The sequence below is a fragment of the Thalassophryne amazonica genome, chromosome 5 (genome assembly GCF_902500255.1).
Source record: "Thalassophryne amazonica chromosome 5, fThaAma1.1, whole genome shotgun sequence".
In the NCBI taxonomy this organism is placed as follows: domain Eukaryota; kingdom Metazoa; phylum Chordata; class Actinopteri; order Batrachoidiformes; family Batrachoididae; genus Thalassophryne; species Thalassophryne amazonica.
The window spans coordinates 105,468,187-105,540,275 of record NC_047107.1 but is presented as its reverse complement, the minus strand read 5'-3'; the positions used below and the strand labels follow the sequence as shown (position 1 = coordinate 105,540,275).

General features: G+C 40.6%; 1 protein-coding gene across 1 annotated transcript; it reads right to left on the bottom strand.

Moving 5' to 3' along the window:
* Window positions 1-14,440: 14,440 nt before the first annotated feature.
* On the bottom strand, window positions 14,441-69,650 carry sfrp1a (secreted frizzled-related protein 1a). Its single transcript, XM_034171033.1, has 3 exons — window positions 69,125-69,650; window positions 59,719-59,799; window positions 14,441-15,110 (listed from the first exon to the last, which is right to left on the bottom strand). Exons 1-3 carry the CDS (start codon window positions 69,648-69,650, stop codon window positions 14,785-14,787), a joined length of 933 nt encoding a protein of 310 aa, XP_034026924.1. The 3' UTR covers window positions 14,441-14,784.
* Between the last annotated feature and the right edge of the window lie 2,439 nt (window positions 69,651-72,089).

The following is a 72,089-nucleotide window of genomic DNA, read 5'->3' as shown; positions in this document are numbered from 1 at the left end:
TCTCTGATTGCTGTTGCCAGATCAGCTTTGCAGGTTGGAGCCTTGTCGTGGACCATTTTCTTCAACTTCCACCAAAGATTTTCAATTGGATTAAGATCCAGACTATTTGCAGGCCATGACATTGACCCTATGTGTCTTTTTGCAAGGAATGTTTTCACAGTTTTTGCTCTATGGCAAGATGCATTATCATCTTGAAAAATAATTTCATCCCCAAACATCCTTTCAATTGATGGGATAAGAAAAGTGTCCAAAATATCAACGTAAACTTGTGCATTTATTGATGATGTAATGACAGCCATCTCCCCAGTGCCTTTACCTGACATGCAGCCCCATAGCATTTTCGATTTTCGATTCGATTTTTGAGACATATTGCTTTAAGTTTTCTGTCTTGACGCTTTGATGTCTTCCTTGGTCTACCAGTATGTTTGCCTTTAACAACCTTCCCATGTTGTTTGTATTTGGTCCAGAGTTTAGACACAGCTGACTGTGAACAACCAACATCTTTTGCAACATTGTGTGATGATTTACCCTCTTTTAAGAGTTTGATAATCCTCTCCTTTGTTTCAATTGACATCTCTCGTGTTGGAGCCATGATTCATGTCAGTCCACTTGGTGCAACAGCTCTCCAAGGTGTGATCACTCCTTTTTAGATGCAGACTAATGAGCAAATCTGATTTGCTGCAGGTGTTAATTTTGGGGATGAAAATTTACAGGGTGATTCCATAATTTATTCCTCAGAATTGCGTGATTCCATATTTTTTTTCCCTCTGCTTGGTCTAAAAAAGTAACCGTTACTGACTGCCACAATTATTTTTCCTGATTTCTTATAGTGTTTCTTAAAGCCAGAAAGTTGCCATTTGAAATGACTTTAGTTTTGTGTCATGTCTATGATCTGCTTTTTTTTTTTATCTTATCTTATCTTTAATATTTATTTCATTCATTTAAAAGAAAAACAGAAAAGCAAAAAACAAAAGCACCACAATACCAGAATGAAAAGGAGCAGAAAGAAGAACAAGTCTTATGATTTCTGCCCCTTTTAACAATACAATCTTTCAATATACAGCATCATAGTCAACATTATTTAACAGATTGCATTTCTTTAACTTGTCACATACCACTGACCCATTTCATAATTATGACCATTAATTAATAGATTACATCACTGACAGGTTACATTTAAACTTAAGACACTCCAAACATTATTAACAGTTTACTTTTTTTTTTTTTTGACTTTCTTGCAGCCCACTGACTTACTTCATAGTTTCATACTTACTTAATACATCTAATTTAATATGTTTTTTAAATAATTTAAGCGACCTTAATTCTTTAATTTCTTTATTAAGATTGTTCCATAATTTGACACCATTTACTGCAATACTCCTTTCCTTTACTTTGGTTCTAAATCTTGGTTTTTTTAAAGACTTCTATTCCTTTCAATTTATAACTACTTACTCTTTTTTCAAACATATTTTGAATGTTTGTTGGTAAAGTATTTTTATTAACTTGGTACATCGTTTGTAATATTTTCAAATCAACTAAATCATGAAATTTAAGTACCCTATACTTAATAAACAATGGATTAGATGAATCTCTAAAACCACTGTTACTAATCACTTTTAAAGCTCTTTTCTGCAAAATAAATAAAGGTTGTATATAGGTTGTATATGTTGATCCCCAGATTTCTACACAGTAAGTTAAATATGGGACAATCAATGAATTGTACAATGTTAATAAACCATAACTATTTAATGAATATTTTACTTTATGCAAAACAGCAATGGCTTTCGCTATTTTTCCTTTTATGTAATTTATGTGTGACTTCCATGTAAGATCTTCATCAATCATGACTCCTAAAAATTTCATTTCTTTTACCCTTTGTATATCCATTCCATCTATTTGTAATGACACATTATTTCTTTCGCTCTATCATTAAACAATATGAAATTTGTCTTATTAATATTTAGTGACAATCTGTTTATATCAAACCAATGTTTAACTTTTTCCAACTCTGTATTTATCACTTGTGCTACTTCCTGTATATCTGATCCAGAGTAAAACAGCGTTGTATCATCAGCAAATAAAATGCTGCCAAGCACATTGGATACATTCACAAAATCATTGATATACAAAATAAACAGTTTGGGTCCAAGTACCGATCCTTGTGGTACTCCATAAATAATGTTACACAATTCTGATTTGGTATTATTTATCTGAACAAACTGTTTTCTATTTTCTAAGTAGCTTTTTACCCACTGATGTGCAACACCTCTTATTCCATATTGTTGTAACTTGTGGAGCAATCTTGAGTGGTCTATAACATCAAAAGCCTTTTTCAGGTCAATAAAAATACTTACAAAATAATCCTTATTATCTATTGTTGTTGATATTTTCTCTATTAGTTCCATAATTGCCATAGCTGTCGAATGTTTTGTTCTGAATCCATACTGAGCATTATTTAAAATATGATGTTTCTCAATAAATTTATCCAATCTTGTTACAAAAACTTTTTCCATAATTTTAGAAAACTGTGGAAGCAATGATACTGGCCTGTAATTAGAAAAATTATGTTTGTCTCCATTTTTATATAATGGGACTACCTTAGCAATTTTCATTTCATCTGGAAAAACCCCAGTTGACAGAGACAGATTACAAATATAAGTAAATGGTTCAATAACAATTTCTATTATACTTTTTACAGTCATCATGTCTAAATCTTCATGGTCAGTTGATCTTTTGCTTACACAGTTTTTTACAATATTTCTTATTTCATCTTTTTCCACATTGTCCAGGAAAATACTATTGACCGTATTTACCAATGTACATAATTTATCTTCTATTATTGGTTTATTTCCCACCAGACTTGACCCTACATTTGAAAAATAATCATTAAACCCATTTGCAACTTCTTTTATATCACATATCTCTTTATTTTCCTTAACAAAGTAATTTGGAATAGTTTCTTTCGTTCCATCACTATCAATCACACTTTTTATAATTCCCCATGTTACCCTCATATTATCTTTACTCTTATTTAGTTTTTCACTGTAATAATCTTTTTTTTTGTTTCCTAATTATTGTTAATAGTTTATTTTTATATTTTTTGTATTTATGTTCTGATTCCTTTGTTTGCAATTTTAAAAAGCACCTGTATAAATAGTTTTTCTTTGCACAAGCATTTTTTATTCCCTTTGTCAGCCATGGTTTATTTACTCTTTTCTTACTAATTTCAATTAATTTACAATTTTTATTGTATGATTTCATCAATATTTTCATAAATGAATTATATGCTACATTAACATCACTGACATAAACTTCTTCCCAGTTTTGATTTTTAAGGTCATATTTTTATGCCTCTAAGGCTTTTACTGACTTATCTCTTTTAAAGTTTATATCAGTTTTTTTGTTGTACCTATTTTTATATTTAAATATTGAAAAAATTGGTAAATGGTCGCTAATATCTGTCATGAAGATCCCATTCTTGATAATTTCATCTGTTCTGTTTGTAAATATATTATCAATTACCGTTGCACTTTGCGATGTAATTCTGGTTGGTTTTGTTATCAAGGGGAATAACCCCAAACTATACATTGTATTCACAAAATCACTTGATCTTTGGCAGCTGGAGCTTTCTATGTTAATATTAAAGTCCCCACACATAAAAAGCGTTTTGTTTTTAATTTGATGGAATAATTCAATTATTTTATCTGTAAATTTCACAACACAAGAATCTGGTGCTCTGTATACACAACTAACTAAAATATTCTTAGATGTTTCATGTACAAGTTCCACTGTTACAATTTCTATGACATCATTCATAATTGTCATTTCTTCAACAATTGTACACATCAGATCTGTTTTTGTTTACAGAGCAATACCACCGCCTTTTTTATATCTTCTGTTTACAAAATACAGCTCATATCCCTCCATTTGAACTTCATCCATGAGATCATCTTTAAGCCAAGATTCAGTGATTGCAACAATACTAAATCTATTTTTAAACTGATTTAAATAATCTTTTATTTGTGACATTTTACAATACAAGCTTCGACTGTTTATATGTATGAGTGACAGGGTATCTTCTGCAATTTTTTCACTATTCAGCTGTTCTACTGTATAATACTCACAACCAATCGTTTTTAAGTCAAATATACTTTCATCAATATTAGTGTCTATGTCATATATTTTGTCCTCTGTTTCCATGTTTGATCTGATTTTTTGTTGGTCCAATTACCAACAGATGTTATATTTGATTGTCTATTCAGGTCTGTATTTCGTAAGGTCCTCCATGTTTTTGATTTGTATACCGTTTGTTCCTTCTTTCACTCTAATCCACACCCTACAATTCCAGACCCATGTAGCAACAATATGTTTCTGTTTTCTTAGTAGTCTTGCTTCCCTAGCAATATCTGCATTTTTTTTTGTTAGATGCTCATTTATATAGACACTCGTTCCTTTCAAATTCTTTGCCTGTCTTAATAACTCATATTTATATTTTCTGCTTGTAAATCGTATAACAATGTTAGATAGTTTATTTTTTTTAACTATTTTTTAAAATTAAACAACTGAATGAACATCCTCCGAGGCCGGTGATTCCATAATTATTGCCAGGGGTTGTATTATTGTGAACACCCCCTTTTCTACTTTTTTTTACTAATAGCCCAATTTCATAGCCTTAAGAGTGTGCATATCATGAATGCTTGGTCTTGTTGGACTTGTGAGAATCTACTGAATCTACTGGTACCTTGTTTCCCATGTAACAATAAGATATATACTCAAAACCTGGATTAATCTTTTTAGTTACATAGCACTACTATTATTCTGAACACTACTGTATATATCCATCCATCCATCCATTTTCTTCCGTTTTATCCGGAGTCGGGTCGCGGGGGCAGCAGCTCAAGCAAAGCTGCCCAAACCTCCCAATCCACACACACCTCCCCCAGCTCCTCCGGGGGAACCCCAAGGCGTTCCCAAGCCAGCCGAGAGATATAGTCCCTCCAGCATGTCCTGGGTCTTCCCCGGGGCCTCCTCCCAATGGGACGTGCCCGGAACACCTCTCCAGCGAGGCGTCCAGGGGGCATCCGGAAAAGATGCCCAAGCCACCTCAACTGACTCCTTTTGACGTGGAGGAGCAGCGGCTCGACTCCGAGCTCCTCCCAAGTGATGGAGCTCCTCACCCTATCTCTAAGGGAGTGCCCAGCCACCCTGCGGAGGAAACTCATCTCGGCCGCTTGTACTCGCAATCTCATTCTTTCAGTCATGAGCCAAATCTCATGACCATAGGTGAGGATTGGAATGTAGATTGATCAGTAAATCGAGAGCTTTGCCCCCTACTCAGCTCTCTCTTCACCACGACGGTCCGATGCAGCGACTGCATCACTGCAGATGCTGCACCGATCCGTCTACCGATCTCACGCTCCATCCGTCCCTCACTCGAGAACAAGACCCCGAGATACTTAAACTCCTCCACTTGAGGCAAGGACACTCCACCGACCTGAAGAGGGCAAAGCACCTTTTTTCCGGTCGAGAACCATGGCCTCGGATTTAGAGGTGCTGATTTTCATACCGGACGCTTCACATTCGGCTGCAGACCACCCCAGTGCACACTGAAGGTCCTGATTTGACGAAGCCAACAGAACCACATTGTCCGCAAACAGCAGAGACGAGATTCTGTGGTTCCCAAACCAGACCCCCTCTACACCCTGGATGCGCCTAGAAATTCTGTCCATAAAAATAATGAACAGAACCGGTGACAAAGGGCAGCCCTGGCAGAGGCCAACTTGCACTGGAAACAGGTTTGACTTACTACCAGCAATGCAAACCAAGCTCCTGCTGCGGTCGTACAGGGACCGGATAGCCCTTAGCAAAGGACCCTGGACCCCACACTCCCCACAGGGTGCCCCGAGGGACACGGTCGAACGCCTTCTCCAGATCCACAAAACACATGTGGACTGGTTGGGCGAACTCCCATGAACCCTCGAGCACCCGATGGAGCGTGTAGAGCTGGTCCAGTGTGCCGCGGCCAGGATGAAAACCACACTGCTCCTCCTGAATCCGAGGTTCGACCATCGGTCTAATTCTCCTCTCCAGTAATCTGGAATAGACCTTACCGGGGAGGCTGAGGAGTGTGATCCCCCTATAGTTGGAACACACCCTCTGGTCCCCCTACTTAAACAGAGGGACCACCACCCCGGTCTGCCAATTCTGCCACGCGATGTTGCAGAGGCATGTCAGCCAAGACAGTCCCACAACATCCAGAGACTTAAGGTACTCAGGACAGATTTCATCCACCCCAGGAGCCTTGCCACCGAGGAGCTTTCTAACCACCTCGGTGACTTCGGCCTGGGTAATGGATGAGTCCGCCTCTGAATCCCCAGTCTCTGCTTCCTCTTCGGAAGACGTGACGATGGGATTGAGGAGATCCTCGAAGTACTCCTTCCACCGCCTGACAACATCACCAGTCAGGGTCAACAGCTCCCCACCCGCACCGTAAACAGTGCTGGTGGAGAGCTGCTTCCACCTCCTGAGGCGTCGGACGGTTTGCCAGAATCTCTTCGAGGCCGACCAATAGTCCTCCTCCATAGCCTCCCCTAACTCCTCCCAGACCCGAGTTTTGCCTCTGCGTCCACACGGGCTGCAGCACGCTTGGCCTGCCGGTATCTGTCAGGTGCCTCTGGGGTCCCACCTACCAACAAAGATAAGTAGGACTCCTTCTTCAGCTTGACGGCATCCCTTACTTCCGTTGTCCACCACTGGGTTCGGGGGATTGCCGCTGCGAGGCACCAGGCACCAGAGACCTTGCGACCACAGCTACGAGTGGCCGCATCTACAATGGAGGTGGAGAACATGGTCCACTCGGACTCCATGTCTCCAACCTCCCCTGGGATCTGGCAGAAGCTCTCCTGGAGGTGGGAGTTGAAGACCTCGCTGACAGAGGGTTCCGCCAGTCATTCCCAGCAGACCCTCATGATACGTTTGGGCCTGCCAGGTCTGACCGGCTTCCTCCCCTCCCAGCGGATCCAACTCACCACCAGGTGGTGATCGGTTGACAGCTCTGCCCCTCTCTTCACTCGAGTGTCCGAGACACGTGGCCGAAGGTCAGATGATATGACTGCAAAGTCGATCATTGACCTGTGGCTCAGGGTGTCCTGGTGCCACGTGCACTTATGGACACCCTTGTGTTCGAACATGGTGTTTGTGATGGACAAACTGTGACTATCACAGAAGTCTATCAACTGAACACCACTTGGGTTCAGATCGGGGATGCTGTGCTTCCCGATCACCCCCCTCCAGGTCTCACTGTCGCCGCCCACGTGGGTGTTGAAATCCCCCAGGAGAACAATGGAGTCCCCAGTCGGAGCGCTATCTAGTACCCCTCCCAGGGACTCCAGGAAGGTCGGGTACTCTGCACTGCTGCTCGGCCCGTAGGCCGAGACAACGGTAAGAGACCTGTCCCCGACCTGAAGGCGTAGGCACGCGACCCTCTCGTTCACCGGAGTGAACTCTAACACATGGTGACTGAGCTGGGGAGCAATAAGCAATGCGACCCCAGCTCTCCGCCTCTCCCTGTGGGCAATGCCAGAACAATGAAGTGTCCAGCACCTCTCCCGGAGTTGGGTACCAGAGCCCAAGCTGTGCGTGGAGGTGAGCCCGACTATCTCTAGTCGGTATCTCTCAACCTCCCGCACAAGCTCAGGTTCCTTCCCCCCTAGCGAGGTGATATTCCACGTCCCAACAGCCAGGGGCTGTGAGCATGGACTGGGCCGCCAGGCCACCCACCCTCGACCGCCACCCAATCCTCTCTGCACCCGACCCCCATGGGCCCCTCTGCAGGTGGTGAACCCACAGGAGGGCATATATATATATGTGTATATATATATATATATATATATATATATATATATATATATATATATATATATATGTGTATATATATATATGTGTATATATATATATAAACCTGGAAATGTACAGGTCTCTGTCTGTGTACTCTGTGTGTTTCATGACCATTCAAGCTTTGCTTGTCTTTCCATATGGGATCCTTGTGAATATCTTGGTTGTTGCCGATGTCTCGTTTACCCAAACCTGTGGCCGGTGTAAAAGATTGGGAATTGTCAACTTCAACTGCCAGTAAAGACTTATATTTATTGAGTCATAAGCACAGGTGGTGGAGGTTATGTTTCCACCTGTTTGTTTGCTTGTCTGATTGTGAACAGCCTATAACCCACAATTTTCCATATATCGTTATGTATTTTTTAACAGAGGATTCATATCCTGCTTGGCAAGAATTGAGTCAGTTTTCAAGGCCATAGGTAAAAGTCAGGAAAATCGGAAAAATCCCTACCTGTCCTTTAACACTGAATGAATTTTCAAGAAGAATTACTTTCATATTTTAGAGTGGGATGGAGGATTGTATCCTTTATCAACTGTCAAAGTTTGATCCAGCTCTGATTTCGATTACACATTTTGTGGCCATTTAAATTTAACATTGAAAATCTTAGTCAAATATGCTCCACATCACATCATATTTGAAAGTGACGTGCAGACTGGCTTGTGCTATCTCCTGACATCGTTTGATTCATATCTGATCAGGATTGTGGCTTTTGTGGACATTTGAATTCAATATTGAAAAGCCCATTTGGTGTACATTTTGCATTGTATCTCAATCAAAAGTCTCTCAATCACTCTCATTTTTCTTTTATGGATTTACCTACACCACCAAAATTGGATGGAGGTTCCAATTTTATGCCTGTTTGTCTATCAGCATGAGTCGGAAACCAAGTGCCAAAAAGCAATGACAAATTGTGTATAGCAGAGATAACCAATGTTCTGTGAAAATTATATGAAAAATAATCCAGAAACTGAAAAAGATGGAAAAAATATATATATATAACTGACGGCACCACAAAAAAAAAAAAAAAAAAAAAAAAAAAACTTGATTACATCTATTTTAGGTTATGAAAAGTCAATTTTAACATGACTTTGGACCTTGAAAATTTTTCCAAGGTAAAAAAAAATTGTGGAATTGGAAACTAGTGTTATTATTGTCTGGTCCCCTTTTCAAGAGTTTTTTAATCATAGAGTATTGTTGTACATAGTGTAAAATTTTTATACTTTGTTTTTGTTTTAACTATTTACTTAATTTTCTATTTAGTATTTTTTTTTTAATAGCACTGAGTTGGAGAGTTGCTGACTCAGTTTTGTTGTGCTTCTGCACTGACAATAAAGAGATGCTGATTCTTAACAGGATTCACTGCACACCTGAGCATGATTTCACAACGGATCGGTGCAATAGGAGTACATGATCAGCCGAACTGCCAAGATATTAGAAATATACATCCATGGAGGCATTCTTGTTCTCAACCTTAGTTCATGTTCTGAGTATGAATATCTTGTTAGGATCTGAATACCTCTGAACCCTCTAACATGGAGCCAATTAAAATAAGTGTGTTATCAATACTGTCAGTTTCAGGTTTACAGTAACAACATAAATCCAGCAACATGTTTTCCATAAATCATCTCTTAATAGGACAATGATGGATCCTGGCCCAGTTTCTGGGCTCTTTTGAAGGCAGATGAAGTAATGATTCGAAAGCAAAGTCTACATCTGAAATATATTTCCCAATTCCTAAGCCATTACTGGAACCAGATGGGCAAGACACCGGTCCGTTTGATACTTCCTGGTTTTTAACAAGCCTTTTTATTGACACATTTTGTTGCTTACTCATGTTGTACTGATGTGATGGATTGTAGCAAAAAGAAAATACGACATTCAAAATGAGACATTCGTGAGCCATGGAAATATCGGCAAAATAGCAAGCCGCCGCATCACAGCGTTAGCTGATATTTATTTTGGAATTGGCGCACATCTGCCACAGGAGTGTTAATTGAAAGTCACGCCTGCTCGGTTTGGAAATCATGTCCATCTGCAAACTATTTGCTGAAAACACATCTTTCAAATGTGACAGCTGATTAGAGACTGCTGACCTTAAGTTGGGAAAGCACTAAACCTTCTGTTAATGGTGTATGTTTTAGGATTAGCGTTACACACTAATACCGAGGCACCAACAGTGCGTGAAACCGCAATGAATCTTGAAGGAATTACAAATTGTCCAGACAACAATTTAGCATTGTCAGGGAGGACTAAATAAAGACATGCAGCCAGGAGAAAGCCTTCATTGTGGAGATGTCTGACACAATACCTTACTCAAAAACTCTTCAAGTAGAAATAAATCAAGTAGTTTGATGCATCAGAAGCACTATTTTGACAGTGTGTTGCTTTTAACACTACAGAATTATAGTTGTCTTAATTGTGAATGTTAGCTCAGGTCTACAAGGAGGCACCCATCCATGCAGACAACTGATCCACCCCAACTTTCTCAATTTCCTCGAGGCAGGGATCAGTAAAGTTCTATCTAAGATCATCTAATCTAATTTAACTTTTTAAAGTAACCACCTTTTTGCTGTGACCAGGTTAAACATGAGAATTTCCTTGGCCTTCTCCAACCGCTGGGGTCTTCAAAACGGAGGCACCTGTATGCTCACGCATGACCACAAGTTTTATTTGGTCTTCTCCTTTTTTGGCCTACCTTATAAATGTGTCACTTTGTCCTTTATGTCAACTTGTAATTTGTTTAATATGAGCCATTCATTTAACCAAAATGGTACATTTCCAACTGGGATGTTCTGCACAGACATATGAAAATTCAGTAAGGTATATCTTCTATAATACATTCCAATTCTAAGGTAGACCTCCACTAGTGTATACTAAGGTAAATCTAAATATCTAAAAAAAAAAGAAGAAGAGTAGAATAGAGTAGATTAGAGCCACTTAGGTGCCTGGTCTTGAGAACCAGGAATGGTAGGTTGAAAAGCTATGTGTAAATATGTGTAAATCAACTGTACATGCTCGAAACATCGGACGGTCTCTCCGATAACAAATTGCCACCAGTCCCCTCAACGTGGAGGCACCTGCTGAATCTTACCCAGAGAAATGCACCACATGGCTAAAATGTTGCAGCTGATATTCCTTCACAATGCAAGTGATACTCTTCATCTGAGTCTCCACAAGTCAAGACTTGTTCGACACGGTCATTTCAGCGGTACCCATGTCCGGAGACATTCAATAACTCAGTGGTTAGCAGCCAAGCCTCACAACCCCAAAGACATGGATCTTTGTTCTCCTGGAAAGGCATCAGCATCTCCAAAATCCTCTGTCCAGTCATGGAATATAAACTCTAACAAGTTGGCAGAACTCAGATAGCAATTCTGAGGGCAAAGCGGGTCCAAACCAGTGCTAACCAAATGCACATGGTGAAGTGACCAGTGAGTGCACACAAATCTTTTTAACAGCAACGCTTGAGATAAATCAAGACTACAGGGTGGCAAAATGCTTTTCAGCTATCAAAAAGCTGCTGGTAACTACATATTATATACCAGATATACATTCACGTGGCTCTAAAACTAAATAATCCAGATTTGGTTTCAAGACTTTAAGTGGATTTGTTGCTCTGTTGAGGGTTTGGAGTATTTTCAAATAGAGAGTTTCCACATCATTCTTTGCAATTGGATTCCAAACCACCAGAAAATGTTTGGAAGCCAGCAACCAATGGTTCCACTGTTTCATTAAAGTCACCTCATTTATTATGCGTATCCCCCCCACCCAAATAAAAAGACAAACAAGCTATCAGAGAATTCAGGATGTTGCCCAGTTATGTTTCCATACATGTATTGGCAAAACACGCAGACAGATTGCCACATGCTGATGTGTATGTGACAGCATGATGATTCATGTGCACTGGACATCATCCTTCTAGCTTTTTGTTTTTAAAGTTATTGCAGCAATGGGATTTTCCCCATATATAATAAGACCCTTCGGCTGCTCCCTTGTTTGCACTCGGGGCCGCCACAGCAAATCCAAGGTGGATCTGCATGTTGAATTGGCACGTTTTACGCCAATTGCCCTTCCTGACACAACTCCACATTACATGGAGAAATGTGGCAGGGGTGGGGTTTGAACCAGAAACCTTCTGCACTGAAACCAAGCGCACTAACCACTTGGCCACCACCCCTGCTATATATATATATATATATATATATATATATATATATATATATATATATATATATGCTCTCCCCAGTTTCTCCGTGATCAAAGCCATACGCACGCACGCATACATGCACACAGAGGCCACTTGCCTATTTATATTATATATACAGTTGAGTTTGTTTGTGTGTGTGTGTGTGTGTGTGTGTGTGTGTGTGTGTGTGTGTGTGTGTGTGTGTGTGTGTGTGTGTATTCTTGCTTCTGTCCCTTTATCATAGATTCCAAAACCAAACTTGTCAAATTTCATGAATATCAATTAATCAGCAACCCAACAAACAGAGATGGAAGTAGAAACAAAAATCCTCTCTGATGGTTCTTTACAAAACAAAAACAACAAAAATGTTCATACAGAAAAAACAAAATATCACACACAACCGTTATGTCATTTATGTAAAATTTATATGTACATGTAATAGGCAGCAATGCAGCTCTGACATTCAAATCATGACACAATATAGTATTAAAACAAATCAGCAATACTGACAAAATCCAAACCATTATTTGCTATTATTTGATACTTTTTTGTACTTTTAATCAAGTGTGGCTACAAGGTATTTCCATTACATATGATTACTGAGTACTGCAAACCGAAACATCTTTAGACTATTTGGTTTCAGGTGACACATCTGACATGTAACTAAACTCTTCTGCAGTCTGACGCAATACCTCACACTGCTGATATGACTCTCTGATGCTTATTCACGTTAAAAAAGGAAATATTTAAGAAGAGTTGATGAAATAAGACAATCGAAAAGGAAATGATCCAAAGACATGAGCAGTGCAGACGTCAGTCTGACGAAACAATCAGGCATCTCTCTGGTACGACTGCCAATAAGTTACTCAACTCAATCCTGTCTGGAGCTGCTTTAAAAGCTAGAAAGAAACACCAAACAAACAAGTAAACATGTGTCATATCTGACCACCAAGCATTCATTTTCTCATCAATTATTACAGGAGCAGAAATAGAGACTGAAGCAAAATCCACGACCCTGTACACTGTAAGAAAAGTCCATAGTAATACAGTCCAATATCTGTGTTAATGTCAAGCAATTTTTGTTTGTTTGTTTTTCACAGGTTTAATTTTTTTTTATTTTATTTTGGGTTACGCCTTGCACAACACAGTATCACATCTTTTCAAAGAAATTCTCAGTCCCAACTCGTCAGATTTTGATGAAAAACCTTTTTTTTTGACCGAATGTCAACAGGTGACAAATTGGGTAGCGCCTTCCCGTCATTTAGTGATGTGGGGAAACGTTAACCGTAACTTTAACTATACCCATAAGTCAGATAAGTCATAACACAGATGAATCTGAGAGAAATGATGCTAAGTATTTCCCCATGCGTCACTAAATGATGCATAGGGGCTGCCTAACTCCTTGCACAGTGACGGAAAGGGGCACTGACCAATCATAAATATGTGATGAGTTGGCAGTGAGAATGTGTGGTCTTTTCATGTGCCGCAAGTTGCCAAATCCATCGCCCCACAGAACCGTCCTGTGCCCCGCATGGCAACCACCATGGGCAGGCAACCAGTCCATCTCCACCTCATATCTGTTTGCCACAGCCAGATGAATCACGGGTGTCCCTTTACCCTTCTCTGGCTATTGGAGTCCTCAATACTGAGGCAACTGCATTCTGGATCATATCCAGTGAAACGCACCACATGTCCAAAATGTCATAAATGACCCCCCCTCTCACAATGGAAGTGATACTCCTCATCTGAGTCTCCATACAGTAGTGTTTGGTAAATGTAGGTTCATTTTAAAACCTGTTTTTTTCTGTCTGTAATAGTGCAGTGGTGCGCTGAAAGTGCACCTGCCTCACAACAAAAAAGCCTTGGATGGTTTAAGTGGGGGGGGATTGAGAATGGAATGTGAAATCAAGGTCAAAACAGTGTGAAAGGGACACAAAAGTTGCAGAGTATGATTTTTTTTTTCTGCTTGTAACTCTGTAACTTTTAGAATGGCCTAAGCAGTGGGTCCCCCTTCTGAGTCTGGTCTGCTTAAGGTTTCTTCCTCAAAAATGCATGAGGGAGTTTTTTCTCACCACTGTCGCCTGTATGCTTGCTCAGGGGGGTTGGTAAGGTTCGACCATACCCCTCTGAAACGCCTTTAGGCAGCTTTGTTGTGATTTGGCACTATATAAATAAAATAAATTGATTTGAACTGAAATATGTGTCACTTGGCACACATCTGTATTTGGTGGTATGACATAAAAATGCAATACTGTCTTGACATTTTACCATTGAAGGAAATGTCCGTAAACTTACTGGAAAAGGTACTGGTAGTTTTCTACTGGAACAATATCTATTTTTCTACAGGTCTTTTTGTTTGCTTTCATTTTTTTTTAACAGTCTGTGTTGAAAGAGCGGAAGTTGAGTCTCTGCATACACTGAAGAAATGATTTCAGTCCGCAAGGGTTTCTACTACAATGTCCTTTTCTTACAAGTGAAAAAACAAAACAAACAACCAGAAAGACAACCCTTTAAATTGTAACACTGTCCCTCACGACATTCAGTGAAAATGTAATGAGCATTTCAATGTATATCTGTACCTATAGAAAGCTATACTGTAGAGATATATATAAACAAAATAACAGAAGAAGGAACATTTGGGATTTGTATGCTTGTGCAAGTTCTTATAAAAGACGAGATGCAACCAGAGACGGGTGAGGTTGCATTATTTGAAGACATTCTCAAAGGCAGGACATTTGTAGGTCTTGAGTTTCTTGATGACCTTTCTGAACTCTTTGCTGGACTTGTCCCATTTGTGGATGCCCGTGAGCAGATACTGCTTGTCCACCTTGCGGCCCATGATTAGATACTGGTGGCTCAGGTTGTCCAGCTGCTGGCATGGACAGTCCGCGCCGTTCTTCAAGTACAGCACCAGTTTCTTGAAGTCTTTTTTCTTCAGATTTCCCAATTTCAACACTTTCTTCCTCTTCTGCAGGATCACCTTGCGGTCTGTGTTTTCTCGCTTCACCTCCTTGATCTTGGTCTTGAAAGCTGGAATCAGAGGAGGGGAAAAAAGTTACCATCTGCTGAAAGGTGCATAAACTGATTTGCTACCACTGCTTCTCTGTCATGCAAGTAGAGCATTAAAATTTAATAATGCCTCAGTGCTGTTCACTATAAAATATGTTATTAGTTCAAGTCATACAATGTAGGAGAACTGATCACCTTATTAAAATGTTAAAGTTTAGTTACTTATTTTACTTAAGTAAAATTAACTTAATTCATTTTAAAACAAGTTAAATGAGCATATTAGTGTAATAATGTTTTAGTGCTGTGCAATGAAAAACATATGTCAAACTCAGACATGGTCTGTCAACTGATTACATTAAAATGTAAAAGTTTAGTGAATTTATTATATTTAAGTACATGGTTAATTTATGTTAAAGTAACTTAAATGAACATATGCTTCAAGATTGTGCACTATAAAACATGATATTTGTCCTGTTCAAACATTGTCAGGCAACCGATTAAGTCAAAGTATTGAAGATAAATTAACTAATTTTAAGTAAAATTAAAATGGTCAGTTTGTGTTAAATGAACTTAAATGAGCCTATTAATGTAATGACCTCAATACTTTTAGCATTTTGCACTAAAACAAGTAGAAGCACTCAGGTGTTGACCCAGTGACCATCTGGTTTATGATCAGCCTGCTCTGCAGAGTGAGGGACTGATGCTCAGTTGGAAACAATGGCTCCAAGCCCTATTTCTTGCCCGTATATGGTATTGGTACATCTGTCAAGAAGGTTATTTTCATTGCCTTCTATCTGTTTGTTGTTTTTTGTTTGTTTGTTTTTTTGTAAGATATCTCAAAAGGACCTTTACAGAGTTTAATGAAATTTGGTGGCAAGATTGGTTTTGGGTCAAGGAATTGTTGATTAGATTTTGGTGTTGATATTGTTAGGCTTTGATCTTTGATCCTGATTCCTTTTACTTTGATTTGGTAATTCATCAAATATCTTCTTATCAGGCCAGAAGGAGGACGTACAATTGTCCCGTCGTGCATGCACCTGTGAATTAACCCTCTGGGGCCGACGCCATCGTATATGACGGCTGAGTACAAGTTTTACTAAATTATAAATAACTTTTTAATGATATGAAATAGAAACTTGCTTTTTTGCTGAAAAGTGAACTCCGTGGGCTTTCAAGCCAGCCATCCATCATGCTTGTAATCCTCATAGAAGCTGTGTGATGATGTGCGCAATGTGAGTGTCCAATCGGAAGTGGTTCACCATCACATGGTTTTCCAGTATCCAGTAGTAGAGCAGAGCAGTCTCACATGGTATCCCAAAGATTGTTAGGAGCAGCGATATGTTTCTCTTTGAGATGTTAATGTTGCGCATATGAATGAAGTGATCAGCATAAGAAGGACTCATACAGCCCCAGGTGGTGGACCAAAGAGTGCCACTGCAAGCAATCCAAGAGGGAGTCAACTCCATAGAATTAAAAAGTTTGTGTTGTAAGCCTTTGTGTAATAGCAGACAGAAATTGCTTTGAGATGTGGCATAAAGACAGACAAAACACATCGACCATTTTGTATATATTGTTCAAAATGTGCATTTGTGTTTATTGTCAGAATATTTATTTTGTAAATTCTCTTTGTACAAGATCCCAAACTACCTTTATAAAGTGTCAACATAGTTGTTTATTATGTTGTTTGCTGTGTTTTGAATAAATGTGTGTGAAAATTATTTTCCACTTTATTTTTCCCTTCTTATTTCTGATTGTAAACCTTTATTACACTTATAAAAACACCACTATAGCATACATATTCAAAAAGTACAGGTTGTCCTGAAAAAAAAAGAGACATAGCACTTGATTGTGGGATACAGGGTGAGCTGTTAACAGCAATAATAAAGGCGAGTGAACTGTCCACAAAATGCCCTTGGACCCCAGAGGGTTAAACACACCTTCTTGTGCACATTATAACTTCAACAAAGTTCATCTGATTTTCACCCAGTTTGATCTGGACATCCAATATTAGGGTATCTCAGTTATATTTGAATTTGAGTATTGATTATTGACTGATGATATTCTGTTTGTATCAGCTGGCTCTTTTCATATTTCTACCCTAACCCACCACAAAGAAAAAAAAAAAACCCATGGGGATGCTGGTAGCCTGAATGTAATTTCTTTGACATTTTCTGCAACTTTATGAAGTTAGCAAAATGTCACCGTCCCAAGCCAAGTAATAACAACAGCTTTTTGTTTTTTAGAAACTAAACCTCAAATGTTTTGATACAAACAGTGCTGGAGAATGTAAAAAAGAACATATTTGCAATGTAGAATAATTAAACAATTGATCTTAAACTTGTAGTCAACTTTAAATTTGTTGTGCAATATATTGGAGTGGAGATATTTTTTAATCACAAGTAGTGCAAGAGTGCACAGCTTCTTTTTTCTCTTCTTAATCTCCCTCCCAACTGGCTTTTTTTTTTTTTTTAAGTATAATATGTCTGATCTTCTACTAAACTCTACTTAACCTTCTAATCTCCATGCTTCCACCAGTTCTCCTTTTGAAGGAGAACACGGTTCAGCCTTTGGTGGTCCATGAACAGATGAACCTCTGACATGGCAATGTGGAAATCCTTTTAACACCTCTGCAAATATGTGAGGTGATGAAGTGATAACCTTTAAATGATGATCTTCATCGTTTTAGACATGAAATCCATGTTGACTCACTTGCAGCAGAATTGCACTTGACATTAGAACCTGACATTCTGAAACCTTTTTTTCTCTTCCCATTACTAATTAAAGTATTAAAAACAGCCTCCCAGTTTTTCCAAGTATTAGCGGCGCACATGGTTGGGATTAAGATCTTTATCCTCCGTCTCTCCTCACTGAAGCGGTCGCTGTGAGGAGGCTTAGTGTTCAGTGAAATCAAAACGGGCAGCACTCATAATTAGTCAATCATGAAAACCTGGATCGGCCCACCCCGAGAAGAACTTTGTCTTAATACATCCTCCATTGTGAAGTCCTTAAAAACCTTCTTTGCACCTCCTGGAGTTTGACTTCTTAATATCTTGCAAAATCTACAACTCTCCCCCCCCAAAAAAATCTTACAAAGTTTATTTTCCTACTTTCCAATCAAGATATGTAACCTATATTTAATGTCTTACATTAAATATGAGTGAAAGAGTCGTGGAAACATCTTTTGAGTCATATCAGAGATTAAACAAGTTGTTTGTTTTTTTGACTCGCCATATGATTTTTATGCTGTTATTTGTAGAAGATATAATACTTCCTTCTACTTATGGCCCTACGATAGACCGGTGTCCCGTCGAGATGAGGTGAACGTCGAAATGAGGTGCGTCGCGCTACTGCGCATGTGGAGATGTTGTAACTCGCTCGACGTGCAACTACGCATGCGCATTTTGTGTTTTTTTTTTTTGTTTTTTCCATCAAAGTTTTTTTTATTAATTGTATTCAGTGTATTTATAGCCTAGTAAGTAAAACATTTTCTGTATTTTACGTTAGGAGCATAAATGTATGTATATGTATATTTTGCCTGTCGAAATGAGCTAGCTCCAGGTTAAAAATACTTAGCGTTTTATAGTGAGTAGATTTTATACATTACTACATTCGGATGAACAATTTATACATTTACTTGCCCATCAAAATAAGCAAACTTCGTCAAGTAATTTTTTCAGTGCACATGTGCAGTTACACGAGGAACCTCATCTCGATGACACACCTCATCTCGACAGAACACTGGCATCCTGTCCAGGATGTACAACACCACGCGCCCAATGACTGCTGGGATAGGCTCCAGTCCCCTGTGACCCTTATTGAAGTAAGCAGATATGGGAAATGAATGAATGAATAATCCTACACTCTAAAAAAGGAACTGCTGTGTCAATGAAAAGAACTGATGTAAATTGTAAATTGATTTGCATAGATTTTTCTACGTTATTTCAACATAGTTATTTCAACTTTCAACTGAGTTAATGCCACAAGATGTCTAAAGTTGAAATAACATTAGTTAAGTTGAAATAATTTTTAAAAAAAATCTATGAAAATTGCTACATCACTTTTTGTCATTGAGACAGCAGTTCATTTTTTTGTGTAATAGGAGTCAAATAAAGCTTCAAAATTAGCCTCTTTTTAAAATAATTTCAAGACCTTGTTTTAAGAACTCTTTTCACTTGTTCCACTGACTTTTTAAAACTTGTTACAACTTGTTTTTTAACTTGAAACAAGTAAAATAAATACATAATCTGCCAATAGCCCATGTGAAAATTCACTTAAGAATTATTTAAATAATTTCTTCAAATTGGCAAAGAAAACTCATTTTGAGATGTATTTTACCAATATTAGGAAGTATTATATATTTTACAAATAGCAGTTTAAAAAACCGTATGGTGATTTAAAAAGAAGAAGTTTGTTTGATGTTGCTTTAATACTTTGTGGACAGAATCCTTTTCCCACCACAAAACCTCTCAAGTGTTCACCGCCTAAATAGCGATGCACCAGTTGCTGGTGCATTTGTCTCTTAAAGGGTATAACAGGTGAAAATCAAGTTGGTGTACTTTATATTATGCCTACAACACACCCATGATGAATTAATCATGGGTGCCCTGCCTCTTACTTTGTGCTCAGTTTGTGGTGTGCATTTGCTCTATACCCTTTTAGACCATGTGTCATAGATCGCCAAGATACAGCCTTCATACAAAGTTAAGGGAACTGCTAATATTTTATCAATGGCATTATCTAATCTGCTTATTGGTCTGATTCGTCATTGATTCCCTTCTTGATTACCAGTGAGGGTTGGCTCTCACTGCGGTATTGTATCACTTCCTGTTCCGGAGCACAGCGGTGTTTTGCTGTATCTGTTAGCTGTTTAATCTGCGCAGTTAGATTGATCTAGTTAACTAGATAACGATTTGTTTCACAGTGTAATCTTCACGTGCCTTAACTAAAGCACTCCCTCTGCTGAATCACCTCTAAATTATTTACACATTATTCACTTTGTGTGTTTTTAGGAATCCGCTAGCTTAGCACAGCTACTACCTCTTAGCCGGTTTAGCATGGCGGCTTCTCCTGTCTCTCCTGCACTTTTCTGCTCTGGGTGTGAAATGTTTAGTTATTCTTCGGCCTCCTTTAGCAGTAATGGTACTTGTAATAAGTGTAGCTTATTCATAGGTTTGGAGGCCAGGCTGGGCAAATTGGAAACTCAGCTCCACACCGTGGAAAATTCTACAGCTAGCCAGGCCCCTGTAGTTGGTGCGGACCAAGGTAGCTTAGCCGCCGTTAGTTTCCCGCTGGCAGATCCCGAGCAGCTGGGAAAGCAGGCCGACTGGGTGACTGTGAGAAGGAAGCGTAGTTCTAAACAGAAGCCCCGTGTACACCGCCAAGCCGTTCACATCTCTAACCGTTTTTCCCCACTCAACGACACACCCGCCGAGGATCAAACTCTGGTTATTGGCGACTCTGTTTTGAGAAATGTGAAGTTAGGGACACCAGCAACCATAGTCAATTGTCTTCCGGGGGCCAGAGCAGGCGACATTGAAGGAAATTTGAAACTGCTGGCTAAGGCTAAGCGTAAATTTGGTAAGATTGTAATTCACGTCGGCAGTAATGACACCCGGTTACGCCAATCGGAGGTCACTAAAATTAACATTGAATCAGTGTGTAACTTTGCAAAAACAATGTCGGACTCTGTAGTTTACTCTGGGCCCCTCCCCAATCGGACCGGGAGTGACATGTTTAGCCGCATGTTCTCCTTGAATTGCTGTCTGTCTGAGTGGTGTCCAAAAAATGAGGTGGGCTTCATAGATAATTGGCAAAGCTTCTGGGGAAAACCTGGTCTTGTTAGGAGAGACGGCATCCATCCCACTTTGGATGGAGCAGCTCTCATTTCTAGAAATCTGGCCAATTTTCTTAAATCTTCCAAACCGTGACTATCCAGGGTTGGGACCAGGAAGCAGAGTTGTAGTCTTACACACCTCTCTGCAGCTTCTCTCCCCCTGCCATCCCCTCATTACCCCATCCCCGTAGAGACGGTGCCTGCTCCCAGACCATCAATAACCAGTAAAAATCTATTTAAGCATAAAAATTCAAAAAGAAAAAATAATATAGCACCTTCAACTGCACCACAGACTAAAACAGTTAAATGTGGTCTATTAAACATTAGGTCTCTCTCTTCTAAGTCCCTGTTAGTAAATGATATAATAATTGATCAACATATTGATTTATTCTGCCTTACAGAAACCTGGTTACAGCAGGATGAATATGTTAGTTTAAATGAGTCAACACCCCAGAGTCACACTAACTGCCAGAATGCTCGTAGCACGGGCCGAGGTGGAGGATTAGCAGCAATCTTGCATTCCAGCTTATTAATTAATCAAAAACCCAGACAGAGCTTTAATTCATTTGAAAGCTTGACTCTTAGTCTTGTCCATCCAAATTGGAAGTCCCAAAAAACAGTTTTATTTGTTAATATCTATCGTCCACCTGGTAGTTACTGTGAGTTTCTCTGTGAATTTTCAGACCTTTTGTCTGACTTAGTGCTTAGCTCAGATAAGATAATTATAGTGGGCGATTTTAACATCCACACAGATGCTGAGAATGACAGCCTCAACACTGCATTTAATCTATTATTAGACTCAATTGCCTTTGCTCAAAATGTAAATGAGTCCACCCACCACTTTAATCATATCTTAGATCTTGTTCTGACTTATGGTATGGAAATTGAAGACCTAACAGTATTCCCTGAAAACTCCCTTCTGTCTGATCATTTCTTAATAATATTTACATTTACTCTGATGGACTACCCAGCAGTGGGGAATAAGTTTCATTACACTAGAAGTCTTTCAGAAAGCGCTGTAACTAGGTTTAAAGATATGATTCCTTCTTTATGTTCTCTAATGCCATATACCAACACAGTGCAGAGTAGCTACCTAAACTCTGTAAGTGAGATAGAGTATCAATAGTCAATAGTTTTACATCGTCATTGAAGACAACTTTGGATGCTGTAGCTCCTCTGAAAAAGAGAGCTTCAAATCAGAAGTGCCTGACTCCGTGGTATAACTCACAAACTCGCAGCTTAAAGCAGATAACCCGTAAGTTGGAGAGGAAATGACGTCTCACTAATTTAGAAGATCTTCACTTAGCCTGGAAAAAGAGTCTGTTGCTCTATAAAAAAAACCTCCGTAAAGCTAGGACATCTTACTACTCATCACTAATTGAAGAAAATAAGAACAACCCCAGGTTTCTTTTCAGCACTGTAGCCAGGCTGGCAAAGAGTCAGAGCTCTATTGAGCCGAGTATTCCTTTAACTTTAACTAGTAATGACTTCGTGACTTTCTTTGCTATTAAAATTTTAACTATTAGAGAAAAAAAATACTCATAACCATCCCAAAGACGTATGATTATCTTTGGCTGCTTTCAGTGATGCCGGTATTTGGTTAGACTCTTTCTCTCTGATTGTTCTGTCTGAGTTATTTTCATTAATTACTTCATCCAAACCATCAACATGTCTATTAGACCCCATTCCTACCAGGCTGCTCAAGGAAGCCCTACCATTATTTAATGCTTCGATCTTAAATATGATCATTCTATCTTTATTAGTTGGCTATGTACCACAGGCTTTTAAGGTGGCAGTAATTAAACCATTACTTAAAAAGCCATCACTTGACCCAGCTATCTTAGCTAATTATAAGCCAATCTCCAACCTTCCTTTTCTCTCAAAAATTCTTGAAAGGGTAGCTGTAAAACAGCTAACTGATCATCTGCAGAGGAATGGTCTATTTGAAGAGTTTCAGTCAGGTTTTAGAATTCATCATAGTACAGAAACAGCATTAGTGAAGGTTACAAATGATCTTTTTATGGCCTCAGACAGTGGACTCATCTCTGTGCTTGTTCTGTTAGACCTCAGTGCTGCTTTTGATACTGTTGACCATAAAATTTTATTACAGAGATTAGAGCATGCCATAGGTATTAAAGGCACTGCGTTGCGGTGGTTTGAATCATATTTATCTAATAGATTACAATTTGTTCATGTAAATGGGGAATCTTCTTCACAGACTAAGGTTAATTATGGAGTTCCACAAGGTTCTGTGCTAGGACCAATTTTATTCACTTTATACATGTTTCCCTTAGGCAGTATTATTAGACGGCATTGCTTAAATTTTCATTGTTACGCAGATGATACCCAGCTTATCTATCCATGAAGCCAGAGGACACACACCAATTAGCTAAACTGCAGGATTGTCTTACAGACATAAAGACATGGATGACCTCTAATTTCCTGCTTTTAAACTCATATAAAACTGAAGTTATTGTACTTGGCCCCACAAATCTTAGAAACATGGTGTCTAACCAGATCCTTACTCTGGATGGCATTATCCTGACGTCTAGTAATACTGTGAGAAATCTTGGAGTCATTTTGATCAGGATATGTCATTCAATGCGCATATTAAACAAATATGTAGGACTGCTTTTTTGCATTTGCGCAATATCTCTAAAATTAGAAAGGTCTTGTCTCAGAGTGATGCTGAAAAACTAATTCATGCATTTATTTCCTCTAGGCTGGACTATTGTAATTCATTATTATCAGGTTGTCCTAAAAGTTCCCTGAAAAGCCTTCAGTTAATTCAAAATGCTGCAGCTAGAGTACTGACAGGGACTAGAAGGAGAGAGCATATCTCACCCATATTGGCCTCTCTTCATTGGCTTCCTGTTAATTCTAGAATAGAATTTAAAATTCTTCTTCTTACTTATAAGGTTTTGAATAATCAGGTCCCATCTTATCTTAGGGACCTCATAGTACCATATCACCCCAATAGAGCGCTTCGCTCTCAGACTGCAGGCTTATAAATAAAACTGATTGATTGATTGATTCCTGATTAATTTTCTGTTTGAAAATGCAGGGCTATATTCAGTGTCGAACATGTCTGAGGTGTACAAATCCAATATATTGAAAAATCTAGAACTGGTTCTTGATTCTAATCCCAATTTAAAAGTAAGTCCCTTTGTCTGTTCCGTTGTTTTCACTTCGGGTCTTCACAGCAGATCCAAGGTGGATCTGCAAGTTTAATTGGCACAAGGTTTACGCCGGATGCCCTTCCTGATGCAACTCCACGTGGAGAAATGTGACAGGGGTGGGGTTTGGACCGGGAACTTTTCATACTGAAACCAAGTGCACATGGCAGCCTGCCTGGAGTTTGCTAAAAAGCACCTGAAAGACTCTCAGACCATGAGAAACAAAAAATTTTGTGGTCTGATGAGACAAAGATTGAACTCTTTGGCATGAATGCCGGGCGTCGTGAGGAAACCAGGCACCATTCCTTCAGTGAAGCATGGTTGTGCAGCATCATGCTGTGGGGATGTTTTTTCAGCAGCAGGAACTGGGAGACTAGTCAGGATTGAGGGAAAGATGAATGCAGCAATGTACAGAGACATCCTGGATGACAACCTGCTCCAGAGCGCTCTTGACCTCAGACTGGGGCAACGGTTCATCTTTCAGCAGGACAATGACCCTAAACACACAGCCAAGATATCAAAGGAGTGGGTTCAGGACAACTCTGTGAATGTCCTTGAGTGGGCCAGCCAGAGATAGGTGCACCAAGCTTGTGGCGTCATATTCATGAAGACTTGAGGCCGTAATTGCTGCCAAAGGTGCATCAACAAAGTACTGAGCATGAATACTGGTGTGAATACTTATGTACACATGATTTCTTAGTTTTTTATTTTTAATAAATTTGAAAAAATTTCAAAAGAAACTTTTTAATGTTATCATTATGGAATGTTGTGAGCAGAATTTTGAGGGGAAAAACATGAATTTATTCCATTTTGGAATAAGACTGTAACATAGGTGTAGAAAAAGTGAAGCGCTGTGAATACTTTCTGGATGCACTATATTATAAAATTAGTACTTCCAACCAGCTTCTCCCAACTCTGGGTCACCACAGCAGGTCAGAGGTGGTCCTTCATGTTTATTTTGCACAAGGTTTGTGCCAGATGTCCTTCCTGATGGGACTCCACATTACATAGAGAATGAGCTGGGGTGGTCTTGAACCAGGAACCTTCTGCTCTGGAAACAAGCACACCTACCCACTTGGCCACCACCCTGCCTCCTGACCTTGTGATATCCTAAAATGTCTTGATCACACTCCTTTATGGCTCCACCCCTAAATATAGTTACATCTGGCGTGAGCAAGACAACATTTTCATCAATTTCAGCAAAAATCAGCCCACTCCTGAAACAGCCTGTCTGTAATTAACAAATAATATCACTAATACCTTGGCTCTTGACTTTCCTCCACAACTTTTTTCAGAACAGCCAAAACATATCCAAGATTCTTGGAAATGAGTTTATTCGATTTGGAATAATCGTACTTATAAACCAGTAAATATCCAAAATAAGCAAAAATGTAATCTCCTACACTGAGGTAATTATTTGTTTGTGGGTTTTTTAAGTTGCTGTGTAGTAAAACTCCAGCCTCAGGTGAAGTTGTTGCTCTTAGTCTAATATTGTCTGAGAAAGCATTCCTAAAGCAATCAAATATAATTATAATGCATACTGAAACGGAGGGCTTTTAAACAACTATGTTTACTTCTACAAAGCTTAATGTGGAAGTCTGTTCAGTAGATCGTTTACCGTGATGTGTGTGGTTCCATGACTGGACATGGTGTTATCTTCTCCATGCAGAAAATACATACAAGGCTGGTATTGTGCTGACACCAAATCAGACTTTCTCAGAGAATGACAAGATATTGAATTACTTCAATCAGCCAAGGACCTAGATTATGAGTTCGAGGGCATTGGCTGCCAAAACTTTTAAGCTCAAAAGCTGACAGAAACAGGTGGCAGCGTACTCCTCTGACAGCCTGTTCTGATATGCAAAGGAAGAATACTGGTAGTAGTTTCCAAATACAAAGAATAAAAAAACAATAAAATGCATCACAGGGGCAGGTCCAGGATTTTGTAAGGGGGCGGGGGAGGGGGGTCTGCCCCTGCCCCTGCATCAGACTGCATGCATGTAATACTGTAAAACTAAGACAGATATTTCAGGACACGTGTTACTGAAATCGATAAACCAGACATTGTTAATGTACCCCTAATGATTGCAGGTATTCAAAAAAATGTGTTTTTAGGGGTATGGTGACTGTGATGAGATTTCATGAACAACATAAGCTTTGGATCACAGCTCTAGTCTATGTGTTGTGAATCTACCCTGGAAAATCCATTTACTAAGTATTAACCCTCTGGGGTCTGAGGGCCTTTTTTGGACAGTTCACTCACCTGGCATAAATGTTTTATTATTGCTGTTAATAGCTCTCCCTGCATCCCACAATCAACTTTTATGTCTCTTTTTTTCAGAACAACCTGTGCTTTCAGAATATATATGTTTTTGTTGTGTTTTATGAGTGTAAATCAAAAATAGGCATGGAAAAAATAAAGCGAAAAATAATTTTACACACACATTTATTCAAAACACACAGCAAACTATAATAAACAACTGTTTTGACACTTTATAAAGGTAATTTGAGGTCTTGTGTGAAAGACTGTACAACAAAAAGGTTCAAATAATAAACACAAATGCATATTTTGAACAATATATACAAAATGGTCTATGCGTTTTGTTATTTTGATATGGTAAACAGTGCTTTACGCTGAGAAAGCAACAGAGTAATCCAGTAACATTCACATGCAAACTAGTGGAGCAATCCTGATAGTTACACACTCTTTGTTTGAGCAAGTGAGATTGTCATCAGAGGCTCTCCGTCTGCTTTCACTTTCGCTGTGTGTAATGGCACAGGGCGCATTGGAATAGTATGTACTCATTGGAGCACCCAGGGGGCTATTCAAACGGGCAAACTAGTAACATATCACTCCTGAAAACGATCGCTGGCTTTTCACGTGAGGTAAATCTGCCGTACGATTGGATTTTGGAAAACCATGTGACGGTGAACCAATTCCGATCGGACACTCACATTGCAAACATCATCACACAGCTTCTATAAGGAGTACAAAGATGGCCGATCGCTGGCTCGAAAGTCCGCGGAGTTAACTTTTCAGTAAAATAAATAAATAAATAAATAAAAAACCCTAAGGTTCTATCTCATATCATTAAAAAGTTATTTATAATTTAGTAAAGGTTGGTCTTAGCCGTCGTATACGACGGCGTCAGCCCCAGAGGGTTAAACAACCTTGACGTTTGACAAGCGTGGTTTAAAAGCTAATCATCTCAAGTTTGGTGAAAATCTGCTCACCCATTTCTGAGTTATTTTGTATGCAGACAGACAAACAGACAAGAGCGATTACAATACCCTGCTGCAACTCTGCCATGCAGGACAATAAAAAATGGATCGCAATAATAAGAAACCTCAACTTTTACCAATATTTCCATGATTTCATCCACCAAAGAACTTGGTCCTTGAAAGGAGTAAACAAAGCAGATCTTTGTGCTTCTGTTTCATTGTGTATAGAAGCAGGGTGTACGTGCGTTGTGAACCCACTTATACGAGGTCTGTTAGAAAAGTATCGGACTTTTTAATTTTTTTCAAAAACCATATGGATTTGAATCACGTGTGATTGCATCAGCCAAGCTTGAACCTTCGTGTGCATGCGTGAGTTTTTTCACGCCTGTCGGTTGCGTCATTCGCCTGTGAGCAGGCTTTGAGTGAGGAGTGGTCCACCCCTCTCGTCGTTAAGGAAATGGTGGAATGATTTGGAGCTTTGCTGCATCAATTTTTTCCTGAAACTGTGAGAGACCTCCAGGTGGACACCATTCGGAAAATTAATATGGCTTTCAGGGATGATTTTATGGGGATTACACAGATTAAGGAGTGCTCCAGCCGGTTTAAAGACCACCCACAGCGTCTGAGAGCACGGTGCGCTCCGAGCGCCGATCGACAGGCTCAAACCCCGCTGAAACAACCAGATCATTTCCAACGTGAAGGCTTTGTTGATCCGGGACGTCGTCTGACTTTCACAAAAAGGCAGAAGGCGTGGACATCAGCACTTTTTCGGCACATTCCACTGTTACAGGAGTTTTCTTCATGGAAAAAGAAGCGTATGAATGCTCCACCGTGCCACTCATGGCGCAGGACAAAACCACCTCCGTGTTGGTCTCTCAGGACGGCTTTCAGATGGCTTCCGGTTGCTTTTCAGTCGTGTGGATATCCAAGAAATTGAGCATGAGCTGGACATGCCCCAACGTGTCCTGTGAGGCTTCATCACGGCATTGCTTGGCGCCATTCGGCTCCTCCGCACGTCTGTCTCAATGTGCCGAAAAAGTGCTGATGTCCACATCTTCCGCAATTCCTGTGCTAGTCAGACGATATACTGGATGAACACAGCGTCCAGTTTAGAAATGAACGGCACATTCCACTGTTACAGAAGTTTTTGTCATGGAAAGAGGAGTGGAGGAATCCTGCGCGTCGTGGCGGAGCCGCATGGCGCAAAGCAACGCTGTGATGAAGCTTCACAGGACATGTTGGGGCATGTCCAGCTCATGCTCAATTTCTCGGATATTCACACGACTGAAAAGCAACCGGAAGCCGTCTGAAAGCCATCTGAAAGCCGTCCTGAGAGACCAACACAGAGGTGGTTTTGTCCTGCACCATGAGCGGCACAGTGGCGCATTCATCCGCTTCTTTTTCCATGAAAAAACTCCTGTAACAGTAGAATGTGCCGAAAAAGTGCTGATGTCCACGCCTTCTGCCTTTTTGTGAAAGTCAGACGACGTCCTGGATCAACAAAGCCTTCACATTGGAAAAGATCTGGTTGTTTCAGCGGGGTTTGAGCCTGTCGATCAGCGCTCGGAGCGCGCTGCGCTGTCAGACACTGTGGGCGGTCTTTAAACCGGCTGGAGCACTCCTTAATCTGTGTAATCCCCACAAAATCGTCCCTGAAAGCCATATTAATTTTCTGAATGGTGTCCACCTGGAGGTCTCTCACAGTTTCAGGAAAAAATTAATGCAGCAAAGCTCCAAATCGTTCAGACATTTCCTTAACGACGAGGGGGTGGACCAGTGCTCACTCAAAGCCTGCTCCCAGGCGAATGACGCAACCAACAGGCGTGAAGAAACTCATGCATGCGCACAAAGGTTCAAGCTTGGCTGATGCAATCACACGTGATTCAAATCTATATGGCTTTTGAAAAAAATAAAAAGGTCGGATACTTTTCTAACAGACCTCGTATAAGGCTCATTTGTATATTATATTGTACAACCCCTGGCAAAAATCATGGAATCACTGGCCTCGGAGGATGTTCATTCAGTTATTTAATTTTGTAGAAAAAAAGCAGATCACAGACATGACACAAAACTAAAGTAATTTTAAATGGCAACTTTCTGGCTTTAAGAAACACTATAAGAAATCAGGAAAAAATATTGTGGCAGTCAGTAACGGTTACTTTTTAGACCAAGCAGAGGGAAAAAAATATGGAATCACTCAATTCTGAGGAAAAAATTATGGAATCATGAAAAACAAAAGAACACTCCAACACATAGTATTTTGTTGCGCCACCTCTGGCTTTTATAACAGCTTGCAGTCTCTGAGGCATGGACAAACAGTACTCTTCATCAATCTGGCTCCAACTTTCTCTGATTGCTGTTGCCAGATCAGCTTTGCAGGTTGGAGCCTTGTCATGGACCATTTTCTTCAACTTCCACCAAAGAATTTCAATTGGATTAAGATCCGGACTATTTGCAGGCCATGACATTGACCCTATGTGTCTTTTTGCAAGGAATGTTTTCACAGTTTTTGCTCTATGGCAAGATGCATTATCATCTTGAAAAATGATTTCATCATCCCCAAACATCCTTTCAATTGATGGGATAAGAAAAGTGTCCAAATATCAACATAAACTTGTGCATTTATTGATGATGTAATGACACCCATCTCCCCAGTGCCTTTACCTGACATGCAGCCCCATATCATCAATGACTGTGGAAATTTACATGTTCTCTTCAGGCAGTCATCTTTATAAATCTCATTGGAACGGCACCAAACAAAAGTTCCAGCATCATCACCTTGCCCAATGCAGATTTGAGATTCATCACTGAATATAACTTTCATCCAGTCATCCACAATCCACAATTGCTTTTCCTTAGCCCATTGTAACCTTGTTTTTTTCTGTTTAGGTGTTAATGATGGCTTAATCACTAAATCAGAAGTGTCTGACTCCGTGGTATAACTCACAAACTCGTAGCTTAAAGCAGATAACCCGTAAGTTGGAGAGGAAATGGCGTCTCACTAATTTAGAAGATCTTCACTTAGCCTGGAAAAAGAGTCTGTTGCTCTATAAAAAAGCCCTCCATAAAGCTAGGACATCTTTCTACTCATCACTAATTGAAGAAAATAAGAACAACCCCAGGTTTCTTTTCAGCACTGTAGCCAGGCTGACAAAGAGTCAGAGCTCTATTGAGCTGAGTATTCCATTAACTTTAACTAGTAATGACTTCATGACTTTCTTTGCTAACAAAATTTTAACTATTAGAGAAAAAATTACTCATAACCATCCCAAAGACGTATCGTTATCTTTGGCTGCTTTCAGTGATGCCGGTATTTGGTTAGACTCTTTCTCTCTGATTGTTCTGTCTGAGTTATTCTCATTAGTTACTTCATCCAAACCATCAACATGTTTATTAGACCCCATTCCTACCAGGCTGCTCAAGGAAGCCCTACCATTATTTAATGCTTCGATCTTAAATATGATCAATCTATCTTTGTTAGTTGGCTATGTACCACAGGCTTTTAAGGTGGCAGTAATTAAACCATTACTTAAAAAGCCATCACTTGACCCAGCTATCTTAGCTAATTATAGGCCAATCTCCAACCTTCCTTTTCTCTCAAAAATTCTTGAAAGGGTAGTTGTAAAACAGCTAACTGATCATCTGCAGAGGAATGGTCTATTTGAAGAGTTTCAGTCAGGTTTTAGAATTCATAATAGTACAGAAACAGCATTAGTGAAGGTTATAAATGATCTTCTTATGGCCTCAGACAGTGGACTCATCTCTGTGCTTGTTTTGTTAGACCTCAGTGCTGCTTTTGATACTGTTGACCATAAAATTTTATTACAGAGATTAGAGCATGCCATAGGTATTAAAGGCACTGTGCTGCGGTGTTTTGAATCATATTTATCTAATAGATTACAATTTGTTCATGTAAATGGGGAATCTTCTTCACAGACTAAAGTTAATTATGGAGTTCCACAAGGTTCTGTGCTAGGACCAATTTTATTTACTTTATACATGCTTCCCTTAGGCAGTATTATTAGACGGTATTGCTTAAATTTTCATTGTTACGCAGATGATACCCAGCTTTATCTATCCATGAAGCCAGAGGACACACACCAATTAGCTAAACTGCAGGATTGTCTTACAGACATAAAGACATGGATGACCTCTAATTTCCTGCTTTTAAACTCAGATAAAACTGAAGTTATTGTACTTGGCCCCACAAATCTTAGAAACATGGTGTCTAACCAGATCCTTACTCTGGATGGCATTACCCTGACCTCTAGTAATACTGTGAGAAATCTTGGAGTCATTTTTGATCAGGATATGTCATTCAAAGCGCATATTAAACAAATATGTAGGACTTGCTTTTTTGCATTTACGTAATATCTCTAAAATCAGAAAGGTCTTGTCTCAGAGTGATGCTGAAAAACTAATTCATGCATTTATTTCCTCTAGCTGGACTATTGTATTCATTATTATCAGGTTGTCCTAAAAGTTCCCTAAAAAGCCTTCAGTTAATTCAAAATGCTGCAGCTAGAGTACTGACGGGGACTAGAAGGAGAGAGCATATCTCACCCATATTGGCCTCTCTTCATTGGCTTCCTGTAATTCTAGAATAGAATTTAAAATTCTTCTTCTTACTTATAAGGTTTTGAATAATCAGGTCCCATCTTATCTAGGGACCTCGTAGTACCATATCACCCCAATAGAGCGCTTCGCTCTCAGACTGCAGGCTTACTTGTGGTTCCTGGGGTTTGTAAGAGTAGAATGGGAGGCAGAGCCTTCAGCTTTCAGGCTCCTCTCCTGTGGAACCAGCTCCCAATTCAGATCAGGGAGACAGACCACCTCTCTACTTTTAAGATTAGGCTTAAAACTTTCCTTTTTGCTAAAGCTTATAGTTAGGGCTGGATCAGGTGACCCTGAACCATCCCTTAGTTATGCTGCTATAGACGTAGACTGCTGGGGGGTTCCCATGATGCACTGTTTCTTTCTCTTTTTGCTCTGTATGCACCACTCTGCATTTAATCATTAGTGATCGATCTCTGCTCCCCTCCACAGCATGTCTTTTTCTTGGTTCTCTCCCTCAGCCCCAACCAGTCCAGCAGAAGACTGCCCCTCCCTGAGCCTGGTTCTGCTGGAGGGTTTCTTCCTGTTAAAAGGGAGTTTTTTCCTTCCCACTGTAGCCAAGTGCTTGCTCACAGGGGGTCGTTTTGACCGTTGGGGTTTTACATAATTATTGTATGGCCTTGCCTTACAATATAAAGCGCCTTGGGGCAACTGTTTGTTGTGATTTGGCGCTATATAAAAAAATTGTTGATTGATTGATTGATTTCCTTTAGGGCGGTTTCTTACAGTTCGGTCACAGACGTTGACTCCAGTTTCCTCCCATTCGTTCCTCATTTGTTTTGTTGTGCATTTTCGATTTTTGAGACATATTAAGTTTTCTGTCTTGACGCTTGATGTCTTCCTTGGTCTACCAGTATGTTTGCCTTTAACAACCTTCCCATGTTTGTATTTGGTCCAGAGTTTAGACACAGCTGACTGTGAACAACCAACATCTTTTGCAACATTGCGTGAATGATTTACCCTCTTTTAAGAGTTTGATAATCCTCTCCTTGGTTTCAATTGACATCTCTCGTGTTGGAGCCATGATTCTGTCAGTCCACTTGGTGCAACAGCTCTCCAAGGTGTGATCACTCCTTTTTAGATGCAGACTAATGAGCAGATCTGATTTGATGCAGGTGTTAGTTTGGGGATGAAAATTTACAGGGTGATTCCATAATTTATTCCTCAGATTGAGTGAGTCCATATTTTTCTCCCTCTGCTTGGTCTAAAAAAGTAACCGTTACTGACTGCCACAATTTTTTTTACTGATTTCTTATAGTGTTTCTTAAAGCCAGAAAGTTGCCATTTGAAATGACTTTAGTTTGTGTCATGTCTGTGATCTGCTTTTTTCTACAAAATTAGACAACTGAAATGAACATCCTCCGAGGCCGGTGATTCCATATTATTGCCAGGGGTTGTACGAGTATAATCACCACAAATACACTGCACTGGACCTTAGACCGGCTTTTGCTGGTCTGTGATGCATTCACTTTCTACTTCCACTCAATATCTACTGACCATGCCACATTTTTTAAACTAACACATCAACAAATGAGCAGAAGTTAGCCTGCAATATAAAGTAGGTGGATGTGAAAACCGCAAATGCATCGGATGGAAATAACCAATGATACTTGACATACACACAGTGTAACTCAAACAAAAGAGTGTTGTCATTCTTCACAACTAAAATCCACTTTTTTCCTCTTTTAATCCTTTGGAAAGTGGTAGAATAATGAAATCATATAGCACTTTCAAAGAGAAAAAAATGTACAAAGTGCGCTATATAATTAACCATCAATACACATGAATAAAACTAAATTTTCCATCCATAGAAACTATTCAAATTGAATATCAAGTGCAAATAATACACACAGATTAGCTGATCTACCAGATGAAACCAAAAAACTACCTATAAACAGGAGAAAGGTTTTAAGATGTGCCTTAAATGATTAACCAAACTGGCTTTCTAATATTCCATCTATTTTCTGAAACCCACTTATTCTGATTAAGTTTCAAGGAGTGCTGGAGCCTATCCAGCGGCCATTGTGTGAGAGGTGGGATTCACCCTGGACAGGGTGCCAGCCTAACTCAGAACTCAGAAGAAGTTTATTGCCATTGCCAATGAACAGGATTCACAGACTAGGAATTTGCTTTGGTATAATGGTGCAACATTAAACAGAGAGCAATATAAAATGCTAAGATAAAATATGTGCTAAAATAAGATAAAATATAAGATGAAATATGAAATATGAAAGGCTATGTGCAATGACACAAACAGAACAACAGTGCATTGGGAGAAGTGCAATTAAAAACCAAAGTACATTTGACTAAAGTGACCCGTGATAAAATGATAAAGTGACAGAGTTACTGAGTTATGAGTTATGAAGTGTTCATGAGTCTAACGGCAGAGGGGAAGAAACTGTTCTTATGGCGGGAGGTTCTGGTCCGGATGGACCGTAGCCTCCTGCCCGAGAGGAGTGGTTTGAATAGACCGTGTGCAGGGTGAGAAGGGTCAGCTGTGATCCGACCTGCTCGGCCCAGAGTCCTGGAGACGTGCAGGTCGTGGAGAGATGGAAGGCTACAGCCGATCACCTTCTCAGCAGAGGCCACAATGCGCCTGCAGTCTGTGTCTGTCCCTGGCTGTGGCCCCCGGCGTACCACACCGTGATGGAGGAGAAGGTGATGACTCGATGATGGCCGTGTAGAACTGCACCATCAGCTGGACAGGCAGCTTGGCCTTCTTCAGCTGCCGCAGGAAGTACATCCTCTGCTGGGCCTTCTTGATGAGGGAGCTGATGGTTAACTCCCACTTGAGGTCCTGGGTGATGGTGGTGCCGAGGAAGCGGTGACAGTCCAGTGTTGGTGAGGGCGAGGGAGGGTGGGGGGGCTGTGGCTTTCCTGAAGTCCACGATCATCTCCACTGTTTTCTGGGCATTGAGCTCCAAGTTGTTGCTGCTGCACCAGGTTACCAGCCGGTCCACCTCCCTCCTGTAGGCAGACTCATCCCCATCCGAAATGAGTCCAATGAGGGTGGTGTTGTCCACATATTTTATGAGCTTTACGGAGTCGTGGCTGGAGGTGCAGCAATTAGTGTACAGGGAGAAGAGCAGAGGGGAAAGGACACAGCCCTGTGGAGATCCTGTGCTGAGAGCCCGAGTGTTCGAAACGTTCTTTCCCAGCCTCACACACTGACTCCGGTCCGTCAGGAAGTCTGTGATCCACCTGCAGGTGGAGTCGGGCACGTGGAGCAGAGAAAGCTTGTCCTGGAGCAAAGCCGGAAGGATGGGGTTGAATGCAGAGCTGCAGTGCACAAACAGGATCCTAACGTAGGTTCCTGGGGAGTCCAGGTGCTGCAGGATGGAGTGCAGGGCCAGGTTTATGGCATCATCTGCAGACCTGTTGGCTCTGTAGGCAAACTGCAGGGGGTCCAGGAGGGGTCGGTGATGGACTTCAGGTGGGATAAAACCAGGCGTTCGAAGGTCTTCATGACTACAGACGTGAGAGCCACAGGCCTGTAGTCATTAGGTCCAGTGACGCGTGGTTTCTTGGGGACTGGAACTATGATGGAGGACTTGAAACAGATTGGAACATGGCATGACTCCAGGGAGGTATTGAAGATCCCCGTGAAGACTGGGGTCAGCTCATCAGCGCAGTGTCTCAGGGTGGCAGGAGAGACACAGTCTGGGCCCGGGGCCTTACGTGGATTCAGCCTTTTGAAATGTCTTCTCACATCCTCCTCTTGGACTGAGAGGGCAGCGGGGGGCAGTAGTGAGAGGGGGAGGTCCAGAGTGTTTGAATATCCAGTTGTGTTGGGGGTGGGGAGGTGTGAGTCCATGACTTCAAAACGTGAATAGAAGACGTTCAGGTTGTTGGCCAGCTTCAAGTCATCAATACAACGAGGTGCTTTGGCCTTGTAGTTGGTAACCCTAACCCTAACCCTAACCCTAACTCTTTCTTGACACTTGCACAAATTTGATCCCCGCACTGGCATGCAATCTGTCGTGCAGGAGAGTAAACTCATTGTAAACTCATTTTGTATGTTGTTGTAAACTGTGCACGGCTTCATGCAAGTGTGCAAAGAAAATTTTGAAATGTTCAAAATCTCTGTCACGCATTAATTATGTGAACTTCTTCTGAACATTGCAAAAACAATTAAAAAACACTGAGTGTGAATGCAAGTCATTGCGTCAGCGCACCGTACCACAGTGCAGCTCATCTGAACAATAATGACAAGATGTTAAATCTATCATAAACATAATTTTACAGATACTCATAAACAGTAATTAAAATGCAACTGTTTTACCAAGCTATTACAATATAAATATTACAAATAATTACCTTTTAGACAATTCAAAATGCGTTCACTACCTCGTGTTGCGCATGGGAATGACAGAGAGAGGAGTTGCTGCTGAAACGGTCCTCTGTGATTCCGGAAGTGAATAGAGGCGTTTTCATAGCAAGACCAAAGAGCTGTCTAAGGACACCAGGAACAAAACTGTAGACCTGCACAAGGATAAGGGAGTGCCAAGATGGCGCCGTTGTGTCTGGCTGCTCGTCTGCTGCTCTCCAGTCTGTTTGTTATTCTATCGTTTTTAATTTATGATGTTTTTGAATCAGAGGCACTGCGGGTGTATGTTCGCCAGACTCTGCTGGATCTCCAGCCCCCGGTTCGTGGTGCGGTGTGGTTATCGGCGGGTGGACAGAACTTTCCGTTCCCATTTTTATCGGAGGTGCCGGCTTTTCTGTGCCGTGCTCCTGTGCTGCCTTTCGGCCGAAAGCACAGTCATCGCTGCAGGAGACGAAGTGGATGTCTGGTGAAGCTGAAGCTCTGTTTGGCCCGCTGTTTGGCTTCCAGACGAGCTGTGCACAGAATTCTGGCAGGATCTGTGCTGCTCTGGCGCCTTGTGGATCCGGTTAAAGCCTGTGTGGTGCCACTGGTCGGCTCTGAGGACTGTCAGCCAGACTGATGTGCGCCAGTGGCGCTCTCGGAACCTGGGCTTGCTTCGCCACGTTTTGAACAGTGAGACTGTCATCCCCACTGAGGTCCTTACCCTGGGTCTCCTGAACATCAGATCACTGTCCTCAAAATCATTGTTGGTTAATGATCTAATCATGGATCATCATTTAGATATGATTGGCTTAAGTGAAACCTGGCTCAAACCCACAACTCTCCTTCCTCTGAATGAGGCCTGCCCACCGGCGTACATATTTAGTCATGTGTCTCCTGGTGTGAAGCAAGGTGGAGGTGTTGCTTTTATTTACAAATCTAGGTTTTCTTTATTAGCTGTTGGGGGTCACAAATTTAATTCCTTTTGATCATCTGAAACTCTGTTATGCCCGTGATGCTAAGTACTGTCAGGGTCATAAAACTGGAGTTCAGCTATGTTAGTTTGTCACTGTATATAGGCCCACTGGCCCATATTCTGATTTCTTAGATAAATTTGGTGCGTTCATCTCTAGTTTGTCAACTAGTGCAGATAACATTTTGATTATTGGTGACTTTAACATTCATATAAATAGGCCCTCTGATCCCCTTAGCAAATCATTTATGCAAATTGTGGATGCTTTAGGTTTCCAGCAATGCATTCAGGACCCAACACACATTAGTGGAAATACCCTGGATCTGGTTCTTGCACGTGGGTTTGCCATCACAAATATTGACATTTTGCCTCTCGCATCTATAGTCTCTGACCATTCACTTATCAGGTTTACATTTACGCTGCCGCGTTTAGTGGAACAACAACCTTGTCTACAACTGCGGCGTCGTATTAAACCCTCGACTATGACTGAACTTGAGGCCAGACTACGTGATATTTTAGCTTTGCGTCTGGAGAATGCTAAATCAGTGGACAGCCTTGCGGATAGTCTAAATTTAGCGCTTAAAACTACACTTGATAAGATTGCGCATTTTAAGGTCACGCCCTCCCAAGGCACAGTCACCTTGGTTCAATGATTATTTGCATGAGCTCAGGCAGAAGGCTAGAGGTTTGGAACGGAAATGGCGTAGTTCCAAATTAGAGGTGTTCCGCCTTGTGTGGCGGCATGCTATTTTAGATTATAAGCATGCACTACTGGCCACGAAGCGGACCTATTACTCTGATTTGATCAGTGAAAACAAACATAACTCAAAGTTTTTGTTTGACACGGTCGCATTTCTTATTCACGGGCAGCACAAGATTTCTTGGATTTTTTTGAGAAGAAAATAGAAGATATTAGGCTGAGCATTTCTCAGCATGCCTCGGCCCAGCCATTAAAACCTGCTATGGAGGTGGGCCCTACCATTGAGGTGTGACCTAGATTAACAGAATTTAATAGTATTTCATTAGGCATGCTGACAAAACTTGTGGTGTCTACAAAAAGCACAACCTGTTTATTTGATCCCATACCAACAAAATTGTTTAAAGCTACATTTACACATAATAGCGACAAGTCACGAATGCCACGAAGTGCACATTCTTGGCCACTGATCACGAATGTGATTATTCGGGGCAGAGGCGTCAGGTGTCCTCAGGAACTGCTGCAACCTGTTACCACACGTTATAATTAATGGCACGTGTTGCTGGAGAATTATCAGGAACCATTACGCACGGTCAAGAATAGTGTTCCGCGTTGTTGCGCGTAACAGCGCATCGTTAAGTTCTATCACGTTGTGAATTGTCTCCACACACACACCCATATTCATCCATCCGAATTCAGATCGCTCCAGTTTACTTTGTGACTGCATGCGTAGTTGGGGTCTGTGCCATGGAGTAGCGCAGAGAGGAGGAGGAGGAGACGGACAGATGTGTGGCTTTATGCGGCTCTCGTCTGGCACAGTTTCCCAAACATCAGGCACATGCAGCAGGTGGAGTGCACTGAAGAGCACTGAAATTAGACTTTTAGCCGACTTGGTGTCAGCAATCAAACTAATTGCGGCGCAGCAGGGTTTAATTGTGCGCCTGCTTCTTCCTCCGCTGAAGTGCAGAGATGTCTGGCTGCACGTGAGTCTCCTCTCGCTCCTCTAGTTGCTCAGACTCATTCTCCCGCTCATCAGTTACAACAGCAGGTGCAACACCTGCAGGAGTGTCCTGAGGAACTTCAGCGGGAACTGTGGAACAACATTTGGAGCCGAGTTTAATTGTGCGCACGTGACAGAAAACTGATTCGTCGTGGTGTGCAGTGAAATGTGACGCCACGTTACAAGTCCTGTCAAAACTTGACACTTTCTGTGTGATTTCGTATTAACGCGTGACAGTTTGGGCTCCAAGAACCATCACAGGAACCACTACGAACGTTGTCATGTTCTATTAAGGATCAATACTCATCAACATGGATCAATACGCTCAGTTGCGACCTCCACGACGTGAGACAAAATGAGGGTGGTGTGTGACATTCGTGGAAGATTTTTTGACAGGCAAAAACATGCTCCACGAATATCAAGAATATCATGCACCAACACGCCCTATTAAGAAACCTATTCAGATGCGTTAAGTCACATTAAGAATGTCAGGAATGTGTCACGAATGACAGAAAAATGACATTCGTAACGCGTCTTGGTTATGTGTAAATGCAGCATAAGGACCTGTGGCCCACTCTTGGGCCAACTGTGCTGGAAATTATTAATCTGTCATTAACCTCTGGATCTGTTCCGAAATGTTTTAAATCAGCAGTGATTAAACCATTACTTAAGAAATCTAGGCTTGACCCTAGTGTATTGAAAAATTACAGGCTGATATCAAATCTATTATTCTGTTCCAAAATTTTAGAAGAGGTGGTTTCACGGCAGCTTATAGACCACCTCACTGAAAATGACCTTTTTGAGCCGCTGCAGTTTGCTTTTAGGAAATATAACTCCACAGAGACAGTGCTCACTAACGTAGTAAATGATCTTCTGCGAGCAATGGACTCAGCCACCACTACGGTTTTGGTGTTGTTAGATCTCAGTGCTGCGTTTGATACCATGGATCATCATATTTTGCTCGATAGGTTGGACAGTTTTTTGGGGATTACTGGAAGTGCCCTTGCCTGGTTGACGTCATATCTGTCCAGTCGTTCTCAATGTGTCTTGTATAATGGCACTACCTCTGACCTTGCTGACATGAGATTTGGGGTTCCACAGGGATCTGTTTTAGGCCCCTTGCTTTTCTCCCTGTATGTGGCACCCCTTGGGCGTACACTGTGGAGTTTTGGGATTGCTTTTCATTGTTATGCTGATGATACTCAGTTGTACATGCCGATAACTGCAGGAAATCTCACTCCCATAAAAGCCCTGGAGGACTGTCTTCTATCAGTGAGAAGTTGGATGTCTAGTAACTTCCTACTTTTAAACTTTGATAAGACTGACGTCATCAGTTTGACCAGCTGGTGCTCAGCCTGGGTTCGTGTGTCATACATCATATGGACAAAATGAGGAACCTTGGGGTAATTTTTGATCCCACGTTGTCTTTTGACCTCCACATCAGGGATGTTACTAGGACTGCTTTTTCCATCTGAGAAATATAGCGAGAATCCGTCCCATCCTGTCCATGGCTGATGCTGAGACCCTGATTCATGCTTTTGTTTCTTCTAGACTAGATTATTGTAATGTTCTATTTTCAGGGTTACCGCAGTCAGCATCAGGGGTCTTCAGCTGGTTCAGAACGCTGCTGCCAGACTTCTGACACATAGCAGAAAGTCTGAACATATCACACCCATTTTGGTATCTTTGCACTGGCTCCCTGTCTCTGTGAGAGCAGATTTTAAGGTTTTGCTATTGACTTATAAGGTTGTTCATGGACTGGCACCATTTTATCTGGCTGATCTGGTGGAACTCTACGTGCCGGCCCGGGCTTTGCGGTTGCAGGATGCAGGACTTCTCTGTGTTCCCAGGGTGAAGAAGAAGTCAGCAGGTCAAAGAGCATTTTCGTATCGTTCACCCACCCTGTGGAACAGTCTTCCTGCGACCGTGAGGCAGTCGGAGTCCGGGGACATTTTTAAGTCAACATTGAAAACCTATTTTTATTCTCTTTCTTATGAATACTTTTTAATTTTTATTTGTTTTATTCTTTCACTTCTGTTTTTATTTATGTATTTGACATTTTTAAAATTTATTTTTAATTATTTATTAAATTTTATGTTGACTTGTTATGTAAGGTGCCTTGAGACGGTTTTTGCTGTGATTTGGCGCATTATAAGCTAATTAAATTAAATTAAATTAAGGCTGGGATGGACTACAGAACAACAGGCAAGCAGCTTGGTAGAAGACAACAACTGTTATGATTATTTATTAGAAAGTGGAAGGAACACAAGATGACTGTCAATCTACCTCGGTCTGGGATTCCATGCAAGATCTCACTTTGTGGGGTAAGGATGATTCTGAGAAAGCTCAGAACTACACAGGAGGACCTGGTCAATGACCTGAAGAGAGCTGGGACCACAGTCAGAAAGATTACATTAGTAACACATTATGCTGTCATGGTTTAAAATCCTGCAGGGCAGCAAGGTCCCCCTGCTCAAGCCAGCACATGTCCAGGCCCATTTGAAGTTCACCAGTGACCATCTGGATGATCCAGAGGAGGCATGGGAGAAGGTCATGTGGTCAGATGAGACCAGAAGAGAGCTTTTTGGAATCGACTCCACTTAACATGTTTAGAGGATGAGAACAACCCCAAGAAAACCATCCCAACCGTGAGGCATGGGGGTGGAAACATCACACTCTGGGGGTGCTCTTCTGCAAAGGGGATAGGACGACTGCACCGTATTGAAGGGAGGATGGATGGGGTCATGTATTGTGAGATTCTGGCAAACAACCTCCTTCCCTCAGTAAGAGCATTGAAGATGGGTCATGGCTGGGTCTTCCAGCATGACAATGACCCCAAGCACACAGTCAGAGCAACTAAGGAGGGGCTCCATAAGAAGCATTTCAAGGTCCTGGAGTGGACTGGCCAGTCTCCAGACCTGAACTCAATAAAAAATCTTTATTAGATATTGTCTCTCACAGTGGACATGCACCTAAGATGAAAATTTCAGACCCCTCCATGATTTCTAAGTGGGAGAACTTGCAAAATCACAGGGTGTTCAAATACTTATTTTCCTCACTGTATATAATTTGGGATTTTTGTGCACTGTTGTATAATTATTATTATTTGTTCAAATTTATTCATAAATTTATTTATTTTATTCTTTTATCATTGGAATTTATTTTGTTTTGTGCTTTGATTCCTGGGAAAGCCCTATTTAAATTGTTATAATATTATTATTATTATTAATGAATGCACAATTTTTCATTATATAAGTCGCATTGGAGTATAAACTCAATTTATATTCCGGAAAATACACCAAGTGATAATCCAGAAAAAGAAAACATTCCAGTAGTCAATTCTGAATGTTGCAAAAGCATGAATCAAAGTTTCCACTAGAGTATTGCACAAATATAAATGGACCATGCAGACAATGTCCTTAGTATGGGTCAGAGAATAAACAGATTCATACAGTCATCCAGTGGTAATGTCTCAGTGTAGCAGGGCCAATATCTATCATCTTGCCTGTATTCAAAGGCAGGAAATTAGAAGAAATCCCTTTTTTACTACAACTAGGCAAGTCTCCAACTTTGCAATTTAAGAGACTCTGAAGACAGGACAGAATGAAATGTCCTTCCTAGCAGGAACACTTAGTCATGGGAATCTTGATCACTGATATACTGGAAATCCACGCCCCTTGACCAAGTCCTGCATACCACCACTGATGCTTCTTTAATCAGTTTCATTGCAGTTCCACTTGAACTATTTCGTGGGTTTTATTTTGACCCCTGATACCTGACCTGCTTTATCCTTGAGGTTTAGACATGACTTGCCGACTTGAGACCTGCAGCTCTCAGAGTATCATAAACCCAGCAGGACAGTCTGTGCCGCTCGCATTTACAAAAAAGGAAACACATCTTATCCGATAAGCCAAAGCAATCAGTCTCGGTTGCAAATCTGTGCTGTTGTTTACTGCATCAGCAAAGTCAAGGAGCTATTTGGGAAAGCCAAGAAAGGAAGCTGTCCGACGCAGAGCCATTTAATTGAAGGGTGCTGGAGTTTTTTTGGGGGGACAAAGATGTGCTGTAAAATCTTAAGCGCAGAGATAAATTGCGGTGGAAACAAAGTGTTGAGTGGGTTACGCAGTAAATCTGATGAAATGTGTGTGCACAATGGATGTGTGTGTTTGTTGGAGGGAGATTTATCAGGATTTCTGAGAAATCTGGGAGTGAACAAGTTACTGCTGCAGAACAATTCAGTTTTGTTGTATCAACACAGTTCCTGTGAAGTAGTCTTTCCACCAGCAGTCTTTAGTCAAAGCTGTCTTGCCTCTCAGATTAAATGAACTTGAGCAATCAAAGGAAAACAATTATACTGGGCATCAAACAACAGAAACACTGTGATTAAAAAAAGATTTTACCTTAACTGAGAACAGATTTTCTGCAACTGGATGCTTCCAGTAAATGAGATTTTCAAATGTACAAAAATGCAAAGTCGTTGCCAAGGGTTCACATTTTACATGATTATAATCGCACTGCATTTCTACAGCTCTTCTCCCTCTGAAGGACATGCTTCAAGTGACTTACAATAATACCTTACAGTCAGTCATTCGGACAAAGCACGCCGGGAGCAACTTGACGATTAAGGACTTTGACAAGGGACCTTTTAGTGATTTTTCACATTTGATGGGAAATTAAACTGAGGAACCTCTGGTCACAAGCCCACATCTCTAAACCAGACCATCACCGCCAAAAATTTTATAAATAAATAATGATATAGGCTCCAGCCCCCCATGAGCCGTAACTGAAATGAGCAGATTTAAGAAATGGATGGATAATAATAACAACAGTAATCAGAGATTTCTAACGGCCCCCAAGGGTTGACGAGGACTCAAAATAAAAGATATGTGAGTCACATCGTAACCCGGACTTTACCTGGATCCAGATTCCACAACACAATGCAATAATTGCATACTGATCCAGAATGGTCCAATTGATCAAGATGTGTCCATTGATTTTAGACGTCTCTCTAATATCGCCCAGCACAGTATTATCAAGGGCCAGGTAATACAAAATATAGTAACATCTTACAAATATCTGGGCACCTTGATCGACAAACGACTCAAGTTTGATTTCAACAGTGATGCCGCGTTACTCTAATCTAACCACTTTTTTTTGTAACGAGTAATCTAACGCGTTAATCTTTCCAAATGAGTAATCAGATTAAAGTTACTTCTCCAAGTCACTGTGCGTTACTATTATTTTTGCATTGTGGGTCGACAGCAGCATTAAACTTCGTCCGTGGGCAGGAGGTCGGGGTTCGACTGAACTGCCCACTTTAAGCGGGCTGTGAGCTTTTCATCAGTTACGACTCGTCCTCACCTCTTAAAGCGCGGTGACAACAGCACACCTGCACTGAGCTTTACAAAGACATTTTTATGCTTTATTTTTCTCATTTATTTAGAATTCTGATCTGAACCGCTCCGTATCGTCTCGTTAAAAACAGCTGATCCTCCGCGACGTGTCAACAACTAACACTATTTTCCACTCAAATGCACCTAAACTCTCTTTCTGAGGACCACATGATGTGAAAACACAATAAAACTTTCTTACCTGTAACTCTGGTCATGGTTTCTGCATAAATAAATGTTATCCATTCTTTGTGCTCAAACGCCAAATCAGGGGCGAATCCAGATGGAATGGGGGCGTGGGGCAAGGATTGCCCCCCCCACAACACCCCTAGATTAAAGGTCCAGTTTTGAAGCCTTTTTTTACTACAAGTACTAATACTACTTAAAATAATAATAATTTTGACAAGTAAAATGTTTATAGAGAATTTAAATGTTAGAATTTAATAGTTACATTTATAAACAATGTAGGTTAGAAATTGCAAGTTTTACTGTTACAGTGCTGTCAACAGTTAAATATGAGGTCAAGAAAGATTATTTTACGTTTTATAAAACAAGTATTTATTTTCATTGAAGTCAAGAAAGGGTGACTATAAAGTGAGTTTTGGCGAAACAGGTATCATTGTCATGTTGAGGTGGCAGAGGGTTGTTGTCGGCAGCTGGGGAAAGTAACTAAAAAAGTAACTAGTAATCTAACTTAGTTACTTTTACAATTGAGTAATCAGTAAAGTAACTAAGTTACTTTTTCAAGGAGTAATCAGTAATCAGTAATTGGATTACTTTATCAAAGTAACTGTGGCAACACTGGATTTCAACACTGCTTCTTTGTGTAAGAAAGGCCAACAACGACTGTTAGCGCTCAGGAAACTGGACAAATTTGAAGTGGACAACACTCTAATGAGCTTTTATTGAGTTGATCCTGTCTTGTTCCATTATTTGCTGGTATGGTAACCTTCCTATCAATGAGAAAAATGCACTTTTAAAATTTGTTTAGGTGTCCAGTAAAACTGTGGGTATGAAGTTCAGTAGCCTTACTGAAATTTTTAACAAACGGGCGCTTAAGAAAGCCTTGTACATTAGTCATGACCCATACAAGTTGTTACTATCTGCCTTACACTTTAGAACCCCAAGTGGGCAAAACAAAGGTAAAGAAATTCCTTTATCCCTCTCTCCGTTCAAGTCTTAAACTCTAGCAACAGGAGGTAGTAGCTCTGGTCCATTTTGGTTATATGACTACTCATTTATCTGTAATTTTATTAATTAATTAATAATTTAATTTATTACTACAACTGCTCAGTTAGTGCCTCTTTTTATATTTGCAGTTGTACTGTGTTGTTGTGTGGTTTGCGTCATATGTTCTATGATGTCTTTTTATGTGGTGTATTCCTGCTGTGCATAAATTACCCTTTGAGGGACAAAGAATATATTGAACTTGAACTTGATCAACATGTTGCAATGTAATATTTAATTCACAAGCTGAAACAAAATAGTGTCTTCCTGATCTTGGGTTTACATCATTATGTCGTATCCGTGAAGTAGTTTTGATGTAATCCTTAACTAGTCTACAAAGTGAAATCCTCATCCAGAATCTGTATCCGGATCCAAATCACCTCCAAAATTTAATGGTGGTGAAAATTTGGCGAATATCCATTGAGTAGTTTAGACGGAATCCTTCAAAGCCTATATAAAGTGAATCTTGATGAAGAATCCGGATCTGGTTCACCTCCAAATGTCTTCCATGCCCTAATGTGTTTCTGTGGTGCAAATTTGGTGAGAATCCATTAAATGTTTAGACATAATCCGTCAAAGCCTATACAAAGTGAAATCTTGATCCAGATCACTTCAAAAATTTAATGGAGTCTGCCATGGCTTAACATCTATCTGTGGTGAAAATTTCATCAAAATCCGAGCAGTAGATTTGACGTAATCCTGTTAACAGACAAACAGACAAATACAATAAACACAGATGATTTTATTACGTCCTTGGCGGATGTAATAATAATAATAACAGTCTGCCTGTGTTTATCTGTCTATATGTGGCCCTGTGTCAGACTGCCGTCCTGTCCGGTCTGTACCCCACCTCTCACCCTATGACTGCTGGGATAGGCTCCAGCCACCCCGTGACCCTTAATTGGACAAAGCAGGTAGAAAAAATGAATGAATAATAATAGGTAGCTAAGTGGTGGCAGAAGCTTGTTAAAAACACTTCACAATGAAAAGAAATTTGTAAATTTGCAATTAATCTGCAGTTCATGTGCATTCAGATCCCTGATCACAATAATGATCCATTACAGTAAATAGCTCTGTCAATTGTCTGGAAAATTCATTGATGATTTTTCTCTTGTACAACTGACACAAAACTGGAAAACTACAAACAAAACATCAAAACATCCAAGAGTGAAGAAGAAGGGTAGTTTATGTGAATATGCCAACTAAAAGGTCTAAAGGGGGGTACAACAGAATTGTAGAACTTCTGTTAATACTGAAATTGGACAAATTCAAGAAGCAAAAAGAGCAGTTCCTTTGCAGGCGTGTCCTGCCTCCTGGACACTCTAACTTGGCAAAACCACTTGCTAAACCAAGTTACATATTTCCAGTGATCGAAAATATGTGAGGCAAACAGTGTTCTGTTGTGCGTTATATGTGCGAAAGAACAACTCTGGACAATCTCCAGGCCTGATTCTTCAGACACAAGGTGGAATTCCATTACCTTTCAAATTGCACAATTTGAAGTAGTTAATAGAAAATACGCTTGGAAACATGGAAACATGTTTAAAAAAAACCCTCAAAGTTTTTACACTCACATGAGATGGTTATTCAGGTGACTTGGAAAGGCTATTTTGCATAACTGCAATGTGAACATTTTTTCTGCTATTACAGGTCACATGACCTACTGAAAGAGTCAAATAACGTTCTAAAATACATGGTCTGGTACGTGTGGATGGAGGAAGAGACAGAGAGCTTGTTAAATCTTAGAATAGCTTGTAATTAACTTGTATCTAAGGTCGGAATCTGAAACCTTATCACATGATGTCAAAAAATTTGTCACCCTGCTTTTAAACTAAAGTCCACCTGGAATAAGACCTGGACCCACATGTGGCAGAGTTGGTGTGATGATGGTATTGCAGATGAGTCTGTGTTCAAGTTGTTTTGAATTGAAATATGTTCCAACACTTCACTTCAGTGTTTTCATTTCATTTGGATTAGTGAGAGTAAAGTCCACTTTCTGGTTCAATTTAATTTTCAATTTAGTTTATATAGTGCCAAATCACATCAAAGCTACCGGAAGAGGTTTCACACAAGTAAGGTGTAACTTTACCGACCCCTTGAGCAAGCACACAGGTGACAGTGGTAAGGAAAAACTCCCTCTCATGATACTGAGGAAGAAACCTCAAGCAGACCAGACTCAAAGGGGTGACACTCTACTTAGGCCATTCTAACAGTTACAAGGTTTTGCAAAGTTTTACAAAACAGAACATAACACAACAAAAGATGAGTTTGATGAGAAGTTCATGTAGGCCTCCAGTCCACAGACAGGGGTCATCAATCATGCCATGAGGTTGGGTCACCAGTCAAATGAAAGTCTGTAGAAGGTCCTAAACTTTTCATAATCATGTGACCCAAGGCTGTGTTTTAATTTGAGCATCAAACTGCCCTTCGTGGACACATCTCTCTGGGTCTCAGACCAATTGGCATAATTTTTCGTGTTTTTCTGGGATAATTTTATTAGACAGTGGATGAATCACTGATGCCAAGTGCAGGATGTTCACTTGTCCACCATCACTCTGGCTGGAAAAATTTTTTGGTACGCTGATGACCACCACAGCTTTTGTTGAACTTACAGCTACTTTCATCTTATTTCATCGGTTTTTGTGATTGTTACATAACATAATTCAAAGATCAGTGTGGAACATTGCACTAACATGCACATTGTCACTTTCTTCTTAATACTCTAATGCTGCTGCTGCTGCCAACCCTGTGCCTTTTATATATATTCTATGACCACGGGGGTATGCATATGGTACATTGCAAAGTTTACTTTTACTACAATAGGTCAGGTAAAAAAAAAAAAAAAAAAAATATATATATATATATATATATATATATATATATATATATATATATATATATATATATATATATTCCAGCTAACTGCACCAAGACCTGGAGAACCTGCAACTGTAAGGGTCGAGTGACAATAAAGTGAGTCTGAGTCTGAAAGCATAAAAATGTCTTTGCAAAACCATAGCTCTGAGCATCACCTTGCTTTGAGAGACAACTGTTTTTCAACTCAGAGCTGCTGCACAGTGGATATGGTTCTGTGCTCACAGCTCGCTGAAAGTGGGTGAAGTGAGCAGTTCACCCGAATGCTTGATCTCCCCCTGCTCATGTGCTACAATTGACCCACAATACAAATATAATATTAACACGTTACCGGCATCACTGCATACAAAGTTATCCAATGATGACCTTAAATATCAAGGTACGATATCACATCATTTGAAGCACTCTGGAGTTTTGAGGCTTTCATTAGCTGTGACAGAGAGAGAGTGCAAGGTTACTGTATTTAGCTATAAATATACACTCTATTGCTAGTGTATTAGGTATTAAATCGTTGTGCGTATCCTAACGTCATCTGGTGGCATGATTTATGACAAGGATATAAAACATCTGTTTTCATCCAAGATGAAACAAGCCAGTAATGTGCAACTTTCTTTATGCAAACCAATACGCAAAGACCCAAATGTGAGTCAAACAACAAAGCAATTCATTAAACAAATGCAATTTCTTTCTTTTTTTCCTCAGGACTAGGTGAAAGTCTGTTTTCAGTGTGCACTGAGTCAATCTTTGCTCAATGTGGCACCTGGAATTCAGGCTGCCACAAGCTTTAGTTATGCCAGCACATGCAACATGAAAACATCTTGCATTTTGTGTGCATGATGCACACAAAATGCAAGATGTTTTCATGTGTGTGTTATTGGTGTATTCTTCCTGGAAGTGTTTATAACAGCATTTTAGTTGATGTAAGTGGTTTAAAAAAATGTTACATTGTCTTTTCTATGTCCAAGTATTGCACTGGTTTTCCAAAGTTGCCTAAATTTTCAATGTTCCTGTTTTTTGTTTGTTTGTTTTTAGTGTTATTTTTATTGTGGTTTCCACTGCAGTAATTTTAAAGACCTTCTTTCACTTTTTCATCTTTTTCCACATCAGTAAAAATCCCTTGAACCCCAAAGCCATTTCAGGGCATTTTTTTTCCCACTTGTGTGACGTCTTTCTCACTGTGGGTTCATTTTTCACCACAAATGCAAATCCTGCACCTCAAAACAAAACAATTACGGCGACAAGTACATAAAACTCAAACATGGCCTTTCTGTGGAAGAACACAGCTACAATATCATAAGATATAAAACAAGCAAAAGGTCAAGTTGAATGTCTTTGGTAATTAATTTAACAAATGATAAATGATGTAACACACACACACTCACACACAGTGCATCTGGAAAGCATTCACAATGCTTCACTCTTTCCACATGTCATGTTACAGTCATTGTCCAAAATGGAGTAAATTCTTTTTTTCCCCTCAAAATTCTACGTACAACACCCCATAATGACAACATGAGAAATGTTTATTGAAATTTTTAAAAGTTTATTGTAAATAAAAACTAACAAATCACATGCCCATAAGTATTCACACCCTTTGCTCAATACTTTGTTGATGCACCTTTGACAGCAATTACAGCCTCAAGACTTCTTGAATATGATGCCACAATCTTGGCACACCTGTCTCTGGAGAGTTTTTCCCATTTTTCTTTGCTTGCTTGTTTTGGATGTTTACTGGTTTATAAGCAGGATTATTCCAAATCGAATAAACTAATTTCCAAGAATCTTGGATATGTTTTGGCTATTCTGAAAAAAGTTGTGGAGGAAAGTCAAGAGCCAAGGTATTAGTGATATTATTTGTTAATTACAGACAGGCTGTTTCAGGAGTGGGCTGATTTTTGCTGAAATTGATGAAAATGTTGTGTCTTGCTCACACCAGATGTAATTATATTTTGGGGTGGAGCCATAAAGGAGTGTGATCAAGACATTTTAGGATATCACAAGGTCAGGTGGCAGGGTGGTGGCCAAGTGGGTAGGTGTGCTTGTTTCCAGAGCAGAAGGTTCTTGGTTCAAGACCACCCCAGCTCATTCTCTATGTCCCATCAGGAAGGACATCTGGCACAAACCTTGTGCAAAATAAACATGAAGGACCACCTCTGACCTGCTGTGGTGACCCAGAGTTGGGAGAAGCTGGTTGGAGGTACTAATTTTATGATATAATGCATCCAGAAAGTATTCACAGCGCTTCACATTTTCTACACCTTTGTTACAGTCTTATTTCAAAATGGAATAAATTCATGTTTTTCCCCTCAAAATTCTGCTCACAACACCCATAATGATAACATTAAAAAGTTTCTTTTGAAATTATTGCAAATGTATTAAAAATAAAAAAAACTAAGAAATCACATGTACATAAATATTCACACCATTTGCTCAATACTTTGTTGATGCGGCAATTACGGCCTCAAGTCTTCTTGAATATGAGGACACAAGCTTGGTGCTCCTATCTTTGGGCAGTTTTGTCCATTCCTCTTTGTAGCACCTCTCAAGCTCCATCAGGTTGGATGGGGGGTGTCGGTGCACAGCCATTTACAGATCTCTCCAGAGATGTCTAATCGGATTCAGGTCTGGGCTCTGGGTGGGCCACTCAAGCACATTCACAGAGTTTTCCTGAAGCCACTCCTTTGATATCTTGGCTGTGTGCGGAGGGTCATTGTCCAGCTGAAAGATGAACCGTCATCCCAGCCTGAGGTCAAGGGCACTCTGGATCAGGTTTTCATCCAGGATGTCTCTGTACATTGCGGCATTCATCTTTCCCTCAATCATGACTAGTCTCCCAATTCCTGCCATGGAAAATCATCCCCACAGCATGATGCTGCTACCACCATGCTTCACTTTAGGGATGGTATTGGCTAGGTGATAAGCAGTGCCTGGTTTTCTCCAAACATGATGCCTGGAATTCATACCAAAGAGTTCAATCTTTGTCTCATCAGACCAGAGAATTTTGTTTCTCATGGTCTGGGAGTCCTTCAGGTGCCTTTTGGCAAACTCCAGGTGGGCTGCCATGTGCCTTTTACTAAGGAGTGGCTTTCATCTGGCCACTCTACCATACAGGCCTGAATGGTGGATTGCTGCACAGATGGATGCTCTTCTGGAAGGTTCTCCTCTCTCTACAGAGGAATGCTGGAGCTCTGACAGGGTGACCATCAGGTTCTTGGTCACCTCCCTCACTAAGCCCCTTCTTCCCCAATCGCTCAGTTTAGATGGGCGGCCAGCTCTAGGAAGAGTCCTGGAGGACAAACCTCTTCCATTTACAGATGATGGAGGCCACTGTGCTCATTGGGACCTTCAAAGCAGCAGAAATGGTTCTGTACCCTTCTCCAGATTTGTGCCTTGAGACAATCCTCTCTTAGAGGTCTACAGACAATTCCTTTGACGTCATGCTTGGTTTGTGCTCTGACATGCACTCTCAACTGTGGGACCTTATATGTAGACAGGTCTGTGCCTTTCCAAATCATGTCCAATCAACTGAATTTACCCCAGGTAGACTTCAATTAAGCTCTAGAAACATATCAAGGATGATCAGTGGAAATAGGATGCACCTGAGCTCAATTCTGAGTCTCAGGCAAAGGGTGTGAAGACTTAGTCTTAGCTTTTTTTATTTTTAATAATTTTGCAAAAATCTCAAAATAACATTTGTCACATTGTCATTATGGGGTATTGTGTGTAGAATTTTGAGGAAAAAAATGAATTTCATCCATTTTGGAATCAGGCTGTAACAACAAATTGTGGAAAAAAGTGAGGCATTTTGAATACTTTCCCCATGCACTGTGTATTCATTCACTCATTTTCAATTGCGTACTCCACATTACATGACACATTTTACATTTCTCACTAATTCTGTATATTCTCAATGGACTGTGGCACAATAACACAACTGTGATCAAAATGAGGAAGCAAAACATTTTGGGCAAAATAACTCATTCTTTTATGCTGAGTACATTCATCAGATTTATGTCAGTTTATGAACCTATTCATCAATGACTTTAACTTGTTTTAATGTATTCTAGTCTATCAAAAGCATGTTGTTAAAAGTAAAAATATTGTGAACTACTACTACTACAGACAGACGGTATTCTACAATGAGCTCAGACAAGAACAAAGCCTCTCTATTGTTGAGAGGAGCTGACACAAAGACTTTAACAACCCCAATTCATTAGCCATATAATACCAGAGACACAAAAGAGCCCAAAGAGCCACAAAAAAAAAAAAAAAAAAAAAAATCACTCCTCACTTTACTTTCTCTCACATTTAACTTTTACTAACCAGCAGCCCCGTGTTAAAAGAAAATCACAGGTAGCCCACATGGCATGAGCCTCACGTCTGACTCAGTAGAATAGAAAATACCAAATATGGCCAAAAATAGGATGTGCATGTGGAAAAAAAACAGTCAAACTTACATACTCTAAGTGTGTTTATTGTGGAGTTTTAAAGTCACAATGAATCTGAAGCAAGAAAATATGTGGCGTCTGTTCACTCAGACTGATTTGAGAGATGGCTGTGATTTAAGTTTGAAATTAGCCGAAACTGTGTGCCCGAGGTTATTTATCCACGAACCGCAGCTGAATCCTCATGTTTTTCAAACTGGCCTCCGCACACCAGCAATGACAAAAGTAATTCATTTTATGGATCTGTTCACTTATAAGACTCTTCATTTGCTCACTTTTCCTGAGATAATTACAAGCTCTCTCTTGCAAGCTGACAAATCAGCCAATTTACAGCCACTTAATGAAGGAATGAAATATGTTTTGGATCATTTGGTTCAAGTTTGTTTTGTCTGGTCGTTGTTTATTCACTTTGTGCTCCTTGGAACAGTTCTCTTATTTTCATTAAAACAAAGTACATTAACATCAGTGAATCAACAGGGAGTCAAATGGTTGATTTGATTTAGAACACCATTCTAAACAAGCCAGGTTAATGAATCTTTGACAGGAAACAGCCACATCTCTTCACACACTAATAGCGATCTTACACCCTGCCTCGGCGTGAGGCGGTGCGGTATACAAATAATGAATGGTTATGAGTTCAGTGGTACGAATATTTCATGAGGTGAAAACTGGAACACACCATTCAGCAAGGCAAGACTGTGTACATCTTCAGTGGAGTGAAAAAAAAAAAAATCACATCAGAAATTAGTCCAGCTTTTCATTCCAACTTCCTGCCAACAGCCTGCAGACAGCACAGTGGATTGGTTTTGTGTGTGCATGCGCACACATGTGTGTGTGTGTGTGTGTGTGTGCGTGCATGATCATGTGTGGGTGCGCATACATGCACGTGCACGAGCACGTGTGCGTGCATGAGGACGTGCGTGTGTGCGTGATCACGTGTGCGCGTAAATGTGCGTACACAAACACGTATGCGCTCGTGTACAAGGACGTGCGCGCATGCGTGCATGTGTGTGCCGCTATATAATACAGGCTGGATAACGCTGCGTCCCATCTTCACACCAAGCGTGGAAAGACTGACCCTAATATCTCAGATTATATAAGGGCTGAGTGGATCCTTGTCATTTGATTGGTGCATTGTATGTCACATGATCGTCCCATTTGTGTTGCATTGCATTTAGAGTGCAGTTTGGTTCCATTTAGAGTGCAACTTTGGCTCCATACGTTTGGTACCATTGCAGTCCGCACGCACACACACACACACACATAAAACAAATCCACTGCACTGTCTGGAAGCTGTTAGCAGGAAGTTAGAATGAAAAGCGTGACTAATTTCTAACATGATTTTTTTTTCGGCACTGAGGATGTACACAGTCGTTTTTGTAGTACACGTGCACAAGCGCCAACTCGGTTGTGTGTGCACACGCGCAGGACACAACACAAGCAAGATGACAATTTGATTGAACTAATGAATGGTGCTAATTCTTTTAACACACACACACACAAAATCCACTCTGCTGTAAGTCGTCTGGATGCATGAAGAGCTGTTCACATGAAAAGCTGATGTGATTTTTGGATGGACTGAGGAACTACACAAAGTCAGTGCACTGCATCACCGGACTACATGTCACAATTTGGACTTTAGCAGCAGTGGAACACCAAAATGTAAGTCCCTTTTCTGTTGTTCATAAATTAATAAAATATCAAATGACAAGGATCTATTTTAGTCATTATATAAAACAAATAATGAATGTTTTTACATTCTTCCAATGGAACGAATATTTAATTTGGTGAAAACTGGAACAAACCATTCAACTCGGCTTCGCTTCGTTGAATGGTATGTTCCAGCTTTCAAATATTCCTAACATTGAACTCATAAACATTCATTATTTGTATAATATCTGAGGGCAGGGTGTGCTCCAAATGCTCACGGTTACATTGAGTTATTCCTAAACACACACTCATAACTTATGAAATGACTAAATATAAGCCCTCTGTGCCCTGCACATTACTTTGCAATCAGACTGTACGCTGTGTAAAGAGCATAAGTGGAGTTGGACACATCCCAAACGCACTTGCATTATGTGCTTTTGACCATGCGCCAAACAATTCAAAGGTGTGGAACAAATGTATTTGCACCATTTTCTTTTATTTAATTGAAATGAAAGAACGCAACAACCACAAATACCATTGCATATGGCTCGTCTGTGTAGAACAGTTTTGATGCGATCAGCACTGTTGGACCGAGTCCCACAAATCCTCTAACTACTAATTAGCAAAGTCAACTGTTCCTTAGCAGGTTAGCTTTTAAGATCACTTAGAAAACCATTAGTGGATTTTTGTTACATTTAGTTCTGCTAAACTTATGTCAAAGAACATTTTAAAAATAATTTTTAACAGTCAAAAATGTTTGTGAACCCTAAAGTCATGTAAGGATTAAGCAACGAGAAGCCGTGCATTATACGGTTTGAATGCACGACGCGGAGTCTAGAACACGTATTACTCCACAAAGTGCATTCAAACCGTATAATGCACGGCTTCGAGTTGTTTAATCCGCTTATACCATGGTCCCACACATTGAGTTAACACACAAATATTTATTTAAGTTAACAGAACTTGATAAACATGTAAGTATTTGGGACTATTTTGTGCCAGTCTCAAGATATTTTCATCCTTGGCAACCATTCTCCTCTTCTTTCCCGTTTGTGGATTAACGGCTATCTCGGATAACTTTTTTGTTAGCTGTGCTCACCACGGATGTGCAGAACATGTACCATCTTTAATATCATTAGCAGTGTTACACACAAGGTTGGGTAGGATTACTTTGAAATGTAATCCGAAAGTAATCAGATTACAAGTAATCCAACTGTATGTACATACATACATGTAATCCACAGGTATTCTTTCAAAGTAATCCTACCCAACTTTGGTTACACGTTACATATAAACCAGTAATTCTTTGAAACTGGACAGAGAAAACAGTTTCAGTTTTGATGGAGTTATCTTTGATTTTCTCATTAACCCAAAAGTCTGGAACATTATAAATGATTATGACTATTTGCATCTGGGCAGTTCTCTGGTAATAGACTTACAATCAGAGCCAGTGTTGCCAACTCCTCGCCCAGCTCTAATTAACCACTCTGTAAGTCTGATGCGTGGAAACCGATGACGTCCCAACACATCCCCATTATATATTAAAAATATTTTCATTAGGGGCCGACCAGAAGATTTTCGGAGCAGGGGGAGTAAATATTTGAAAGAAAAAAATCAGTCTCTGATATTTGAGGAAAAAAAGCCCATGAAAGTTTGAGACTTACAGAGTGGTTAATTAGGGCTGACCCAATTCCTCAGTAAGAAAAGTAGCAATTGGCTGTCTGAAAAGTTGCTAGAAATCGCTAAATGATGTCATCATATAATTTGCATATTATTTGCATAGTATGGTGTCATAACAGATGCTGTAGGAAAAAAAAAGACATTGTGGGAGAGACCATTGAATAATTATCAACCTTTTAATATTGTTTGGTAAATTCCATATTCATAAATGCAGAGTATTGAAAAGTAATGTACAGTACATGGACTTCTGGCTGAATATGAACAATGTATAAGCAGAATTAAGCTTATAGACACTCCCAAATGTCATAAAACTGCCACACTCTATAAGGAATTATTTGAAGAGAATTAATGTTAAAGAATGCCTTTACTGTGTTGTTGTATATTTTTTTTAATACTGTAAATGTTATTGTGGCCTTGTCCTTTGTTCGTTTGTTGCTAAAGTATTTGTTGAAAAAAAAAACATTGTTGGAGAGACAAAAACGTGAGTAAGAACACCTTAATACGGAGTCCGCCTAGGGACATGGTGGTTCTTTTTTTTTTTTTTTTTGGCCCAGATTATTGCGAGGGAACGCAATAATATTGCGAGGGAACGCAAAAGGTATTGCGAGGGAACGCAAAAACTATTGCGAGGGAACACAGTAATATTGTGAGGGAACGCATTAATATTGCAAGGGAACGCAAAAACTATTGGGAGGGAACACAGTAATATTGAGAGGGAATGCAAAAACTGTTGCGAGGGAATGCAATAATATTGCGAGGGAACGCAATAATATTGCGAGGGAATGCAAAAGGTATTGCGAGGGAACGCAAAAACTATTGCGAGGGAACACAGTAATATTGCGAGGGAATGCAAAAGGTATTGCAAGGGAACGCAAAAACTATTGCGAGGGAATGCAATAATATTGCGAGGGAACGCAAAAGGTATTGTGAGGGAACGCAAAAACTATTGCGAGGGAACACAGTAATATTGCGAGGTAATGCAAAAACTATTGCGAGGGAACGCAGTAATATTGTGAGGGAATGCAAAAACTATTGCGAGGGAACGCATTAATATTGCGAGGGAATGCAAAAACTATTGCGAGGGAACGCAAAAACTATTGCGAGGGAACACAGTAATATTGCGAGGGAATGCAAAAACTATTGCGAGGGAACGCATTAATATTGCGAGGGAATGCAAAAACTATTGCGAGGGAACGCAAAAACTATTGCGAGGGAACACAGTAATATTGCGAGGGAATGCAAAAACTATTGCGAGGGAACGCATTAATATTGCGAGGGAATGCAAAAACTATTGCGAGGGAACGCAAAAACTATTGCGAGGGAACACAGTAATATTGCGAGGGAATGCAAAAACTATTGCGAGGGAACGCAGTAATATTGTGAGGGAATGCAAACGGTATTGCGAGGGAATGCAATAATATTGCGAGGGAATGCAAAAGATATTGCGAGGGAATGCAATAATCTGGACCAAAACAAATTAACCACCATGCCCCTAGGCGGGCTCTGTACCTTAATAATATTGAGAACTAAAAAAAATTTGATTCTGGGTTTGTTTATTTATTTTGCCATTACAATTGGCCATCATTCTCAAAATAAAATAACTTCTCAAGGCCAGGGCTTCTCAAAGTCTGGAGACTAATTAATCACACATGCACAGCGCAGTAAACAAGATAAGTCGGCTGTATGAGTACAAGTAAGGTTTGCCATTCAATGCGGGAACAGCCGCGGAGGCACCGCGCATGAGTGTTTGAAGGCAGAGGATTGTAGATATCCCTCGGCTCAATGCTTTGCAATGGAGCTCTGTGGCTTTACAGCAGCAGCGGACTGAGCGGAGCTGCCACTCTGTGAGAACAGAGGCTAGTGCTTTCGCTTTTGACTCACTAAACACCAGAAAAGTCTCCAGTGATGCCAGGAAAAGTAGCTAGATTTGTCGCTAGTCACTTTTGAGAAAATAAGTTATCAAGAGGATTTGAAAAGTTGCCAGATTTAGCAAGAAAGTTGCCAAGTTGGCAACACTGATCAGAGCAAATTCTTAATGTAGAGCCTAAATATGGCCAGATTTTGCTGTCCTTGTAATTCTGTTATCATAGAATTACCCAACAGTTTTCTAGAGTCCCTTTATAGAGAAAGTAGTGACAAATGAGAATACACTGGCATTTTGGGGCCAATTGTGCAGAACTGCTGAAGCGATGCTTGCACAGTGCACGGGACAGGTTAGGGAGTACTTTGAATAGTAGTTTTTTTTTTTTTTTGGGGGGGGGGGGGGGGTTGTTTTGTTTTTGTTTGTTTATTGAATTTGTGTCGAGAGGTAGGTCTATGAGTATAAGCTCCAATATCAACTTTGTTTGAAACACTGAGCAGCAGATAAGAAGTGAGAAGATTGATTATTGTGATTATGATAGTAAGACCCTTTGGCTGCTCCCTTGTTTGCACTCGGGGTCGCCACAGCAAATCGGATGTGGATCTGCATGTTGAATTTGCACGTTTTACGCCGGATGCCCTATCTGACGCAACTCCACATTATATAGTGAAAACGGCAGGGGTGGGGTTTGAACCAGGAACATTCCACACTGAAGTCTAATGCATTAACCACTTGGTCACCACCCCACCACATGTAATTATCCATGATAGTACCAATAATAATATGGGTTATCTCATGATGCCTGGAGAGAATTTGGACATATCACATGTAACAAAGTAGGGCGCGCACACACACACACACACACACACACACACACACACACACACACACACACACACACACACACACACAGGCTCTTGGTTGATGCACACAGTAAATTAACCTTTTCAACATTTTTTTTAATCCTTTAACCACAACCAGCAACAGATCCGTGTACAGGTACAATCAAAATGAATTTATAAATAGTTAAGCTGTCAAATTTGCAATATATGCTAATTTTTTTAAACTGCACTTTGATCCATTCTTTCAATGTACAAATTAAGTGTTTTGCAATATTAAATTTGGTAACAGTTCTTGTCAGGCTTCATGTTTCAACTTTACATTTTCTTTATTCTTGTTCAGCAATGAATGCAACTACTAAATGCAATACAGCAAATCTATAATATACAATGCAATGAACTCCACACATGTCGGTTGCGCAAACATAAGTGATCGATTAGACAAAGACATAAAACCAACAAAAAATACAGGACAGACATCCAACCCAGCATTTTCAGTGAATAAATTCGATATACACGCAGATAGCTAAAAATTTAATGCAAATTTGGCCTAAAGATGGCTCCACGAGTCACATGACTATATTTTTTGGCTCGTCATGTTGTAACTCTCTGTATAAAGGGAGTCTACTCTTTTCTGATGTGTATAAAAGTATTTTTGCATAAACCCCACAGGTGCATGACTCATGGAAAAGGGGATTTTGAAATATAAATGTGAATTGTGTATGCTCATGCTACAGGTATTGAGCAGGACAATCCGACATGCCCACTGCCCAGAATGAGGTGTGGGGTGAGTATTATACACATGTTGTGTGCATTGCAGTGGTTGTTGGGTGGCTGCTCACCGAACTCGCTGGCACACATGTGCTCCAGCAGGGCATCCGTTTTCATTTCATTGTCACATGGAGGGCAGACATGCGAATAACCTGAAGCAAAAAGAAAAAGAAATTAAAAGGCAGTTTTGAAATAATTTGAAAAGTGACAAAAATCATGAAGGTCCCTTTCACCAACATGTCATTTAATATTTGCATTCTCGTTCGTGAGGGATGGAGAAGGTATGAAGAAGACAACAAAATCCACCTTTCACATTGTACTTGGAAGAACCACACTAAATCTAGCCTCCAACAGTGGCATGAAAGTTGCTTAAAACTAGCTCGATATCAAACACACCCTTTCCACGTCATGTCTGCAAGATGACAATCTTCTTACTTTCTGCTCACATCTTGAGTCTTTCTGCAGTAAATTGCTACTTGCATTTTAATCTGCTCGAGCATCCCCTTGTTGGGTCAGTAACCATCTATTTAAGGCTGTGCATGTTGTAGGGAGAGTAGTTCCTCCACTTCAGCACCTCTAAATCTGAGGCCATGGTTCTCAGCAGGAAACCGATGGATTACCTAGTCTGGGTAGGGAATGCGGTCTTGCCCCAAGTGAAGAAGGTCAAATACCTTGGGGTCTTGTTCACGAGTGAGGGGACACTGGAGCGTGAGATTGGCCGGGGAATCGGCACAGTAGGGGCGGTGTTGCATTCGTTCTACCATACTGTTGTGATGAGAAGGGAGCTGAGCAAAAACACGAAGGTCTAGATCTGCTGGTCAATCTTCATTCCTACTCTCACCGATGGTCATGAGGGTTGTTGGGTCATGACCGAAAGAAGTAGATTGCGTGTACAAGCGGCCGAAATGTGTTCCCTCAGGAGGGTGGCTGGTGTCTCCCTTAGAGATAAGGCGAGAAGCTGGGTCATCACTGGGAAGCTCGGAGCAGAGTCGCTGCTCCTTCACATTGAAAGGAACCAACTGAGGTGGCTGAGGCATCTGGTAAGGATGCCCACTGGGTGCCTCCCTAGGGAGGTGTTCAAGGTACATCTAGGTGGGAAGACCCAGGACTAGGTATATCTCTGGTATATCTCCACACTGGCCTGGGAATACCTCTGTATTCACGAGACAGAGGTGGTTAATGTGGCCTAGGAAAGGGAAGTCTGGGGTCACCTGTTGGAGCTGTTGCCCCCACGACCTGATCCCGGATAAGCAGTTGAAGATGAGCGAATGAGTGATGGTAGGGAATGACGAGATCAAGGCCATGATACTTAACATTATTTGCAACATGTAAAGGAATAAAAACAAGAAGGACACTCAGAGAATGTTTGCAGCTACAGAAGTCCAGCAGTCCTTCCTTTTATCGCTTTCTTTTTCATTGTGAGAGGGTTAGAATAGAATAGAACAGAATGGAATAGAAGAGCCTTTATTTTCATTGCACATACATACATACAACAAAATTTGTCCCCTGCATTTAACCCATCCTAATTACAGTTAGACACAATCCAACTACTAGGAGCTGTGGGCAGCCACAGTTATTTCTTTGATTGCATCTCTAGCATTCTTAGATGCTGATAGCTGGCCTTTGATCCTGAGCTTTGATCCTAATTGCTCACGTTTGCTCCTAATCACTCATCACTAAACTTTCATCCTTTGATTCTGGTTTTTGATCGTGATTGCCAAACTTTGATCCTAATCACTCACCAGTTGTCATGATTTTATATCCTGAGTGTAGAACTTTGATGTTGATTTTTAATCATAGTCTTGATCTTTGAACATCCCCAAGAAGGTTATGTTTTCCATGTTTTTGTCTCCCTCCATATTTGTCTGCCTGTCTTCAGGATCAACGGGTACGTCCTCATCTTACTGTACTTTGATCATTGATTTTTGATCTTGATTGCTTACCTTAAATCCTGACCTTTGATCCTGATTACTGACCTTTGATCATCATTGCTCCTGACTTTAGATCCTGATTGATGACGTTTGATCATTCATCCAAATTTCTGATCTTTGAACCTTCTCAAGGAAGTTATTAGGGGTGCCAGAAAAAATCGATTCATGTCCGAATCGCAATTCTTATTTATTAAGATTCTGAATCGATCCAAAATGTCCAAAAATAGATTTTTAAAAAGCATTTTTTAAACATTTTCTTGCTTACTCGCTGCGTGTACTGTTTGTCAGGCAACGGCTTCTGTACTACAGCGTCCCCACGAGGGGAGGGTCCGGCGTGCTTCAAACATTCGCGAGCTGCAGCTTAGCATGGCGGACAAGAGCTAATTCAGCCAGCACAGTCGTTGCTGAAGGCAAATGTTTGGGCGCATTTTGGATTTTATTATTTGCTGCGTAAGAAGTAAGAGCTTGACATGTGACTTATGCAGTGTGCAAAATCTGCAAAATGAAAGTCAAGTACTTCGGAAACACTTCAAGCCCACATGCAACGCCATCACCTGGAGCTTAAATGAACTGGAGCAGCGGTCTCTGCCGACTACTGACCAGCGCACACTCCATCACTTCGCTAAACTGGCAGCCAACTCTGAACAAGCAAAGCAGATAAGTAAATTTACATCTTTAGAATCACTTGATTAACATTGTAAAGCTGCATTTTCTTAAACATAAATATTTTTAAAGTAATATAACTATTTCTCAGAGCTCTTTCAATCGAAAATTGATTTTGAATCGAATCGTCACCCCAAGAATCGGAATCGAATTGAATCGTGAGTTGTTGTACGATTCACATCCCTAGGTTGCTGTCTGTTTTTCTCAGGATCAAGAGCACATATTGACCTTCGATCCAGATCAATGAACTAATGAGCAGTTCTTATTATATGATCAAAGGAATAGGACTCATTTATCAAAGATCAAAGGCAGGATCAGGATCAACAAAACCAGGATCTAAACTCTGCAATCATAGATCAAAGGCAAGCTCTATCCCTCGATTTGAAATAACACCAAATTTAATCAACTCCTCTGTGATCCAGATAAATGGCAACAAAAACACAGTCTCCTTGTAAGCTCACTGCCTGAACTGCAACCATAAATTGCACTCAACCTCATCGAAAATGTAGTTAAAAAAACAGGAAATCTTGACTTGAAACTCCTCACAAAAAAATAAATAAAAACTATATCCCCGCCCACTACTGTGATGTCAATATCTGACAGCAGAGAAAAGCCAAAACTGGACGTATGTTGATGCTTTGGCTTCGCACAGATTCTATCTGATGTCTTCATGCTTTCCCTCGTCTGGTCTCCTGGTGTTTGTGTGCTCTGATGACCTGACCTCAGCGAGGAATGTCTCCGACTTTTATAGCCAGCTGTAACTAAGAACTGCTGTAAATACTCGCTCTCCCCTATGTTTAGACAGATAAAGACAAAACACTGGTCATTTTGGACCATCTCTGTTCATTCAAATGCTACATTGTTCATTCACCTTTAGCAACAGAAGTACCCAAAATGTGGAAGAAATTATAACAGTGTGTGTGTAACAAAAGGTACAACACAAGGCTCGAAAGAACAAGGAAGAAAACTACTCCAAATATGTTTTGCCAAAAACTAATACTGTTTAGCTGCAAATATTTTACAAGATAATTTTTACCCTGCATGCCAGCAGTAGCCCAAAGTACTGCAATGACTCACTTGTGTGTTTATATAAAATAACTTGGAAACAGGTGAGCAGATTTTCACCAAACTTGGTAGGAATATTTCTTGGGCAGTGTCTCCAGATAGGTAACTTTTCAATTGGGCCGGTTAAAACATCAAACCTGTCTGAAAAAACACCAAACCACAGTCTGAAAAACAAATTTTGTAGGATCTCTCTGCAATTAAAAAGGGCTACAGAAGTGATCCAAAGCTTATATGATTTCATAATCATCTGACATTATGTGGTATACATGAAAACATCATGAGATGGAGTCATTATAGTCTGAAATGCAGATTGAGTAGATGTTCAGTCGGAGTATGCATGGCATGCATCTTTCATTAACTTCTTTAATACATCAGAATGATAAATGAGTTTACCTTCTGAGCACATTTGGATCATTTTTCACACCTGAAAGTTTGGACCAAAGATGTTGACACACATGTCCTGTTGTCCTCACCCATGTGAACTGCAACTCAATACACTTTCAGTTGACTGAATTGAAGACAGAGGTACATCTGGTGGTGGTATGACATCAGTTCTAAGAGTTTAGGCCCTGAGGTCCATTGGTGCCAGTGCTTATCTCAAGATTTTGCAGCATGAAGTGGATAAGAGTCTATGACTCCCACTGGACGGGACGCTGTCTGACGCAGGTACCCAGTTGCAGCCAAGTGGGTTGGGACAATATAGATTGTCTTATCCAAGGATGCAAACAGGTAGCATGAGGGAGATTCAAACCCAGGTCTACATAGTGGCAGAACCAACTCCTTATCCGTTCATCTACCTGCTCTACAATTCTGAGATTATTACAGTGTTTTTCTGTAGAGGAAAAATGTGTGCAGGTTCTTTTCACTTAATTTCATTGCTGTTGCATTCATATCAGTTGCAACATCTTCACATGAGACTAGTTCCTGTTCACCAAGTGAACAAACGCTGCTGGTTGCTGACAGAAAAAGAGGACACCCAGGCTGGACAAACTGATCAGGAGGGCTGGCTCTGTTGTTGGCATGAAGCTGGACTCTCTGGTAAAGGTGGCAGAGAAATGAACAATGGACAAACTGCTGGACATTATGGATGATGCCAGTCACCCGCTGCACACCGTCATCAGCAACCAGAGGAGCCTCTTCAGCCACACACTGCTCCTTCCCAAGTGCAGGACCAACAGACTGAAAAGCTCCTTTGTCTCTCAGGTCATCAGACTGTACAACTCCTCACTCGGGGGAGGAGGAGTAACAGGAAGACATAGGACAGGAATGACAGGAACAATAGTAGCCAGTAAACCAGTATTGATCAGTATGTCTGGTATTTATATGGTGTATTTGTATTTAGATTTATATTTGCAAATTGTTTTTCTTTTTTTCACTTTTAATACTCTGTGTGCTTCTTACCCTGTGTGCTGCTATACAATGCTGCTGGAACCTCAGTTTTCATGAGGGAGTCTTCCCAAGGGATCAATAAAGTTCCATCTAATAATTCTGTGAGACAGTGAAATTCTGTTTTGAGAGATGCCAGTAAGGTGATCTGACGACTACTTTGGTGGAAGAAGTCATATCTATGCCCTGAGGCCCATCTGTGCCTGGTGCTTATCCTTAGATACAGTCAACATAAGACATGCAAGTCAATGATTCCCCAGTTGGTGGGACACCAGTCCGTCACAGGTTACTCCCCCAGCCAAGGATGTTACCAGTTTAAATTTGAGTGGACTGAGACAACAGAGTGTCTTGTCCAAGGACAGGGACAGGTAGTGTGACGGAAATCAAACCTAGGTCTACATATTGGTAGCCCAGCTCTTATCCCACTGAGCTATATGTTGACTACATTACTGGAACCTGCTTTAATTGGTCCAAAAATCTGAATCATCCACAAGAACGCTTTCATACTTTAAATAAACCAAACCGTGGTTCACTTCGATTCGAATGGAGATCACCTCTTTGACTGGACCTGAAATTGGCTGTTTGGTCCACACTGTGGTCTGGGACAGCTTTCAAGGTTCTCAGACCAAAGTGAAAATGCCAAAAGTCTAAACCAAACAGCGTAGGTGTGAAAGCACTTTTAAACAGATTTAAGTGGTATCTGAATCAGGCGAGCAGCATTTAAAAGTCAAACAAATACACTGGTTTCTCGCCGGTACCAGTTGTCCATTACATGTGTTAACGTAACCCTGTGAGAGTAACACCACAGTGTGAAAACAGACAGTGTTTACAGGGTCACGGGCTTGTTTCTCCAACCAATCCATCCCCAACTGTTGAAGGTTACCATCTATCTGTCACAGCAGGTGACTCAGGGGCCTTGGCCTTGTCCAGCTACTAGGCTCCTTAACACTGAGGCACCCATGTGCTGGATCATGTGCCACATGGTTGACATTTCTTCACCATGGAAATAATATGTCGTTATATGAGCTTCTCTTAGTAATTGCTCATTTAACACTAGTGTCATTCCAGTGGTATGTTTGGGTTTACGATTGTCCTGGTTCAAGACTAAGGTCAAGGCTTTCAATGACTTCCTGGACTCAGCCATCAGAAGTGTACTATCTATGTGGCAAAAGTGTCAAACGTATAGACATTCGCTTATCTCGGTAGCGACATTCCTGTCTCTGGGTTCTTGGCCTCTGAGATTGAGAGACACCAGGGAAGAACTTATGGAGTCATGAAGTTGTTGGAAAGAGATGTTTGGTGATGCCAATACCTTTGCAGGAAAATGAAGGTCCAATTCAGGAAGCAACCGGACCGAGGTCTTTAGGATCCTGTCCTACTGTGTAGGTATGAGACTTGGACGCCAACCAGTGGACCTATAAGGCAAATGACTGGATGTATTAGGAGGATCCTTGTGGAGGGGGGCGCTCCCTCCTCAGACAGGCTGGACTCAAACTCCTGCTGGGCTGCTGAGAGCTTTATTTTATCACCAGCTCTGATAACAAACAATAACAGGTTCTTTCTGGTAGCCTGGAGCTCTGTGTGGGTCCTCTTAACCCCACCAAAAGGAGCTTTTTTCCCCCCTTTTGTCAGAAAACTGGGCCTCCGTCCATGCCACCGTGTCAGTCAGCGGCTGTGCTCCCCCACCTTTTGCACAGCACGCCTCACATACAGCGAGCGCTGTGTGACTGAGGATGCCGTTTCACCCGTCGTTCGGTGGACCACAGTCCCCCCATTTATGAGCAGCACGTTCTGCAAAGGAGGCCTTCAAGTGGCGTATTTACAGCTTACGATTGAAAAATAAATGTTGACGATGTGATGATGGAAATTCTTTCGATTTTATGGTTGACGTGAAAGAGGCGGTTGTACTTTCCCTCCCCTACACGTTACCTACACATCTGGCAGGATAACTGCTTCAAAACCAGAACTGTAGCTTCAAACCAATTTTTTGCAAAGGGCCAAAGCATTATCTTCTCCAGGGGTGTTGCGTTTGTGCATTTTTGCAGAGTTCCTCTGGTATTTGTCAGCTTGACTTTTTTTTTTTTCCTGGGCTGCATTACAACATCCTCCCCTGATACTGCATGAGCTGCTTTAAAACGGTTCGACTCAGACTCTGCTTCATACTGGACACACACACAGAATCCCAACAGGTTTGAGGAATCCGCAGTCAAGGAGCTATTAGTGTAGATAATGATGACAGTTATGGGGGGTCCGTGCTATTTCTCCACAAATGTAGCTCGCATGTCATTTCTCATCAGCATGTTTTCCAAATTATTTCTCATCTTTCCATTGGTTCTCCAGTTTGGTGCATTTTTCTAAGTGACTTCTCAGCACAAAATGGGGATTAATAGGTGTATTCAACTTCCCCCCCCCCCCCCCCCCCCCCTGCTGGATCCTTTCCCAGTATTATCCTGCAGCTCACTGAACACCTTGAATTAAATTATTACCATCTGTTTGAGCTTTTCAATATTACAACATCACAGGCAACTTACATTTCCACTCCATCCAAGGCAGAACTCTCATTGCCTTTGGCTGGAAACAGATTAGACTTAAAGCAGAGGGTGGGCAAACATTTAAAGTGTGAACAAATCCTGAGGTTCATGGGTGAATCAACCCCCTCCTCACACCAAACTCCAACCCACCCCCCAAAAAGGTTGCATTTGTGTATTTTGATGTGCAAACACACCTGCACCCCTGAAACAACATTTTCAAACCCTTTTAGTTGCAAACGCTGCCAAATGTGCACAGTGGTCAAAGTGTCGGCTCGCTGGTTTCTCTGCAAAGCAGTTGCTCTTGATTTAAGCAGTTTCATGAAGTGTGTGTTCACACAATTCTATGGTAATGGATTTACAACAACAGCAAAATCTGGCCATATTTGAGCTCGCTGTTAAATAGTTTGCTCTGATTGTAATTCAGTTCCTGTAGATTTGCTCACAATCATTCCCACCACTCCTTGTTTCTGTTATGGTCAGGTTGGCATTGAGGTGCTTTTTGACTGTTCTTTGCCCAAATTTAATAAATTCTTCTTACTCTTATACCAAACCGTACTTTATTGCAGTTTCATTCATTTTATTGTTTTTTCTTTCACCATGGAAATAAAAATAAGACCTGGGTCCGGTTGCTTCCTGACTTGGACCTTCATTTTCCTGCAAAGGTATTGGCATCACCAAACATCTCTTTCCAACAACTTCATGACTCCATAAGTTCTTCCCTGGTGTCTTTCAGTTTATTTGTTTTCTGGTAATCCTGCACAGTAAAAATCACCAGTGTAAACTAACAATGACCTTGTTAAATTAACACTGCCAGTGTATATATGGTCCGGGACCATATATACACTGGCAGTGTTAATTTGATTTTACTTGGTGTTAAATGGCATAAAGAAAGATTTTTAAAGATTAAATGAAAAACTTATCACTCAGGTTGTAAAGACCAGATATTAAAGTAGACTACGAAGAGGATAAATTTTTGCAGATTTGGATGACAGCAAATTTTTATTTATTTATTTACTCGAGTCTCCCCTAACCACATGAATATCATTGCATAAATGTTTTGTCAGAATACATCCATTAAGCCCTGGTCCCACCAAATAATATTCAAATACCTAAAATTCACCAAACAAATATATATTCACACTACTGACCCAAGCATTTTTGTTTTGTTTTGTTTTTTCAGATCTAATTGTTTGTCAGGGTTTTTTTTTTTTTTTTTTTTTTACCTTAGTTTGTTCAGTTCACATGACCTGTATTTGATCTGAAAGTTTTCAGTCACACATCAGAGATCAGAGCCGAATCAGACTCGCCGGTTTCAGAAGCTATACACATGACGCAGAATATCAAGATTTGAAGGAAAAAGCTACAATTCAGTTTAAAAAAAAACTTCAAATATCAAATAAGAAGGACTAAAACTTTTTAAAAAGGCTATAATTTTGCAGATTTGATGGTGGCTAAAATGTACTTAACTCTTTATGTTTGTAACAATACAGCTAGAACATTTCCTGCTGGCCTTCTCACACATGCATGCACACATTATGTTCACACTGTTAGTTGAAGTGACCCAACAAAGTTTTTTGTTTGTTTGACAGTTCTTTTTTTTTCATGTGCTTTGGCTCACATTTGTGTTTGTAAGCAAGGTGTGTCTGATTATAAGATTTTCAGTCACACATCAGAGATCATAACTGAATCAGAATCAGACCCGCTGGTCCAGAATCTTTAGTCGAACCCTCGTATCTGTCAGATCAGATCTAGAACAGCATGTGCAACAAGTCGCAGTCAAGTTTGGTGTGTTGACACAACAACAAAAAAAAACACATCTGTGCGTCACGTGGGTGAAAACAATGCTTTGGGGTTACATAAGTTCGGAGTGTGAACGAGACCAGGTGACGGCCCGTCTGTACCTGTGGGTCCAGTGGTCTCGGTGGCGTTGGGCTGCGTCATGGCCATGCACACGTCGCCTTGAGGAAACTTGTCACAGGTGAGCATCTCGGGCCAGGGGAAGCCGAAAGCGTGCATGATGGGGGTGCAGCTGTCGCGCACGGCCTCGCACAGCCAGCGGCACGGGTAGATGGGCCGTTCCAGGCACACCGGGGCGAACAGCGAGCAGAAGAAGACCTGCGAGCCCGGGTGGCAGTTCTTGTGCACCAGCGGCACCCAGCTGCTCGCCTGCTGCTTCACCTCAGCCATCGTCTCGTGCTCCAGCAGGTTGGGGAGCAGCATCTGGTTGTAGCCCACGTTGTGGCAGAGTCGCAGGTCGTCCGGGATGTCCACGCACTGTGGAGGTTTGCCGTAGCTGCGCCCGCCGTTGTACACATCCGACCTCCAGCCCAGGTACTCGTACTCTGACGCGGCGCTGCACACCGACAGGAGCGTCACCGTCAGAGCCAGGCCAGCCACTCTCCATAAAGTTTCACCGGCACACCTCATGGTTTCCTTTTTTTTTTTTTTTTTTTTTTGCAGCGATATAACAGTGCAACAAACAGAGGCGAACCAACACACTCACTTCATGGGGGAAGACTGCAAACTAATAATAAACACCCGGAGAAACGCGCGCAGCGGTGCGAACGGTCGTGCGTAAAAGCTGTGTGTTTGGGTTTTGGCTCAAGTCCTCTGTCAGTGTCCTCTGGCTGCAGCCTCGTCAGGATCCTGTGTGCGTCTGGCTCCTGCTCGAGTTTTTGGGAGGTAAGCGCAGTGCTGGTGCGCAGCTTGGAAACAAGAGGAGATTGTAAAGTGCGCACTGGCCAATGGGAACGCGTCTGTGCCTTTTGGCACTCTGCTGTCACTCAAAGCCTTTAATTACACAGTGTGTAAAAACTCGACAGGAGTCTCTTTGCCAGTCCCCCGCTACCTTTTACTTCCCTGCTGCACTTTCTTTGCTTTGTGAAGGTGCATTCCTGCAGAAATAACTCACAGACTCCTAAAGGCAGGCATGCAAATCTGACATCTTTGTGATTAATATGTGATCCAATTTATATGCAAATACGAGGAGAATGCGTTCTCTGCCAAAGCCCTGATTTCCTTAAACATGAGTAAAGCTACAGTTTGTAGGATTGAGGGACGTTTACCAACAGAAATTGAATGTAGCATAAATAGCACCTATTCATTGATGTGTAAATTATCTGAAACAACCCATCAGTGTGTTTCATAAGATAGAATGAGCCCTTCCAGTGGGCCTCTCCTGGAGGCTGCCACAGTTGCCCAAAAGGGACACACTTACTCCATCTTTCACATTTTGCAGGATCAAAAGAAAAATAAGAGGGATCAGTTGCTCCGCTATTCCTGATTTCAGGGACCCATAGTCCTTGCACACGTGGCTTAGTTCCAATCTCAACCTGCATTCATTTAGCTGTGAAGAGGTCCGAAAATCGGTCACCTAATGTTTGGTGTTGGGAATTTTTCCTGTTTGTAGCAATCAGCGCAGAAAAAGACAAGCTATACTGAGCTAAGTACAATAGTATATAATACTACCCTGTGGCCCAATCCCACATAAGAGGTTGAAGATGAGTGAGGTTAGAATACTAGAGCTCTTGTCAAAATTCTATTGTACCTGCATTAATGGCAAATGTCCACCAGGTTGAGCTATTGCTCCATTTCAAGAGCCTTGAGTATATGCTGCTGTGGGACAGTGCCACGAACAACCAACGTGTTTCTTATATAAGTACATAAACTACGTGTGAATGAAGGTCCAAGTCTTCAGATCAATTTTCTTTTATCTTTAAGGTCAGAATGTCCAACAAAGATCCACTGTTAATTTCAAGTTCATTATTATCTCTGTGCTTTGTCTTTTTCGTTTTTGGTTTACTAAGGCTGACTTGGAAAATAGTACAGTAACATTTCTGGAAAAAACTTACACTGCTTTGGGACAGTAGCACCAATGTAAAGTGCATCGTTCAAGGACTGGAGAGTTGGTGGTTCATTCCCAAATTATTTTCTTCACAAAGTATACCTGAAAAATACACAAAAATGCCCAACTCCATTAAGCAACAGTGTACTCTGTGTTGAACCTGTAATTGTGCCTTGAATATTATTTGAATTGTGCTTTTGTACTTAAAATTGTTAAGCTGTTATGCTGTTAGTACAAAGAACTGAAGATATATGAGCACATTTGATTAGTATTTTTAGCTTATCTGCAATCAAAAAAAAAAAGGTAATAGTAACTTTAAATATTACATTCTACAAAGTTGTTTTGAGGACACAAACTTTAAAACAGTGAGGAAATTGGTGATGTATTTTTTTAAAACAAAAATTAGTTTAGTTCTGTCAGCTTGTTTGGGTTGATCAGTCAACCGAAAAGTTTAAAAAATGTATCAAATTATTGAAAAATGCCCAATTTTGCTGTATAATATATATATTCTATATATATATATATATATATATTATATATATATATATATATATATACAGAACAGAATCCATTTCAAGATTCAAGTCAATCCTACAATTTAATGGGTTCTCCAACTTAATTATTGATCAGTGCACTCAGTTTGTGAAGAGCAGACAAAAGTTTTTAAGGAAATTGTTGGAATTTTTGGACATACCCCAGCAGGACCCATGGAGTCCTGTGGAGAGCATCTGAAATCTGTCACATTAAGCCTTCCAACAAATAAACCAAAATACTTCATTCCCCCAAGACAACAAAGATAAGAGTTCATTTAATGAATAATAAATGAAGGATTGGTTGTCTCAATCTTCTGATTAGGTTTTGCAGCCTGCAGAGACAATTTGACCCATGAAGTTTGACAACACACGGTCTGACGGGAGGTTTCTTGGTGACATTATCTTATCTAATTGGCACAAGGCAGTCAAACGTTTCTCTGTGTGAGTGCTGGACATTAAAAAGTTGGGACTTGCTGCTTCATTAAACTT

Excerpts from the sequence above, each read along its gene's own strand:
- sfrp1a (XM_034171033.1), bottom strand. The coding sequence starts at position 69,650 with ATGAGGTGTGCCGGTGAAACTTTATGGAGAGTGGCTGGCCTGGCTCTG. Across the intron at positions 59,800-69,124 it reads CGAGACCACTGGACCCACAG|GTTATTCGCATGTCTGCCCT; the intron begins GTACAGACGGGC and ends TTTTTGCTTCAG. Across the intron at positions 15,111-59,718 it reads CATGTGTGCCAGCGAGTTCG|CTTTCAAGACCAAGATCAAG; the intron begins GTGAGCAGCCAC and ends CTCTGATTCCAG.